The sequence below is a fragment of the Dysidea avara genome, chromosome 11 (genome assembly GCF_963678975.1).
Source record: "Dysidea avara chromosome 11, odDysAvar1.4, whole genome shotgun sequence".
NCBI classification, from domain to species: domain Eukaryota; kingdom Metazoa; phylum Porifera; class Demospongiae; order Dictyoceratida; family Dysideidae; genus Dysidea; species Dysidea avara.
Genome location: NC_089282.1, coordinates 17,312,362 through 17,373,309, shown reverse-complemented (window position 1 = coordinate 17,373,309; position 60,948 = coordinate 17,312,362). Strand labels below are relative to the sequence as shown.

General features: G+C 37.1%; 4 protein-coding genes across 5 annotated transcripts; all 4 read right to left on the bottom strand.

Annotated features, from left to right (window-relative positions):
• Positions 1-690: 690 nt before the first annotated feature.
• On the bottom strand, positions 691-15,872 carry LOC136237987 (NLR family CARD domain-containing protein 4-like). Of its 2 annotated transcripts, XM_066028282.1 has the most exons (6): positions 15,755-15,872; positions 15,622-15,700; positions 15,500-15,553; positions 3,111-3,167; positions 2,799-3,059; positions 691-2,738 (listed from the first exon to the last, which is right to left on the bottom strand). In XM_066028282.1, the coding sequence occupies exons 4-6, from the start codon at positions 3,142-3,144 to the stop codon at positions 775-777; spliced, it is 2,259 nt and encodes a 752-aa protein (XP_065884354.1). In that variant the 5' UTR covers positions 3,145-3,167; positions 15,500-15,553; positions 15,622-15,700; positions 15,755-15,872; the 3' UTR covers positions 691-774. The 2 variants fall into 2 exon arrangements, 1 of the variants encoding a protein (XP_065884354.1); XR_010692696.1 differs by lacking the exons at positions 691-2,738; positions 2,799-3,059; positions 3,111-3,167 and adding an exon at positions 13,532-15,420.
• Positions 15,873-28,961: 13,089 nt separating this feature from the next.
• Positions 28,962-30,823, bottom strand: LOC136237988 (uncharacterized). The gene is made up of 3 exons (XM_066028283.1): positions 30,658-30,823; positions 30,507-30,602; positions 28,962-30,134 (listed from the first exon to the last, which is right to left on the bottom strand). The coding sequence occupies exons 1-3, from the start codon at positions 30,730-30,732 to the stop codon at positions 29,085-29,087; spliced, it is 1,221 nt and encodes a 406-aa protein (XP_065884355.1). The 5' UTR covers positions 30,733-30,823; the 3' UTR covers positions 28,962-29,084.
• Positions 30,824-35,230: 4,407 nt separating this feature from the next.
• LOC136238810 (uncharacterized) lies at positions 35,231-37,263 on the bottom strand. The gene is made up of 3 exons (XM_066029411.1): positions 36,972-37,263; positions 36,812-36,916; positions 35,231-36,435 (listed from the first exon to the last, which is right to left on the bottom strand). The coding sequence occupies exons 1-3, from the start codon at positions 37,044-37,046 to the stop codon at positions 35,386-35,388; spliced, it is 1,230 nt and encodes a 409-aa protein (XP_065885483.1). The 5' UTR covers positions 37,047-37,263; the 3' UTR covers positions 35,231-35,385.
• A 16,249-nt stretch (positions 37,264-53,512) lies between these two features.
• On the bottom strand, positions 53,513-55,347 carry LOC136239359 (uncharacterized). The gene is made up of 3 exons (XM_066030097.1): positions 55,217-55,347; positions 55,066-55,161; positions 53,513-54,701 (listed from the first exon to the last, which is right to left on the bottom strand). Exons 1-3 carry the CDS (start codon positions 55,289-55,291, stop codon positions 53,652-53,654), a joined length of 1,221 nt encoding a protein of 406 aa, XP_065886169.1. The 5' UTR covers positions 55,292-55,347; the 3' UTR covers positions 53,513-53,651.
• Positions 55,348-60,948: the final 5,601 nt, after the last annotated feature.

Here is a 60,948-nt window from a genome sequence, read left to right as displayed (position 1 = left end):
AAATCTAAAGCAAGATAGTGCTCTAATAGAGCAGTCAGTCAAATACTCTAATAGAACAGTCATCACACAAAAACACTATTGAGTTGCTGAGTATGAAAACTAGCATCTACAACACTATCCCATGCATGGGAACATTTAGCCTACTAAGAATATTATTTTGTAAATAAAATGCACATGGTCTTGTGTATGCCATTCTTTAGACCATAGATCCTGTACACGCTCTATGTTTAGACTATTATACAGTTAGGTAACTGAACTACTCATGACTGTCACAAATCTTCATCCACTTAGGAAGCAGTATTATTTAAGATATGTGTGCGCATAAACTACTCTATACATTTAATTTTCAGTCCTGAAACATACGACATAGCTTTAGCACAGCCCCATATACCTCTAGCTACTACCCTGGTGTACCCTCCTTTACAAACCCTGGATCTGCTCCAGTTATATTATAATTCTATACTGTAACAGTAAATTTCAGTGTACTAATTCTTCACTACTAGTTTACCCTGCTAGCTACCCTGCATTGCTTTATTGTTTCGAACCAGATAGTAAGACATGGCATTCACTTTATATAGATACCTTAATATTCCACCACTCCATTTTTTGGGCTTACAACATATTTACGTACCTTAGCCTTCTTGTGGGCCCCTACTATTATTATAATAACAACAATTTTATTACTTTAGATGCAATAAACAACAGCATGGGTATATAATAATTGCAAAAATAAAACAATAGAATGGTGTACACTGTACTACAGACCACTTAATGTTACCAAACTTTTAGCATATCTTGTATTCCTTGAATTTTTCGCTTAGTGTTGATTTCTTCTACTATTCTGTTCATAATTTCTGGAGAATAATTGGGAACACATAGTTCTTTTAATGTTTTATTATCCCTCATAGCTTGCAGAACAGTTACTATAGCTGCCTCATCAATGGGGTTGTGATGCATCACCAGCTTCACCAGTGATTTGTTATTAGTCAGAGCAGTACATAAGTCATTCACCACATCACCAGTAATGTTGTTGCTGTGTACAACAAGCTTCTTCAACTTGTTAGTATCCTTAACTGCAGAGAATAGTGTTTTAGCTGCATCAGGGGATAATGATGTATGGTCCATGTGTAGCTCTGTTAGCATAGAGGAAGTATCTGTCAACATGGCATAGAGATCTCCGTTCTCCCCAATTGTGTGGTTATCATTAATATGCAAAACTTCTACTTTACAGCTAAGGACGATATCACTGATGGAGGAGGAGGATGATTTGGTGAGGCCATTATCTCTCAACTTCAATCTGGTAATAGTAATATCAGTATGACTAAGGTATTTGTGAATAATGTGGATGTCAAAATCTTGGATATTGCATTCCCACAAGTCAAGCTTTACCCATCGTTGGACGGAAGAGGAAACAAGGAAGAATGACACACACTCAAGATCAGTAGTTGATAGATTAGTGCGGCTAAGATTGATTTCTTTCTTTTTGAAAATTGTTGCATTTTCGATGGTTTTACACATGCTATCATCTTCTGCCTCTTTGAAGCACTTATAGAGATAGAGAGATTTCAACTCATCACGAAGGAATTCACCAGAAATGGTAATATTAGCAATACCACCAGACAGAAATTCCTTAAAAGAATATTGTTGACCCTTACTAATAGTGACATACATGAAGAACATGTTTGCATGAAGATCGCACCAAAATTTCTCACGAAAGAGATGAAGCTTTTTATCTTGTGAAAGGTCAGTGAAAATATAATGAGCTGCTAAATATTCCTGAATGGTTAGGTGCACAAAGTTAAAAGTTGTTGTTGTTCCTGTTTGAGTAGTATAGTGTTGCACAGCCTGTAATAGTCCAAAGCCATTAGTACCATCAGGTTGAGTTACAATGCCTGGACATGCTTCCTGAATCTCTTCAGATGTAAATACCAGTTTGTTACTGTTAAGGGCATGAAATGAGAGTCTGGCTAGTTGCTTGACTACTGTATTGTAGGGTTCTGGAAAGGTCCTGCTATCAGTGGGTATGGGAAGACCAGCCTTGGAAAGGTGTCGACAGATGGTGAGGAAAATAAAATCTTTGTATAAATCTGTGGGATTGTTTGGAAGGGAAACTATTTCATTTTTGTATAAGAACAAAAGGATAACCATGTTAAATGGAACAAAACATAGGCTATTAATTGTCACGTGATGTTGAAGGTATTTAACAAGCTCATCGATTCTGCCTGGCTGATCCTTAAGTGCTTGTTTTATAAACCGCTGTCTATCTTTTTCAGTAAAGCCCATGATGTCTACCTTGAGGCTAGCTCGTGCACGTAAAGTCACAGTGGCATGCGGACGAGATGACACTACTATACCACTGCAACATAGCTCATTTCGACTTAAAATCTTTGCAATTAAGCTACTATTTCGTAGGTGACTTGGAAATTCATCATAACCATCAAAAAGAAAAATGATATCTTCACCATGATTTGTACGAAGATTGCTGCAAGCTGCTGCAATTATTTTGTCATTACTGTGTCCTCCACAGAGACAAGAAAGAAGTTCATTGATTGATTGAACTTGCTGAATATTGGGGTCACGCAGACAAACCAGAAACACTATTTTAAACATTGTTAACAACAATTTCTTTCCCCATTGACATGCAATGTGTTTCAGCAGAAAAGATTTGCCTATGCCAGGTGCACCTTCGATTAGTACAAATCTTTTCCCATCAGTCTCCTCCAATGTTGTTAGGATTCCTACAACATTTGTAGTTACAGTGCTGGTATTAATGACATGTCGCAATATCTTGTGGTTACCTGCAGTGTCCAGCTTACAATGATGTTTGAGAGCCATCTGACCACTAGCACCAGTAGTTACCAAGTCAGTGTCACCTGTTTGCACCAGCTTGGACACTTCTTTAACTTGTTCTTTAGCACGATGCTCCTGAGGTTGGATGAGAACTAGTGGTGTATATTCCTCCGGTTGTTCTGGTGGCCATCTGTCCTCATCAACGATGTTTTGCAGACGTGCATTAAACTTGGCCACCCTATCAGACAAAATGGAGACTGGCTCAGCTCCTACAGGATAAACGGCAGCTAATGTGGAGCATACACTACAGTGCATTTCACCTTCAACTGGATCAGTGACAGTCAACTTTTCCATCTTAATCCTGGCTTCACCTTGACCTACAATAAGCCATACCAAATTGCTTATTGGCTATTATACACTAAAATAACAAATATTTGTTACAACTACCTAACGTGGCAGTCAAGTAGTCATTTACAATTGTAATAATTTTGTAAATACTGTATCTATCTCTCCACACAGAGTTCAGAGAAAAACTACCAAAGCTATGGATAAGGAGGCATTGACCGATGCTCCTGTTGCATGAAGAAAATTTTAACAGTGTATTATAAGATCAGAATACTATTTGAATTCAAATTTTAAGCAAATGTGAAGCTACAATCACACCTGTACTATTGCCTTAAATGGTACAACAATATGCATAGAACTTGTGGTAAGCTTTGAAAAAGCAGCTCTACTGCTAAAACACCTACCCACAGCATGATGATACAAGGCAACATTTGTTAAGGAATGCATTCAAAATTTTGGCCTGCTACAATTAGCCATCATGGAAAGACTTCTCAATAGGTGTAGTTGTTGAACATGCATGGTAAATTGCATGAGTTAAATCATTAATGCAGATTGTATAATAGTGTGTTGCTGCGGGAGATTATATCTTACAAGCATTTGTACTGAAGGGTTGTTACAATGTATTCTCTATATGTGAAACACCTCTATAAGGGTTAACAGCACCACCATGACTCTACTGAATTAAAGCAAAACAAATCTACAGTTGTAATCATACACATCAATTAGCTTCATAGGTTATAAGGTTTCTACTTTCTAATAGCATGGACACCTGTTACCGGCTTGACCGCCACCTTAAATTGGAAGCTTTGACATTGTAATTTAAACATATGTGACTGTCTCTGGGAAAACTGGTCTTATCACCCATTTAAAAGTATCGAGAAACGTCGGTTTTAAATATTCAGAGTGTTGTAGCTGGCCAAATGGTGGTAGCTATACATACCAAATTTTCACACGTTTCACAACAATTTCTTACCTTCCTGATCATCCACTGAAGAAGTAGCCAACAGCTAAGTTTCCCACCATTTTAGATAGTTTTTAAACCGAGGTTGTCTGTATCAGGTGAGCTCCAAAAGGGTGGGAGGCGGGGGCCCTGGAAGGCGGGCAAGATGGTGTTCAAAAATTGAAAAGAAACGTGTTGGGATGAATTAGGCCAAGTTATGGGCCATTCAGACCTCAGAACTGGCTAAATTAAAAGGAAATTTACAGCACAGGTCATTGTCCAGCACCACGGAGCTGTACAACCACACACAGCCATCTTCTGGTTGACCAGGGTTCCACCAAGACCCCAGACCACTTGTACTGCTCGCCACTGTGCTTTAAAAAGGCAGCCAGCAAAAGCAGACCACTTTACTGTGGTCGACTGTGGCAGTGAAACTTGATAGTGTATTCATTAAGCTTTGTGTTTGTGAGAAAAAAAATCAAAGTTCCTGTCTTGGGCGATAAGAATGGTTTTTGTAGATCCAGTCACATATACTGTCAGGTTCATTGGTCATAAACACCAAAAAAGTAGTAGAAAACTTTGGCGGTATAAAACATTGGCAAATTAAATTTCGTGAATTGTCCTTTAAGTTGCCAAAGTTTTTCTGCAAAAGTATAGGTTCAGCCATAATTAGCTACATACAATGTGTAGTGACAAGTGACAAAACACAACGATCCGCCAAATATATTATACAATAGTCATACAGTATGATATAGTACTGTATATTAGGGATCATGAAACAGGATTTTCTAGCCACCTAAAACCAGCTTCAGTTTCCATTCATGACAGATTGGCAGCATGTTGGTTAGTCCAAAAATGTCTTCAGACCAATGCCAAATCCTTCCAAAAAGTTTCTGTGAAATTTTAAAAACTTTCTATTTAACAACAGAATTTTTGTGGTGCCTGACTGACTGGTTGACTGACTGACTGATACCTCCAGCCAAGTATAACTTGACAATGGATAATTGATTTCTTCACTGTTTGATGTCTTTTTCTTGAGATTTGCCCTTTTGCCAACTGTATATACGTACAATACACACATCATAGACTTGTCTTTGTCCTTCTTTGTGTTCTTTTTGCTGACAACGCAAGGTGTCAACTCATGATAACAAGTTGTGGCTTCCCTGTGGCTGTGTTGGCTATTAGGATTATTTTCTATAGCAACTGGATTGATTGCAGAAATGCTTTTTGTATACTGTTCATTGTTTTTATTGCTGTGTATATGGGCAAAGCATAGCTGAAACAAAGTGTAACAGCCATCTCCTTTTCTGTCACAAATTTGATTGTTTGGATGCACCTTCTGACACAATATTACTTTTATGGCATTCCTAGTGCCATTCTTTCTTTAATGCAGTATGCTCTGGTTCATTTGTCAGAATTATTTATTAAAAAGTAAACAAACAAGTAGAACGGAAAATTGGGAATGTAAGTTGGATGAGGGATCACAGAAAAAATTAGAGAAACAAGGAAATAGCTAAAAAGTGGTTAAACAAGGAAAGTTGCCTATACCTGCAGCTGATACACTAGTGGACATTTAATCCCTAATGCAGTCATGGTTATAGACTGAAGTTTAGGGATTTAATGTTCACTAGGCAATCTTCACCACTTTTTAGCTATTCTCTTGTTTCACTACTTTTTCCTGGTCCTGTGACCGAATTTTGGAAAATCACCCTTATGGGTGCATTTTGACACATTAAATATTTAGATCTGAAACACTGCATTATAAGTTAAATTCCTAGGGTACAATAAACCATATGTACCTTGAATTACAAGAAAAATTTTAGAAATATTTAAAAACTGTTTTCTGCTATTAACAGCTCCATGCTAGTTTCAAAAAATTCTAATTGTTTCAGGTGCGACCATAAGGGTGGAATACTATGAGAATGCACAAGATCAAGATACTACAATAGAGCACAGTCACCTACTAACTACTCTTACAGAGCATCAGGCCCGTACCCATGGGGGATTCGATTGAACCCCCTATTTTAAACTGGAAATTTTATTTTCACTGTTAAACAATCTTTTCAACTGTAATCTGTGTTCTAGCACACCTTCCATGGCTTCTATGTACCAGCTGAGTTGTGTGTGGCTTCCATACTTAACCATAGTGCTTCGATTAACCACTGATATAGCCCTTCGAGGTCCACTTTAATGATGCATGAATATAGACAGTGGTTTTCTCTCTATCGCTAAGGCTTCTATTATTCTACAAACAGTATCTTAATAAGGCCATCCATGACCACACTGCATTGAGAGCTACTATATAATTTTGATTAATTCCAATCGCAATTCGTTAAATATTTTCTAATAAGAGCCTGGAATAGCAATGATGAACACCAGACTGGATGGACACTACAACTGATAGACTTTTAATTATAACACAAGTAAGCCTGGCTTGTTGCATTCAATGATATGAATTCTAAAGTGTCAAGTGTCCTGCAAGTGTGTGAGTCGGTCAGTTGTTTTCATATTAGCTAATCTTATTATGGTTACTCATGGGCCATGCATGTTTGGACAGTAGTGGAATGTAAGACTTAGTTTATAGCTCAAATGAATGACTCTGAGCAGTCTTAGAAATGATGGAGTGTACATGCACTACAACTATATTTTAATCTCTTGTTTGCATTAGTGTGTGATGGGCCCATGTTGAGAGGAATTTGTGTCAGCACAATGATGCGTGAGAAGTTTATTTAATCAGTGCATGCATTTTTGCATTTAAGTAATTTGAGGCTATTCTCAGGACATTGCATATTAAACCTTTCTCAGCGTCTGGGATCGCCTACCGCTTCAATTTAAAACCCCCCTTTTGAAATTCCTGCGTACGGGCCTGAGTATAGAAACAATAAAGTTGCAGCAGGGTTTTTTGAGGGGGAATTCTTTTGCAGATCACCACCATCCAAATTTTCAAGGTGGAAAATTCTTGCTTCTTCAGGGCCTTGAAACAATGCTGCAAAGTTGCCTGTGAAAGTCCTCAAAACTCTCTAATATTGTCATGCTTCAATGCTAGAGTGCTTTGCACAGTAATATCAGGTAAGTTAAATACTTCTAAATATCAGCCACCTGTATGACTTTCTACCTCTTTATTTAAGATTAAGAGATTTGCCTAGGTCTCAAATCAATGTTGTGTACACCCCTTAACAAAGCTAGCATACCACTTTCAAAAATACAATTCCTAATGGTATGTGTGTTGGAGTGGTGTACTGTATTATGTAGTTGGTAACAAAACTAAACCAAACAAGTATTCTTTATAGTTTTTTTTGTGAAAGATATCTTGACAGGCACTAGCCAAGGATTTAGTCTTTGTTACGGTGATGCATCTGTCTTTCTTTGAATGCGTTGTTTGAGTTGCAGGTAAAAATACCCAGAAACTCAGGCTAGAACACCGGGTACATGATTAGTAGGTTCCTATCTATTATGTTTGTCAGTATGCACCCACGTGAGCAAAACCATTCAATGTAAAAGTAGCATGTCAGAAATGAAGAGCCTGTACTGAAGAAAGATTTGGCTTTGGGTGGTTTCTTTTAGCTGTTATGGGTATAGTGAGCAACTCTGTACAGACTTTGTGAATGAACCTTCCCATAGTAGCAAGCCTTGTAGGCTACCAGGTATAATGTACAGTACAGTACAATCCACTTCTAATTTCACTCATGCGTGGCATTTTTGTGTAGTGTCACACATTGCTGCGTGCCACTCCACACATGGATAAAGCTAGGATAAAGCTAAGTCACACATGGATACACTTAAAATCACGCGTGGGTGCACAAAAAGCCACAATCTGGAGAATCTCACAGCCAAAAATAGGTCATTCTCCCACGCAGAGGCATCAGAATCGGGGGGGGGGGGGGATGGCCACCACAGTGTTTTCAAAAGCATGTATTGCCCCCCCCCCCCCCTCCCCCACACACACACACGTTTGGGGCCAATTAGCTCAGGTTGCCAAAACTGTATACACAGAAATGCATACCTCTATACGAGAAGCCATACAACACCACAGAAATTCATGCCTTAATACGAGAAGCCATACAATGCCACACAACAGCACGGCCTCTTGTGGCATCACCAGTCTTGCACAACTGTCAAGCCATTCACTGTGTTACACCCAAAAGCGCCTATAATTTTATTTATGAGTAGTCCTTGCAAGTGACATCTATTGTTCAAATATTTTCCTGGAGCCTGTGCAGTGAGAAGTTTAAATAGTGGACAGAGTGCCACATGATGGGAAAGGTTAAGGTCAAATTGAGGATGGTAACAGATCTAAGAGCGCAGTCTCATTGTAGTGCACGAGTGTCAGGAGTTGCTGACTACCAACTATTTTACTTTTTCCAATTGTTATTTTAACAGGGAGGCAGCATCAGCCAAAGCTGTTCTTCAGCTATACCCTGCAAATGAAGTTAGTATGAAGACTTTGGTGAAGAGTTGATTTATCACGTAGACTAAAAGAGAGGTGCACAAGGATATTTAAAATGAAAGTAGCCAACCGTGAACACAGCACTAGTGTAGTATTCATGTGATCCTCACACTTGGTTTGAGAGCACCTGCTACAGCGGACAACCCAGTTCCTTCAAGGTATGATGTATCACTTTGCAGATAACAACTGTTACTGTTATATTCCTTGTAGTGGAAGGCACAGTAAACATAAAGTTCACGTGACCATGATTTTTCACGTGATATTTACATGCATTGAACACATGCAGTAGGTATAGCAGCCATTAGCAGAATAGGGTGTGAGCAGATAGCTATGCATATAATATAGGTTGTTAGCACTTCACAATACCTTTATATAAATGCACGTATGAACTGAGCTACAGGAACCCTATCAATAGGACCCTGTGGCTGCATAAGTGTTGATCAATTTGTGGTTAGCTAGTTATGGATACCTTTGGCCCCCCCACTCTGAACTTGTTCCTACTCCCTAGCACGTGTCATGGCATGATTTGCAAGACTGTGGCAGCAACCAGCAGAGAACGGAAGAGTCTGGGGTCAGAAATGGCGCACATGATTGATCATGCTATCAAGGGTGATAACTGCAGTTTTCGCAGTAGTAGGACTTTAATCTTGACTCATAGCTTTTCACTGTGAAATAGGCCGAACTGAACACTCAAGTATATGTTAAATATGGTGATAAGTGTGGCAGTAGCCTTTTTGCACCTTTTCAAACATACATCTTTAAACAGGCTGTAGGACCAGGTGTTCTATACAGACCCACAGCACTTGTGCTGTAAAGCCTTATTATAAAAAATAAAATATTGCCACGAGAATGTGCCATGCAAATTGCTGTGTGGCACATGTCTGCATGGCAAACACAATGTCCAGACAGTTAAGTGGCATCAAAGTAATTATGTGAAGCCATACAATCCCCCTACATCAATGCCTGTCCTCCCTCACATATTTCTTTGAAAATTTTAAGTATACTGTACTTGAATTTTTTTGATTGCTGATGTAATGATTATCACAATGATTTTTATATCTAATTGCTTCCCCCTTATGATATCTCGTGATTGAACTGTACACGTGTATTCTAATTAATTGTTGCGATCAGTTGCTTAAAATTAAATTAGTGGTGAAACCAGGGACAGGATGGTGGCGCGTGTTGGTCTCGCTTTACCAGAACCTCTTCATGACGAAGATGCAAGATCCTGGTTCCAATGCTACGAAGTTTTAGTGGCAGCCAATGGGTGGAATTACCTGCCAATGCTTCTAAAAGGCCATCTATGATTTATCGGGGGATGAACAGACAGATATGTACAAACATTTTAAGGTGGAAATCCTAGCATGATTGTACCCAGAAACTGATGAGGACAGGTTGGTATCACATGAGAAGTTATTGAGAAGACAATTACGAGATAACGAAAGCATAGACGAGTTGGTTTGTGATATTGAGAAACTGTTTGGCCGAGCTTAGTCAGGACAGCCTGCTGCAGTTAGGGATTCTGAACTTCGGTTTCATTTTATGAACTTGCTTCCTGAAAGGATATCCTTCCAACAGAAGGTATCCTTTGCAGAAACAATGGCTAAAACCAGAGAGCTTTGTTTGATTTATGGGAGAGCTGAGTGATCAGAGACAGTAAACCAAATAAAGCTGACAGAAGACAGCCGAATAACCAGAATGGAGGAAACTCTGCAAGTAATATCTCAACAATTTGCTCACTCACTACCCAGCAGCACGATCCTGTGTGCCAATCCTTCCACTGTAGAAAGCCCGGTCATTCGGCAAGGAATTGTAAATCCTATCCTTCCCAAGTCAAATGTGGATGAAGAGGCCACTTGGCAAGAGAGTGCTGGACTCAGGGAAATGCCAATAGGGGTGCTCCAACCAGTTGAGCAGGAAGCACCCGCCGTCCATATTGAGTGCCCATACAACTGAATGCATACCCACCCTCAACCAATCTCTTCATGTCACACAAGCCACATAACACAGATAACAGAGAAATTGCTAGATTCAGGTGCTTCTTGCGCACAACCCAATTAACATTCACCAAACACACAAAATTAGACTACTTAACACAGATAGCCGGGTATTACCCCCACTGATGTAGTCCAGACTGACGTTACACTTGGAGACTTTAAAACTATGCTCACATTAAATTTTGTTGTAGATAACCAACACTTGCTGTCCTGGGATGTGACTTCCTCACAAATATGGCTTCGTGATTGACTTTAAGAATGGCACTGTGAGTACATTTGACCCTCAAGGACTCCAATTAAAACTTACAGCTGACAAGAATGATGTTCAAGCCTTGTAATATGCTACCTGTTGATGATGAACTACCGCAAACCATTCCCTCACACCACAATGCTTCAGAAATTGACTTGTCGGATGATGTACACCCAGACTTGAAGCAATGTGTTTCACCCATGGCAGAGAGAGCCAAAACAGTAGCTGACTGGCCAGTTCCTACTTTTGGTAAAGAATTGCAGTCCTTTCTGGGCCTTGCTAATTTTTATAGATGGTTTGTCCCTTCTTTTGCAGACATTTCATCTCCTTTAACTCTCTTAACCAGAACAAAGTTGCCTTCAATTGGACACCGGAAGGCTTTTGACAACCTTAAACATGTTCATGTCTCTCCACCCATTCTAGATTACCCCAAGCAGACTGACAACTTTGTGCTAACCAAAGATGCCTCTTATGTAGGCCTGGGTGCAGTCCTGTTAATATCACAAGGCACTGTGGTAGAATATGCAAGTAGGTCACTCACATCTGTTGAAAGGAATTATACAACCATTGAGAAAGAATGCTTGGCAATTGTTTAGGCAACCCATAGATTCTGACACTATCTGTTGGGTGCTCCATTCACCCTCCAGACTGACCACAAACCCCTAATGTGATATAGAGTCTGCAATGGGCACTAGAATTGTGTGTTTATGAATTCAGTCAAGCATTGTCCTGGAATAGAGAATGTGGATGCTGATTCTTTGTCAAGACACCCTGTGTCTTTGATAGCTCCAGAGCTCCCCATAAGCTCTGCTGAAATCTCCAATTAGTACTCTTTATAGTGCTCACACACCTAGTCATCTGCTGCCTGTGCAACCTCCAACAACTGGCGTTTGTTCCCCTTATGCCGCTACTACCAATTGTGGTCTCATCTCTGTATACAGAACTCAGTATTGTGCTGTAGAATGAAGTCACCAACAATGGCTGAGGAAAAGTATTTGATAATTGTACCTCAGACCTTAAAGAAAGCTTTTCTGGCCATTGCACATGACCATTCAGACCATCAAGGCACAACCCATGCATTGTCATCACTCTCTGAGATGGCTTATATACTGGGTAGGTATGAACAGTGATGTAGCATGCTGTTGTAATTGTTGTGCCACCTGCCAGCACACCTACCAAACCACCTTGCTCCGTTGCAGCATGTTATCGCCTCCAAATTGGTTGTGATCGATATCCTTCATGTCAGCTCATAGCAATCAGTACATTATAGCTGGCTGGGATTACTTTTCTAAGTGGCCATTTTTTTCAAGCAATCCCAGCAGAATGAATTGTTGGCATCCGTAAGGACCAAGTATTCACAGTTGTGGGGACTCCCTGCAAATTACACTCAGACCAAGGCCGGAATTTTGAAAGTGATGTATTGTCAAAGTGACTAACTCATACACAACCTTACCACCCTATGGGGATGGCTTGATGGAAAGAATTAACCACTCACTTCTGAAATCTCTTGTGTGCATTTGCCAAGAAGAGCAGCTACCTAGCTACAACTATGTACTAATGTTTGTATACTGAACCTCTAAACACCATTCTACAGGCATGTCTCCATTTGAAATTATTTTCGGCTGCAATCCGCCATCCATACATGTTCCAGAGTTGCACACCACTGCAATTATACTAATAATTTCTGTTCTTGTAGAGGAAATGTTGTATCCATACAACCGCCTACAGACAAAATTCCCCTGATTTTTTCACTAGGATACAACTCTATCCTATTTCTCTACAATGGTAACTCCTAACTGTTTGGGTTAAAAACATTTCTTACTTTGTAGAACAACATGATAGAGTCCATTTTATGCATAGAATTGTAACAGTTTGAGAAAATACATATTCGTGGCTTCGGCACTAGATAAAATTTCTTGGATAGAAAATCTCCCTGTAGGTGTTTAGAGAAGCATTTTCCCAATGCCTGTAACAAGTTTTAATGACCTATAACACATAATTTTGAAGACAGCGAGACTAATTGGCTGGCAAGGGCATGCTCTGTATGTAGTGAACGACTGAGACATTTAATAGAATGTAACTTTAATTAGAGCATTCTTAATATAGTGTATGATCACGTGTATCAATTGTTGCTGTGTGTTGTAGCGTGTCCTTTATTATCCGATCAATCACGCTGGTACGAGTGGTTCTTACCAGTTATCGAACCTCCAGTCCGTCGTCACGACACTGTATAACACTAATCATGAGACAACAATGCATACTAATCACGAGACATCAGCATGCTCTATTCGCCAGTAATTTAATCAAAGTTTTAACAAACTGAAGCCGTTTCTAGATGTGACTAATGGACTTATTCTTGGAATCAGTTGTAATTTGACTTTTAATTTATCCTCTTGCTATTTGCCAAAAGACGCTAATCCACAGCAGAGCAAAATTAACAAGATACAAATTTACGGCAACAGAAACTATAAAGCAAATTATATTTAAATAACCCATTGATGCATGACCACATTCTCTACTAGTTGAATTGCCAAATTGGGAGATACGAATCACCCAATTCACAGAACTACGTACTTAGCAATCATACATAACAGTTGCTATAAACTAAGGATTGACTATGTTTCTTTTTTTATATGAACAGTAACTGCAACGAAGTTATCAAACAGCAAAATCTAAACTTTGGTAAAAGCCAGTCTGATCAAACAGTGGAATCCCAACTAACTTTAAAAAATTTTATAAGGATGTCTTATACTCCAAATAATTATTCTATACAGTATACTTACAGCACAAACCATTCCACAGTTGGTTTCTTTGTGATTTGTCTCCTTTTTGCTGTTACACATTTGTATATGTACCCGTGTACACCATGCCATGTCTGGGATAAAGCAGCCGACTATCAACTTTACCCCTCTCCACTGATGCATAACACTTTCTTTATTATCAAATAATACTTTTTAACCTGAAGAACAATTCAACTGACCAAAGGTTACGCTTTGCGCTATTACATAACAAACACGCACAAAATTTTATGCCATGCTGTGATTTTGATTCTATATATTACTCGTTCTGGTACCATAGCTTACACTAAACTGCTCCTGCACAAAAGTAAGAATGAAATCCGATGTTCCGTTCCACTTCGGATTTGTATTAATTAAGTTGTGGAAGTCGCGCAAAACCAGGAGCTGTAGGAAAGAAGCCACACAAAACCAGGAGAGAATCCATGCAAACTGTTCAAAAGTAAGAATAAAATCCAATGTTCCACTCTGTTTCGGATTTGAAATAAGCGAGTTGTGGAAGCGGCACAAAACCAGGAGCTGTGGGAAAGAAGCCACGCAAAACCGGGAGAGAATCCATGCAAAACCGGGAGAGAATCCATGCAAACTGTTCAAAAGTAAGAATGAAATCCGATGTTCAGCTCCATTTCGGATTTGTATTAAGCGAGTTGTGGAAGCCAAACAAAACCAGGAGTTGTGGGAAAGAAGCCACACATAACCAGGGGAATCCATGCAAACTGCATGCTCCTGCATAAAAGTAAGAATGAAACCCGTTGTTCCACTCCGATTCGGATTTACTTAGCAAACTACAAAATTAATTTAGCAACACAAACTTAGCAAAACTTCATAAACTTCGCAACACACCAACTACAAAAGCAGCTTAAGCATACAGATGCTCCTGGTTTTGTGGGGTTTCACAGCAGACAGAACTTAATTTGGCAGTTGCTCCTGGTTTTGAGGGATTTCGCACGGTATTTCCCGTGAATGATTGGCCTTGTTTCCTGGTTTATAGGGCTTCAGCTACAAGTTACTCCTGGTTTTGTAGGGTTTCATTTAATAGTTATGCATTGGCTTTCCTCCTGGCTTTATATGGCTTCGTAATAACTCTCAAATTCGTGAGGCTTTGCTCCTGCATGTCTAACTTCTGTTTCTTTCTCCCACTATTTTTGGTGATTTCAGAACTTATCACTCTACACCAACTTGTAATTTAAAATCAGATTTTGCAGCTCTCGTTCGATTTTGTGAAATCTTGAGAAATTTGTTCAAGATTTTGAAATCCGTACCCCCTTTTCGTGAGTTAGTGACCCCTCGGTACTGTGTATTAATACCCGTAACAGTGGACCAATCCACTTTCGCCTGTGTAAAAACAAAGAAATCTCTGCCACAGCTTTGGGTGAGGCACTTCCGTTAAGACCTTTTCATTACGTTATTATATTCAAATTAAATTCCTCCAGAACAACTCAATGCTACTAAGCGTACCAGACCCTTGCTCTATGCGAAGGGACGGGCGCCAGACTACCCACTGGCATAATACAAAAACAAAACTACAATAACAATTACTACAATGCAGTAGCATAGGTTTTCCCGACCAAATGAAAAAGAAAAAAAGCGGTAAGGTTTTCCCGACCAAATGAAAAAGAAAAATGCAGAATAACGTTTAGTACTTACGTAATCATAGCTGACGTAATGTATAGGAATATAGGTACGTGACTTGATTGTATTCATATAGTTATTAGTTAATCTGTCATGGTGTGTGTGCGTGCTTCGTGACCTCGAGTTATATCGCTACTAGACGAGTCAATCCGAGTCAGTTCCTCCTAGTTTCGAACCTTCCTTCGTCGATCACGACAAAAAAAGAGCGGTCTGTCCACGCAAGACTAGCATAGATATTACAAGGAAAAACATTTATAAAATGAGACATACAACAGTTAACTAACAAACAAAAAATGTGCGAACCTCTATTCACCCTGAATCTTCACCTTTCAGCTACTGGCGGGTTTTGTCGGAGAGCTAATGATTAAGCCCGAACGTGAACCGACTATTAAATTAATCACTATGTAGTCATAAAACTAGCTTACCAAAATGGGTTGCTATATCTGTGATCAATCGTCAAATAACAACAGTCAGCAGCGCCTTGTCAGATGCACCTTTCACGAGCTGTTTCAAGTAGCCGCTTTGTCACAATGTACAAGTACAATGTGTAGCACTCACCCGTTGGCAGGTTGTGATACGATCCTCGTTTACAAACGGTGATAAACTCGGTGATAAAAGAAATGCTTCTGCATGCACATAACACAATGGCCTGACCGAATTCTTGTGGCGTATTGGGGATTTCCGATAGCTACAGGGTATTTATTATTATTATTATTTTATTATTAGCACTTTACAGTATGCAGGAAGAAAGATGACCTATCTATTATACGTTCTGAATTGGTAACCTTTCTTGATGGGCAAGGCATACTTAATGGTGAGCAACATGGTTTTGTTAACAGGAAGTCCTGTTTTACTAACTTGTTATCAACTTTTGAAGAGTGGACTTCTGCTTTGGATCAAGGATTTGGCATTGATGTCATATTTCTAGACTACAGTAAGGCATTTGATTCTGTACCTCATCATAGATTGATCTCTAAGTTGGAAGCATTTGGTGTTCGTGGTAATTTGTCTTTGTGGCTATCAAACTTTCTTTCCAACCGCTTCCAGAGAGTTGTGTTGAATGGTCACTTGTTGTCTTGGGCTCAGGTGGTGAGTGGAGTCCCCCAGGGGTCTGTTTTAGGGCCCTTGTTGTTTATATTATATGTTAATGACATCCCAGACCTTATTGAAAGTAATGTAAGAATGTTTGCTGATGATACAAAAATTTATTCTGTTATTCAGAGCTTTGACGATCACCATAGGCTGCAAAGTGATGTTAACCGATTGTTGCAGTGGTCTCACACATGGTTGCTTCGGTTCAATATAGCTAAATGTAAGCTGATGTGGATTGGTACCTCTGCTCTGTTCACCTACTCTATGCTGGACAGTTCCACCAACTTACCCTTTGAAATCACAGAAGTGCAAGAAGAAAAAGATCTTGGTATTTGGTGTACTGAAGTCTTGAAACCACTTCTACAGTGTCGTAAGGCTGCAGCAAAAGCTATGCAAGTTCTTGGTTTGTTAAGAAGGTCCTTCAAGCTTTTTTCTGTTGACCTGTTGACTTTTTTGTACAAAATGTATGTCAGACCTCACTTGGAGTATTGCATCCAGGTTTGGAGCCCTTACTTGGAGAAAGATATTGATCTCCTAGAGAAAGTACAGAGACGTGCCACCAAGTTATTACCTAGTTTATTTGATTTACCGTACGAAACTTGTCTAGAGAGACTTGGTTTATATTCACTGTATTGTAGACGTCCAAGGGGAGATCTGATTGAGACCTACAAGATATTGAATGGTTACTATGACATTAACCCTACCTCATTTTTCACTTTGAGTAATACGGATACCACCGTAAACTCTTTAAATTTCGATCTCGGCTGCTAGTGAAGCATAATTTTTTCACCAACAGAGTAGTTAATTTGTGGAATTCTCTTCCAGCAGATGTTATTTCTGCACCAACCGTGGCATTGTTTAAAAAGAATCTTGATGGTTTATGGAGAACAACAAGATATGGGCACTCTCAAAGGCCTGCGGCCTAGCTTGACAGTCTTGTACTGCCAAACAATTTTCCATTAATAATAATATCAAATTTGTGATGACGTGAGCAAATTGACGGATCACTTTTTTCGGTTGGCGCTTCATGCGCTTTTCAAGGGGGTGACACACAGGCACTCATTGTAGGTAGATCTGCGACCGCGGTCTAAGTCAAAGGTCGAGGCCACCAAAATCGTGCCAATTCAATGGTCAAGGGTAAAAGCTTCCAACCCACAACCGAAAAGTACTCATATCGTCGCTAAGTCACCGGTCAAAGGTCGAAAAAGACTGTTAGTCACAAGTCAAAGCGAAATTTCAGCTGGCCAAGACTTTGACCGCAGTCGTAGATCTACCTATAGCACATACCTACGTCTTTTCGCTTTTGTTGCAATGCAAAGCGCCATGCGCTGTATACAAGCATGTGCGTTCGCAGTTGTTCAACGGCGAATTTTCAGCAACGACTGTACTGACGCATAATTAACTGACTTATGATCAGGGCCTCCCACAGGGGGGGTTGGGAAATTGGAGCATTTTTCCCAGGGCCCCAGCCTGAAAGGGGCCCCAGGAGGCCCCACGAAGGGCCCCTAGAATACCTGTTTAAAAAATCGATATGCTCTAATAGAGCAGTCAAATCTAGATACTCTAATAGAGCAGTCACAGTATTCTTCAGAGGAGCAGTGTAGCAAGCTTATAAAAAAGGAGATATGGTTGGTGAGGGGTAGCTATTGTCATTGTCAGCATGTAATGACCTAATGACCTTTTTTGTCTTCAACTTACAGCTTGGGTGAAGTTGTGATTCAAAATGGAAACCTCCTGCCCCATTTTTAACTCTTTGCCCTGGGCCCCTTAATTTCTCTGGGCGGCCCTACTTATGATTAGCTATAAAGAGTCAATTTGCCTTGAAAATATAGCTGTTGGCTTCCAAAACATCTTGAGAATGAACCCTTTACCAGTGGTGAGTCTTGTTTTGCCCAGAGAAACTTGTCTTGTTATTGAAGGGGGTGCGAAACCAGCCTGTAACCAGTGGCGCTTTCTACTTCCAATCCAGGGGGTATATACCGTATATACCACTTTGACACCTCAGATCAAAGGAAACCACAGGGTTATATATCACATTGTCAGTGTTGGCAAGTTACTTTGTAAAAGTAACTAGTTACATATTACATATTGCTTGCAACTGAACTATTTAGTTACAGTTACATATTACCCATAAAAAAGTAACTATAATAATATTACATATTACTTTGTGTCCACAGCCTTAAGCTATCATGTGTGAAACTACCACCTTATCACGTGACATAATTGCATTGTTGGGCAATGTGCAAATGTTGGTTATAAGTAAGAAGCTGGTGAATAAGCTTCATTCAGTAGGTTTCATTACTTCGCTGTGGCTAGGCGCTACTCAGTGGATTGCTAATGAGATTAGTAACTTCGTTACTTGTAGTAGTAATATTATGTAATATTAGATTCGTTACAGTAACTATATTACTTAGGTAACACATTAAATTTGTAAGTAAAGTAACTTGAGTTATATTATAGCGTATTTCGTTATATTACTTAGTTACTACAAAATTAATAATATTATGTAATGTAACGTGTTACTCCCAACGCTGCATATTGTATTGCCCTGACCACAGGGTGATATCTAAATATTGCCCTGTGGTTAGGGTGATATCACGATGATATAGTCCTGACTACAACTGCCTTTGATACAGAGCATCAGTTCCCTTTGATTATTTGTATAGAGATACATAAAGTTTTGCATTGTGGGTTTGAGTTAAACATGTTGGTTTAGTTAGGGGCATTGTCGTGAAGCAAAAGAATTGAGCGAGTCAGTATTGCATAGTTCAGTTACTAAGCATCACTAAATATTCATTTTTGCAATGTGGGGATTGTTTTTCTACTGAGTACATTTCAACTGCACGAAAAGATGCTTCAAACATTCACAACTTATATGTCTAAGTGTTTATTTTAGTACCTTAGATTATATTATTCATCCACAAAGTGGTTATTTGGTTTATGGTATCACTACAACCACAATCATTTCTGTTTTGTGTCCACAATTTAAACCCACAATTGATGTTTGCAAGCCTCAATGCAGGTTTAGTCTTTCTTATCTTAACCAATTAGGTGAGCATACCAGAGTGGTATATATTACTTATACCGTGGCCACTCGGGATTTGCCTGATATATATGCCTGCATCCTCGGGCCTGTGGCCCTCGATTGGGCAAATCCCTTGTGGCCATGGTATAACTATTAAATAGCCTAAATATTTAGAGGGAAAATTTTTTACTGATTTTGCAGTTTTGGGGTTGCGTTATCAGCAAAAATTTTAGCCTTGAAATATTTAGACCTCCATAATTAGTCTAATACATTTTGGGAGTGCTTGCAAATCCGCAAACTTTTGATTTTAAGCAACATTGCTGCTCAAGATCGAAATATTTAGGCTATACGGTATCTATGATAACAGCAACACGATAATTGTTTTTAGAGGGTGCTTAGTACGCACGAAGGTGCTGGTTGACAATTACACAGCTAGTTTGACTTTGGTTTGCCCTGGTTCAGGTGAATTTGTAATAAATGCAAGTCAAATATGCATATTTTCACAAGTTTTATAAACTGATATTGGTCTTAGTATTTACTAGAAGTATATGGCTGGCTCCTCCATGACAAAAGTCCTTCATTACATCCATCCCTACCAACATTTGAAATTACAGAACTAGAAGTATACAACATTTTAACCAACTGTGATCCATCAAAATCTTCTGGTCCAGACTCTAAACATCCACTTGTACTAAAGGCAACAGCAGCTGAAATTTCTCCTACACTTACTCACATATTTAAACAATTGCTAGAAACTGGAACTGTAAGTACCATCCCAATGGAAACATGCCTATGTCAGTCCGATATTCAAGAAAGGCCAAAACTCTGACCCAAGGAACTACCGCTCCATCTCATTAACATCAGCAATATGCAAATTAATGGAACATATTATAGTAAGCCAAATAGTGAAACATCTGGAAGATCAAAATCCTTTTTCTGACAGACAGCTCAGATTTACGTGTAAGCACTCTTGTGAGTCACAATTATTTATCACCATCAAGTTCCAGAGAAGATTATAACTGGTCTTCGTATAATGTCAGATCAAAGTCAAAGTTATGGTATGGCAATGCTTAGCAGCATGCATAAGCATGCCAAGCTGGAGCATGCCCCTGAAAAAAACAGTTTGAATTTTCAAAGCTTGGATGTGAGTATTTTGACACCCAAAACTCCTTCAGCAGCCATACACTGCATCATTGTTAAGCCACATACATATTAAATCTGTAATAATAACATTACGATGAAATTATCTAATGTAATGTTTTGTGACATGTATCTATATCATATACTGCAGGACATTTAAAACCCGTTTCCACAGTGTGTATATTGATAGAATAGTTCAGATTGCACTACATTGAAAAGTGCAGGTTTGATTCCCTAGCTAGATAGTATTTTTGTTTTCGTTTTTTTGGACCTTTTCAGTACACCTTTTCAGAAGCTCTTTGACTGCTCTATTAGAGTTGCTGATTGTTCTATTAGTGAGAGAGTATATCAATTTTTTAGCGGAAAGTGCTTGGTCATCCTTGACCGGTTCAGTAGGTAATTGGGCGGTCTTTGAGCTAATTGGTCGGTAAATGTCTGATGGCTGACCGTTATAATCCACTCTACCATCAACGACATTGCCAAACAAACAGACACAGATTTACAAGTTGGTGCTGCAATACTAGATTTTTCTAAAGCTTTTGATAAAGTATCTCACTCAAGACTCCTCTACAAATTAAGGCACTATGGAGTAAAGGGGAATGTACTACACTGACTTGAATCCTTTCTTCATAGTCGCACGCAACAAGTTATATCTAGTAGAAGGTTCTAAATCATCTCTTTGTGATGTAACATCTGGTGTTCTCCAAGGGTCTGTTCTTGGACCAGTTCTTTTTCTTGATTTATATCAATGGCATCATTACCAACATCCAAAGTGAGATGAGGATGATATCCTTATTTACAAAACCATTAAAACACCACAAGACCATAAAATACTTCAAGATGATTTAAACTCACTAACAAAATGGGCAACTAACTGGATGATGGAATTCAACATTCCAAATGTAAAAATTTTACAGATAACAACACACCATAACAAGAGTACTTTCACATGCAAAATGTCCGACATTCCACTGGCTACAGTATTGGAACATAATTACCTACAAACTATCATGGGATCCTTACATCAATTATATATGTAACAAGGCAAATCGACTCCTTGGATTCTTAAAAAGAAGTCTCCATAATGCACCATCAAAAATTAAAGAACAAGTCTACAAACAGTTGCTGTTACCATCAATAGAATACTGCTCAGCCATCTGGGACCCTTATCATCACACTAGTATTAGTAAACTAGAAATGACTAAGTCACTCAAACTCTCAAGTTAGTAAACCTGCACATAAAGTGTATTTATTTCATAAATGCTCAGTAATAATAATAAATAAATAAATAAATTAAGCATTGCATTAATGCAAGCACTGAATGAGCTACTTGGAGCACTTAATTTAACTTCTTATTAGTGGTATTTAGTAAACTGTAGCTAATGGACTTTTGCTACTGAAAATTTGGACTTGCATACTAAAATTGTGTTAAAATTGTGGACCTGTTTGCTAAAATTGTGGACCTTTTTAGTGAAACTGTGGATCATTTTTCCAAAAGGGCGGTTCTTCAGAACCCTCCTGGCTACGAGCCTGAGCTGAGCTACTCTAATAACATTACAACCAAAAGAACTCTGTAGATAGCACTAGTAAGGTCCCAGCTACTGTATTATTCCCCATTGTGGTATCCCTGTTCTATACCATATGCGTATTTTGTACCGTACGCGTATGGTATGTACCATACGCGTACGGTACGATTTTCCGTACCATACGCGTACGGTATGGACATACGCGTATGGTACGTACCATATACGTATTATGCCTTTTCTCAGTGTCTTCTAGCCTTGCCATCACCTAGCTACAATGGGCTGTCTTTACAAGCATTTCTAGCTGAGTAAACTTAGAACACAACATAATAATCTGCTTACTACTGAGCTGTAACTATGTAGATTTATTCATCAGCACACACATGCATTTTATCCTTGCCATGCCCAAGCATTTCCCACTATATAGTCCTACATTGATGTACCTAAATGTATTTGCAATTTGATATACTATGTACACTCTTCTTTTGAGGATCCAATTTCTTGTTTACATACTTTTCTTGATTATACATACTGTAAATAGTACCATGCACCACTCACATTCATCACACTGGACCTACAGCAAAAATTAATGTGGATGTTAAAGAGTACATTCAGATAAGAGTAGCTAAACACATTGTCTTCCCATCCACAAGCATGACAATAAGTAGTGAGTAGCTATACAACACACTTATAACAATTAAACAATGCTAGATAATATACATTCATTACTGAATTATTCATTAGAACTCATAATCTCACCATAAAATCTTTGCCATGTTATGTTTTCCTACTTCATCTCATTAGGCAATGTGTATGCCTCATTCAATAGCAAAGAGTCAGCAAACTGCAGTTTAAAAAAAATATATTGCACATGCAATTAATTACTATGCACATCAGTCTTAGAGTATAGCATGTCTAATATTGCTATAAGTTACAGCCACGTAGGTTTACATTAATTTACAAACTGAAACATTGCTTCTCTACAGTTACTATATCTCTTTCCTACCTCCCTCAATGTTATTGTATCAGCATTCTCCAGGTCTTCCTCTGTTTGAGCAATCATTACAATGTACTTCTTGAGCTCATCTGATTGTAATTGTCTGCTCAACACTCCTTTAGTGCCACCAGGCATAAATATCCATTTTTAAGTAACAAATTAAAGGTAAACAATAGATTATATGTAGCAACAATAAAATAAAATATTTAATGAAATAATATGCATATATATTAATTTATATGCCCTGAAAAAATTGGTTTGATTTGCCAATGGATGTAAATTATTTAATATGGTTGCTATGTTTTAACCAATCAGAATGCAGTATTTTAATGTGTATTTATATGGATAATTATATCAAAATCTTATGTTTATATTTAGCTACAATGCTACCTCTACTGCAGACTTAGTGTTTATATCACCATGCATTCCTGTTATATTCATTGAAAAATCGTGAATACCAATATGCTGGCACATTTCTAAAGCCTAACAGAAATCAATGTCTTTTGTCCTAAATAATGCTTTAGAAGATCTAACTTCAAATTTAAGTTTCTGAGTAAGGCAAGGAGCATGCTGCTCTTGTTTTATGTTGAAAGGATAATTGGGTACCTTTAAACCCAAACACATTTTTACAAAGTTCATATATACAAGTATAGAGAAGCCCCTATAGTAGAGTTTTTTGGGTAATATCGCTCTATAGTCTTTAATTATTGTACTACATCTTTGACTATCTTCAGGTGTATTTGTAAACACATATGTGTGGATATTGTTCTAATTGTAGGGAAACATAGGCTCTTGGGCAGACCGTTTATAGGCAAAACAGACCACTGTATATAATATTATTAATCAACAACTTAAAGTACACAATAACAACGAACTCTTACAACTACAGTACACAATATTAATATTACGGGTATATATGCATAAATTACATTATATTACATCATGTCACATCATTACATTACATCATTAATTCTACATAGCATTATGTAATAATGGCCTAGTTTTTGAATTTTCATTATATCAAATAAACAATGGACCACGAATCCAATAGGAAGCAACATACGTGTAGCAATTGCAGCCAAAATGTACTGTATGGAAGAAGAAACAAAAAATAAATCTACCATAATTATGTTGTCAGTGTGTGCAGTTGCTATGCAACAGCTAGATAATTTGTGACCGGATTTGCGAAAATGTACCTTTCCACACACAAAATTTAACCCATGAACTTCGGGGTTTCATAAGTTTTTGAACATATACCTTATAATTATCCATGAGTGTACAGTAGCTACTATAGTATCTAGCAGCATTTTGATACTAAGAGCAAGTTTATCAGTGTAAGGAATCAAGTGTTACACCATTTTGTTTGATGGTATGTAAAATGTGTGGAAAAGGTACCTTTTCACAAATCTGGTCATTTTAACTCAACTATTCTAAAGAACGTACAGTATGCCAGCTTGTGTATTTTCAAATCAATAGCATTTCCACTATGGAGAAATGAAGTCATTTGTTATAAAAATGTGAGATGAAAATCCATGACAAATAAGGTAGTAGACAGCTGGATGAGCCAATAAATCAATATGTACAAAAGTCAAAAATCTACACACTGTAAAAAAGGATTTTTCATTTTAACAAAGAACTTGTTATCCCTGCTGCAAAAAACAGCAAACACTTCATTTATTAAAATAACAACAGGGGATTTTTGTTGTTGTAACATCATTTCCTTGTTAAAGTAAAAAATTGTCGTTACACTAACAGTCACTTTTTGTTAAAACATCTAGAATGTTAAAACAGCAATTAACAGTTCTGCTGAAACAACGTATGCTTTTTGTCATTTTTTTGGCATTTTTTACAGTGCAAGGTGCTTACATAAACCATCATAATTGTATGGGTGATGGCACTATTGTATTTAGTGGAACTGTCAGATACTTTGATGAAATGAAATGTTAAACAGACAACGAGATACATTGTTATAGATTATGCACCGATGACTATATATAAATCAAGACATATTATATTTAATCCCCTTCCTTTGATTTATACTTTTCAGACTTATACTGTATGTAGCTAGATGTTATCATGTTTTTCGTAAAGCTTCCAACCCAGACGATTGACCTTTATTAATTTTGACTATGTAGAATTCCATCAGATCCTACCAGATCAGCAGGACTTAACACAATTCAAGACTGGATCTGCCAACAATGTGATGAATTCATGATTGTTTTTATCATAAATAAAGATGTCAGTTTCATCACTTATATATAGTCATGCAAGATATCATGCCATCAATATTCCTTTATTTTAAGGAATGCTTTATTTTAAATAGGTTTATTATTATTATTATTGGTAATACTGTGTAGACCTCTATACTAGAGTCTAGTGCACAGGTCACAACATACATACAAGTACAAATTAAATAATTGCTAGTTTTTGTTTGAACTGATCAATATAATTGGAGTCAATCACATTTTGGGGTAGATCATTCCAGATTTTAATTGCTGAAGGGAAAAAGGAGTACATATAAGAATCAATCCGTGTCATTGGTTGCATAAATCTCATATTATGACCTCTGGTACTATATGTACATTGGATATGGGTGTCAGAAATGGATTTGCTGGGATATCAACAAGGTGGTTAATTTGCATCATGCAGTAAAGCAAATTATATCTTAATCGCAGTAAAGCTAAATACATCTCAGTTCTAGAGAATAGAATAGCTAAATATGATTGTTCTATTAGAATATCTCGGTCTTCACTAAACAGAAACCGCTAAGCGAGACTATAGCGCCTCCCCCTCCCTCTTTCCCGAAAAGAAATGAAAGCGGAGTTCCATCCGGCGTAGTCAATAGGTACGGCAGTGCAAAAACCTTCTGCTTGATGTTATACGCATACCAGGTTAGCTATACTCAGATGGTACGATTTTCCGTACCATACGCGTATGGTTGTACCGTACGCGTATACGCATATGGTATGTACCATACGCGTATGGTACAAAATACGCATATGGTATAGAACATCCCTACCTTATCCAAGATATCTCTGCTCTTGCCACAGCAGCGAGCTATCAAATACATTCTCAATGATTATGTTTCTGATTATAAAACTCACCTTATTAAACTCAACCTACTACCATTAATGTATATTTATGACCAGTGTGACATTCTTATTTTCATAAAATCAATTCAAAATCCATCCAATCATTTTGGTATCCAGACTTTCATCAAATTCTCTCATCATTTTACTAGGTCTTCTTCACAAACTTGAACACGTTTTTACGTCATGTAATCAACAAAGAAACTTCTACTTCAACAGACTTCCTCGAACGTTCAACAGCTTACCAGTAATTGACTTAACTCAACCTTCTGTTACTATTAAATTTCAACTATGTAACTAAAATCATATGGCAGCATTTTATGAGAAACTTTGATCCAGACAACCATTCCATTAAAAATTTTAACATGTCCTTGCAGCATCTTCCCAAGCCACCAACTTTGATACATGTACACTTAGCTAGCTAGCTAGCAGCTAATTGTAATTAAATAAGCGATAATAATAAGTACTTAATTTTAATGCCAAGTTAGTGTGTTATAGGGTCCGGTACTTACCAGATTACCTTTAATACAATTGTACACTAATTCACTTCTATTGTTGTACAGCAATGTACACCTGTAACATTGCACTATAAAGCTTATAATTGAATTGTTGTTTTACTGTGGTTTAATATTGTGCACTACTCCAGCTTATTTCATCGATGTGCTATGGTCCCTACTCTAGTTGTAAATTCGAATTTTTTGTGTACTTGTATAAAGATAATAAGAAATGTGGTTAAAATTACATCATAAAAAATGAATTCTATCCCACTAGGGACCTGTGAGAAGGCTTAAAGCCTATGAATGAATGAATGAATGAATTAATGTATGAAAAAACTACAAGGCCTAAAGACATGTAACTACTAACCGGGAAAAGAATCGCTATCAAATAAAGGCACGAACACTATAGTAATTAGGTCTGTTAGTGTTTAATTTATGACTGTTATTCCATATAATTCCCATTGAAAAATAACTGTAATATCATGCCCACATCACGGTCTAACTCCAATGATTAACTAATTATTTGTGCCAACTTTGTGGATAATTCATCTTTGTTTTCTAAGTGTTCAGATGAGTTCCAGGTGGCACAGTAAGTCCTAAGTCACCATGCAAACTGCCAGCAGATGCACTCGGGTGTAGAGAGCAAAGTTTGTAAAAATGTGGTTAAATTTACCCTGTAACTGCACTCCAGGAACTGTTTTTCATCCTGATGTCTTAGACATTCCATTTTTTTTCTTATCTCAAGGAGTCTGTTAAGCTATCTTATATCCTGGCTATTGAATGCTCTGTTGACCCAATATATGATTGTTGAATTCATTAGTCTCTTTTATCTACTGACTTTCAAGATGCACCAGGTGTTTTCAAGCACTTTCTGCTGCTAAAACATCAGTTTCTAACATTCATACATCTACTTTTAAGAGGAAAGCTTGTAGCAGTTTACGTTCCTCTCATGATGATTATTGGAATTCTACTCTCGAACTGTTGACTGTACAGAATAAATTTCTGGATATAGTTACTCTAGAACAAAAATATCCCCTGTGGGAAAAAAAACTGATGTATGGTTTACCTGAAAAGCAACTTTCTTATTGCAAGCTAGTTGTGACACCTTATATACCAACTCCTTTGAATCTGGCTCACTGGATTATAATTATTAGTCCAGTATGTACCCTTTGTCACTCTACTCAACCTACAACCAACCATGTTTTAACTGGTTGTTCAGTTGCACTTGATCAAGGGAGATACACTTGGCATCATGACTCTGTTTTGCAGGTTCTTGTTCACAACTTTAAACTAATCTTCCTGGCTACCAGGTGAGTGTTAGTCCCCCAAGTCCTATTCCACCTCACATTGCATCTGCTCTAAGCAGACCTGATCTTGTGCTAGTTTTCACAGATTCCATCGTGCTATTAGAACTCTCTGTGGTTACTAATACTCAGCATCACTTTTTTGGCTGTAAGGAATTGTAAAGAAGATTGCTATGGTTCATTACTGCTTGAACTTCAATGTGCTGGATTTTCGGTTGATTATTTGACACTTGAAGTTGGCTGTCTAGGGCCATTTCTTGTCAGTGACTGTTACAAAACTTAGCAATGTATACCATCTACCGAAGGGTACAATATGTTACATACTTCAGCAGGAAGCTTGTGTTGCCATCTCTTGTTCATACAGATGTGTAACTCTCAGGCTTCAGCATTATGGGATGTAGTTAGTCGATCTGTTGCCATGTATAATTATTTAGTTTTATAAGTAGCTACAATTTAATTTTTTTTGCCTTGCCATGGCTCATTACTTTTTAAAGTAGCTTAGTAACCCTGAGGCTAGACTCCTGACACCTTGTAATTATATTGTACATGTAACTGTCATGTTATTTTTGTCAAAAGACTGGGTTGTACAAAAGGATAAGTATACAAACAGAACAAGCCTGTCTCTCTGATATAAACACAGGTAGACTACGTTTTCATGTTGCAATACTGTTTAATTGTTTGTTTGTACTGTGTTTGTATTTATCTGGCTTCTTAGCTGAATTATTTATCTCACACATTGGTATTTTCCTTAATATCATTGTTTAGTAAAGCATCGATGATGAAACCACTTTGAATACTATTTTAGAGTATAGAGCATTGCAAATTTTAACAGCTGTAATTTAAGCCTTGTCCCTAAATAATTATCATTCAAGCCGCACTCTTTAATAATAATTAGCTACTGCTAAATTATAATTTTAGCCAATTCTCATTATTTATAAAAAGAGCTTAGCCCTTTCCTTAAGCTTGCCTCTCCATCTCCTCATCAATTATACTTCAAGTGCAATTGTCACTAACTTCCTAGCTAGCATATGATAATAATGAAGCACTCCAAGCTCCCCCATCCCTAAATCAGCTCTTGGTCAGTACAAAGTCAATTGGTTACATTAAACATAAAAGCTATAATGAAATTGTATAGTAACTTAACATATACACTGTGCATATATAGTCTGAAAGCACAACCAAAAATGTTCAACAACAACATTGGGAGAATTATTTTAGCTATTATGAACATGCGTTGTCTCCACAGCTGAGGTTGTCTTGCTGCTGCGCACACAATGCATAGTTGCAATTTTGACTTGGATTTAACTGTCTGGTATAACACCAGTCATTAAAGTTGTCAGGGTTACATCTAATCCAGCACCATGTCGGAAATTGACCTGAACAACCCACTTGTTCCTTACGTTCACATTTGCTTGATGCTATCAAGGTAGGATCCCTTGCTGGTATATTATGATTGTAAACATCATTAGCAAGATCTTCTAATTTTTCAATGTAACTTGACATATAATGGGATTTAAGAAAACCTCTATATTTTCCTAGGTTGTAGACTTTGTCTGGTGACTCAAATCCTGACATCAAATGACAATTTGTTACTATATCATTTTCAATCTTAATGTTATAAGAATGAACCTTAACCTGATTATTGGAACCATAAAATTTCCACCCTCCTCCGATGCCACGAGGGCACCCATAAACAAAAAGGTACAAGCTTTTGGCATACTTCGTATTATTGTAATTCTCGTGGTAAGTCCTGATAGCTGCCATAGTTGCCAATATTCCACCAAGACTATGGCCTACAAAGTAAACCTTCATTCCTTCTCTTAAGGCATCAACCACTGCTGGTTTAACTATGGAATCATAGACAGGCAAAAGAGCTTTGTTAAAACCTGGAAGAAATGCGGCATAATCATCAGTACCCCTTTCACCAAATTCTGACATCTCACTGCGTCCATAAAGATCAAGGTTATTTTTATAATCTTGGATGCTATCTGAGCCTCTAAAAACAATATAAGCTTCACAGTTTGTTTTGTCTATGGCCACAAAACCCTGAGTGTCAGCATCACTAGTCACAGTGTGAAGATCCTTTGTAACATTTAGGTGATCAAAATTAAACTTTGTCGACATGGAGTTGATCTTTCCTTGTACTTTGTTGTACTCTTCATAGGAATAATCAGCCAAGTGAGCACACTTCAATGCTGTAACCTTATAGGGAATATCTTTTTTGCCATATTGCTGTTGGCGAGTTGCATCACCATTAAAACACCCCACCAACTGTAACAATAGAACATTATTGTATGACAATATCTGCATAATAAACATGTGATCATGTTGTACGTTATTATGCATGTAATATGACCACATGTTAGCAAAGCATTGCTGCATGCAATCAACTGCTATAATGTGTGTGAATTTATTGAGCTGGTATGTATGGCTTTTGAGGCTATCAAATAATATAATCATGAAGATATTAAAAGTATCATACAGCACACCCATCATTATTAAAAGTTGATAATGTTTGGCTTTAAAACAGAGCTATAATTTGACAAGTAAGGGTAAAGACTTGGTTCATAATACTGTTCAAAGCATTATTTTCTGGACAACCATTAAACAATGTTATGTATATATGTAAAATCACTGGCTTACTCTCCTTGATCGTCTTGCAATTGTGTAGGGTTGCTTTGAATGGATAGTTTTGAACTGATACTGACCGTTTTCATGATTATTCTGCTCAGTAGAGTCCTGTAAAGAACAAAATATTAGTGAAGATAAAGATAATGTGTGCCTGTTGCCATACCATCGAATCAGCAATTACATTTCCACTAGTAATCACAGCAGCACACAGAAGTACACTTAAGAAAAATAAATTCATTTTCAATAATACTCTGGCTATGCCCGGATCAGTTATACTGATTAGTATACTGCAGTTGAGTCAATTTTGTTTGCATGTGTACAGCCATGAATTGTTCACCTTTTTATATTGTAGCAGCTCTAAGAGAAACCAGTGAAGAACTTTCTGTGGCTGGTCACGGAAAATTACCTATTAAGGAAGTATAGCTAGAATCACAGGAAATGATTTAATTGTGTTAGTAGTATTCATAAACAGATTTATAATCCCCAAGTACCCACGGTTTGTAAACCCATGGCATACTGAATGATTTTGTTGTCATCATTTCTACACTGTAAATACAGTAGTGGTCACAACACACGAACGTAGGTGTGATATTTTTGTCCAAACTGGCACATCCTTATAAGAGTAGGATGCACACCATATTAGTCACACTAATAGTAGTGTGACCTTACATATGGGGCTGAAAAGGGACTTGCGTATTCAGAGAGTGGATGTGGTAGCATGTGATAACTTTGTTATCAAAGTCAACCACTTATCACAGTACCGTACCATATAGCCTAAATATTTTGAGGGGCAAATATTTTGAGTTACATGTTGCTAAAAATAATTTTTATTGTGGATTTGCAAACACTCCAAGAATGTATTAGACTATATGGAAGTCAAAATATTTCAAGGTTAAAATTTTCGCTGATAACCAACAAAACCGCAAAACCAGCAAAAAAATTCCCCCTCAAAATATTTAGGCTATACAGTATTATTGTGAAATGCTGCATCAACTACAGTTTTGCAATTGGTGTTACATTCCTGGAATGTCTACAATCTACAAACAGTACGCAGTACTATTAGTCAGTTATCAACTTGTATACTGCTTTCACTCTCTATTAATTTCTAGATCCACCACTAATACAGAAAGATCTGGTGCATTATTTACCACCTGTCGGGATTTAATATTATGATTGATTGCACTATCTAAATTTACTATCTTTGCAGTACTGAAGACTCAAAGGAGATCTACTATTTTTGTACCAAATGGTCAACAGTTTTTATAGCATAAATACAGTTTGTAATTTTTTACTATCACAACAACAAGAGGACGCAACACGAAATTATTCAAGCCACATACAAATTCTTTGTCAAGATCATCCTTCTTTTCAGCTAAATTGATTAACGATTGGAATTCTTTACCTCAATCAGTGATTAACTCCAACTCCCCTATTCAATTCAAGAATCTGCTGGACAGACACTATAGTAATATACTGTATGATTTTTAATGATATAGCTACTTCTTTGTGTGTATGATTTGGATGTACAGGCTACGCCGCCTCTATCCAAAATTTACAATTACAATTGAAGAGTTGCAGAAGTCACAATAGCGTAATTGATAATTATTTTAGAGACGCTTAACATGTTCAAAGCTCAGAATAAACAATTTCCTGTTGGAGAGAGATTGTTATGACTAGAACTTACTTCATTACACTTAAATTTTGCTTACTGTTTTAATTATTTTTTTCAATTAAAAAAGAGCTGACTGGTTTCCAGAAACTGGTGAAACCCCATCAAAGCCACACTTGTGTGCATTTGTTTTACTCTCTATACAATGGAGTTAAGATTCACCTGTAATAATTACAGACCATGCAGTCATTTGTTTAGAACACTAATTATTAACTATTCCATTAGAGTATGACAAGCAGCACTAGCTAGCACATGCCCGAACACATGACAATAGTTTAAGCTATGCAAGCTAGCTATTTAGAATTGTATGAAGAGAGTGAGGTTGAGCATATCAATGGTCCCACCCTCCTACCCAAAGTAATGCATGAGTTCAAGCTACTCAAAGACCAGAGTGGGATCAATTGTGGGTTCCGGCTTTTTATACTATTGCACTGGGTGGGCAATAATCAGAGCTGCAAAATTAGCTGTTTGAGAATAAAACTGGCCAATGTGGTCATACACCATTGATATGCTCAACCTAACCCTCTTCATACTATTCTAAATAGCTTGCAACCACTTCGTGGTCTGACCTATTTATGAATTCTATAGGAAGATATGAAGGAGAGAAAACTGCTGAAGCCAGCTAGCTAGTCATTTTTACATGTGGAAATATCTGTAGTCAGCCAAAGCTGACCAGCCCTATGTGATGTTAGCTACTGAATCATGAATTAGCTGGTAATTTGTATTACTGCATATGTTGTCGCTCGTATCTTTACATTTTAGGCTAACCAAGAAGATGTAGCCGAGTCACATGCATTTAATTTTTGATGATTCAATACAATATGTGACTGGGCCTGCGAACAAGTGCATGTGGGCACAAACTACAACCCATCACCTAACTTGTCATATCTCAGTACTGGGATGGAATATTTTCATTCTGTAACTTGAATTGTAACGGCAACTAAATGTTTAATAAGTGCTGAAAATGTCATGATCACAGAGACATGGAATACAAAGTTATGATACATCAAAGTTTGCAAAAAGTAGGCAATTTTTATGTGCCCACACACCCTATTTTTTGCAAGCCCGGTCGCATATATTATATGCTTTGTGCATCTTGTCAAAGATGAGTAGATCAGCTTTAACTTGTAATGAGATAACATTTACATTTGTACTTAAGTATTATTGTTTGTTAGCAGGATGTCTCAATGTTATGAGAGCAGTTTAAAACTGAAGTTGAGTCACTGAGAAGATACAAATATTGCAGAAAGAGTTATAACCTCAATAAATGTGACAGCAAAATGATAAATTCCAGGTACTATTTGTATACACTAGACTACCAATGATGATGGCAACTGTATGTGACATATCTTCATTACTAGATATGGGTAACCAACTGTACAATGGTGGAACACTTATTTATTGTGCTGCTATTTATGATAGGCAGAAAAAAAGTTACAACAGTCAGGAATAAAGCGTTACAGCAGTTGGGAACAAGACTCATGTGTCAGTGATTATGATATACTCAGCTACTGATTTTTCACAAGCTATATGATATGCAGTGACTTCATGTCAAATAACTACAGTGGGATTATACTATGTATTTTTAGTGAATGGTGATACATCTTTGCATTCATTGTACATCATTTTGAGATTTTAACAGCTGTCTATGGTGGGATAATAATATAGAGTAAAGGAAACACCTTGCTTGTTTATGTGACTCTTCTATACAAGTCCCACACTAACACTTTCAAAGGCTTGCTGTTACTCTATTCTAGAGTAGTATTTCAGTACTCTCCACTAAAATTCAGGGGTGTTAAATCTTCCCTACACTAGGAACTCCCCTATTCTTTTTAACAGTGTATATAACTCAGTTTAAATGTGTAGGTGTATAATGAAAATGTTGAAGCAACTGAACTTCTGAGACATGTGAGTACAATCATTGTACCCACATGTCTTGGAAGTGCAACTTGTTCAGTTTCATTACATTAACTTTTGGCATATTATTGAGCTCATCATTCATGCATAATCCTGCAAGTGTTTCTTATCAAAAAGATGTATTGATAAGCATGCAGGTATTACTTGACAGTGCATTTATATCATGATACACTGTAACAATTACACGCACTATCTATGCTCATACCTCATGCCTTACAAAGTGAAGGTGGGTACCTAAAGTCCCACCAGGAATAACAGTGATAGTGGTAGTGTTGAACTGCTTATATTGGATAGCAATTCTCTCAGAGTAGAACCCACCACTTTAGAAGTCTAGATCTGGACCTGCAACTGAAAGGATTTGGTATCATGCATATTATATATAACCTCTGAATTAAGGACAGCCTATTACGAAGGACAAGAAATATTTCTCAATGGTGTACTGTAGACAGTTTTCACTTTGTATCCCAGCCTGTTGTAGAACATTAAGAGTCTAAGACTATAGTACCACTTAGAAATTGTATCCTTAAAATGACTTCATAATGTATTTCACAGAGACCTACTACATGTACTATTGAATAGGCTATCACAATTCTTGTAATGCAAACTAATGTGCCCTAATGTATTGTGTTAAAGTATATTGTAGGCCAATAGAGATCAGTTTATTTATCTGATCAGATCACAATCTTTTTATAATAATGATGTGGGTCAAAGCAGAATATGTGTATGTTTCAAAAAAACACCTCACAACTAATAAACATTCAACTGCAACAATATTGAGTTTAACAAGAAGAGGTTCACCAAGTGGTATTTTTCTTAATAAATAGTTGCTTGGTAAAGTATCGATGAAACCACTTTGGATGCTCTATTAGAGTAGTTGATTGTTTTATTAGAACAATGCAAATTTTAACAGCTTCAATTTAAGCCTTGCTCCTAAATAATTATTGAAGCCCCACTCCTAAATAATAATGACTGCTAATTTATGATCTTGGCCAATTTTCTTATTTCTAAAAAGAACTTAGCCCTTGCCTCTCTATCTCTTCATCAATTATTACACATAAAATGCAATTGCAGTTGTAACTAACACTAGCTGGCATATGGTAATTTTTTAAAAAGAATGAAGCACTCCTAGCTCCCCCATCTCTAAATCAACTCTTGGTCATACAAAATAAATTGGTTACATTAATCATAAAAGCTATAATGAAATTGTGTATATATAGCATAACTTAACATATACACTGTACATATATAGTCTGAAAGCACAACCAAAAATGTTCAACAGCAACATTGCGAGAATTGTTTTAGCTTCTATGAACATGAGTTGTCTCCACAGCTGAGGTTGTCTTGCTGCTGTGCACACAATGCGTAGTTGCAATTTTGACGTGGATCTAACTGTCTGGTATAACACCAGTCATCAAAGTTGTCAGGGTTACATCTAATCCAGCACCATGTCGGAAATTGACCTGAACAACCCACTTGTTTCTTACGTTCACATTTGCTTGATGCTATCAAGGCAGGATCCCTTGCTGGTATATTATGATTGTAAACATCATTAGCAAGATCTTCTAATTTTTCAATGTAACTTGACATATAATGGGGTTTAACAAAACCTCTATATTTTCCTAGGTTGTAGACTTTGTCTGGTGACTCAAATCCTGACATCAAATGACAATTTGTTACTATATCATTTTCAATCTTAATGTTATAAGAATGAACTTTAACCTGATTATTGGAGCCATAAAATTTCCACCCTCCTCCAATTCCACGAGGGCACCCATAAACAAAAAGGTACAAGCTTTTGGCATACTTCGTATTATTGTAATTTTCGTGGTAAGTCCTGATAGCTGCCATAGTTGCCAATATTCCACCAAGACTATGGCCTACAAAGTAAACCTTCATTCCTTCTCTTAAGGCATCGACCACTGCTGGTTTAACTATGGAATCATAGACAGCCAAAAGAGCGTTGTTGAAACCTGGAAGAAATGCGGCATAATCATCAGTACCCCTTTCACCAAATTCTGACATCTCACTGCTTCCATAAAGATGAAGGTCATTTTTATAATCTTGGGTGCTCTCTGAGCCTCTAAAAACAATAAAAGCTTCACAGTTTGTTTTGTCTATGGCCACAAAACCCTGAGTGTCAGCATCACTAGTCACAGTGTGAAGATCCTTTGTAACATTTAGGTGATCAAAATTAAACTTTGTTGACATGGAGTTGATCTTTCCTTGTACTTTGTTGTACTCTTCATAGGAATAATCAGCCAAGTGAGCACACTTCAATGCTGTAACCTTATAGGGAATATCTTTTTTGCCATATTGCTGTTGGCGAGTTGCATCACCATTAAAACACCCCACCAACTATAACAATATAACATTATTGTATGACAATATCTGCATAATAAACATATGACCATGTACATTATAGTGCATGCAATATGGTCATATGGTAGCTAAGCAGTGCTGCATGCAATCAACTGATATAATGTGTGTGAATTTAGTGAGCTGGTATACACGGGTTTGGAGGCAATCAAATAATATAATCATGAAGATATCAAGAGTAGCATACAGCAAACCCATTATCATTTATTTTATAAGTTGATAATGTTTGGCTTTAAAACAGAGCTATAGTTTGACAAGTGAGGGTAAAGACTTGGTTCATAATACTGTTCAAAGCATTATTTTCTGGACAACCATTAAACAATGCTATGTATATTTGTAAAAATCACTGGCTTACTCTCTTTGATCGTCTTGCAATTCTTTTGCCCTGGTAGGGTTGCTCTGAATGGATAGGTTTGAACTGATACTGACCATTTTCATGATTATTCTGCTCAGTAGAGTCCTGTATAGAACAAAACATTGGTGAAGATGAAGATAACTTGTACCTGTTGCCATACCATTGGATCATCAATTGCATTTCCACTAGTAATCACAGCAGCACACAGAAGTACATTTAAGAAGAATAAATTCATTTTCAAAATACTCTGCTATGCTCGGATCAGTTATACTGATTAGTACAACAGTTGAGTCAATTTTGTTTGCATGTGTACTGACATGAATTGTTCACCTTTTTATAAGCACTGAGCTCTAAGAGAAACCAGTGAAGAACTTTCTGTGGCTGGTCACGGAAAATTACCTATTAAGGAAGTATAGCTAAAATCACAGGAAATAATTTAATTGTGGTAGTAATATTCATAAACAGATTTACAATCCCCAGGTACCCGGGGTTTATAAATCCATGACATAGCTACCGAATGATTTTGTTGTCAGTTAAAATCAAATAAACAAGGAAGTGGCTACTTAGTCTCGCGTGCCAGACGGTTTGTGTGGGGGCGGCAAATAAACCGTCTGGTCACTGTTGCACACATTCCGGGACCACTGCCGGAATGTTGGCAGAGCCAATCAGATCGCTTCGCGCACTCTGTGACGAAACAACCACTAATAATTCAAATTCTTAGTGTAATAAAGAACTGAATCTCGGCTACAGATCACTTTTTCGAAAGTTTAACAACGCCATGGGCTTAGGATCTTTGTTTCCCTAGTACAGGGCTTTTGTATAAGAACGATCGTGGTTCGCTACGGATTTGCGAAACGACAGAATTGTCGAGGAAGACGTTCAGTAATGTTTCGAATACGTCACCTGGACATTACCAGTACAATTATTGTCTTAGTCTGCTCAAAGAGGTGATTGGAACGATTATTGCATCATCCTTGGCGCAAAACAATGCCGTGATGTAATCTAATTGCATTCCAGTGAGTTCACGGAAAGTGTGCAACAGTGACCAGCCAGCGACGGTTTATTTGCCGCCCCCACACAAACCGTCTGGCATGCGAGACTAGTGGCTACTACGGAGGAAAGTGGGGTACTACAATATATAGTGTTACGTCACGAAAATTACGTCAGACTGCAAAATTTAATAGCGGGGCTCCTTCAAGAGGCTACAACTCCGCTTCTGATGATTCATCTCGCATGAAACTTACACAGGTAGGACCTGTGGTCCACAACGCAAATCGATATCCTCCAATCAACTACATTCCAAGTGGTAATCCTGTTTCTGGTCTCCGCCTACATCAATTATTAGACAGGCCATTATTAGTATTGCGTATGCGCAATTCTATTTAATGCACATTACGTAAGCAATTGGGGCCTAGTCTCGCGTGGCCAGACCGCTATACGGAAAAAAGCGGTCTGGCCACGCGAGACTAATTGGGGCCATGCAGGTTAACGCTCGTTTAATGTTTATAAACTGTGCAAATGTACAGGGCTGCCTAGAGAAATTAAGGGGCCCAGGGCAAAGAATTAAAGTGGGGCCCCAGGTTTCCCTTTCTGAGTCACAACTTCACCCAAGCTGTAAGTGTAAGCCAAAGATTAAAGAAAAAAAAGATCATTACATGCTTCAGCTACCCCTCGCTAACCATATCTTCTTATTTATAACCATATCTTCTTCAGCTACCCCTCGCTAACCATATCTTCTTATTAATGACAACAGCTACCCCTCGCTAACCATATCTTCTTATTTATAAGCTTGCTAGCTACACTGCTCCTCCGAAGAATACTGTGACTGCTTTATTAGTGTATTTAGATCTGACTGCTCTATTAGAGTATATCGATCATTTAAACAGGTTTTCAAGGGGCCCTTCATGGGGCCTCCTGGCACAAAAACTAATAATAATGCATAGGTTATTGGTGCAGTCTTGCAGTAACTGTATGAACACTTCTATGGATTTACCTAGTTTCGTGTGGCTGCCCCTTCAATTAGAAACTGTCTGGAGCATCACATATTATGAGAATGAGGTACAACCAATTAAATTACTTTGTAGCGAGTTATTGCATAACTCATACAAACTTCTCTCATACAGTGTGATGGTGAAGATATCTCTTCTGAATGCCAAGCCATATTTTACAACGTGAAGTTGTTTCTAGGTTTGCAATTTGGCATGTATACTATTTGTGAATCCTCACCTCTAGCTTCCTAACTTGTGATGGGTGGGGTCTAACAGGTGCTATAGCTTATATAATTACAACCACACCATACATGACTACTTGTACAAATATACTGTAGTTACAAGACTGACAATGATGATTGGTGATTAGAGTATAGAGTAAAAAGGGGTAGCATGTGTGTTGCTTGTACAGGGACAACAAAAATGAAAAGTACAAATATTATTGGAGTTAAAATTGTTTAAGTGATGCCATAGAAATCGGGTGAGTTACTTTATTATCACATAAGGTAGATTCACATCAATTGAGGGTAGAGAGTTCCATAATCTTGGTAGCTGGCTAATATAAAAATGACGGTTTGAGTTTGTTGTGGAAATACAATGGACTAACTTGCCTGATGATGATGATGATGATCTTGTGGATACTGATGCTTTCATGTAGTTGTTAATGTCGAAGAAGGGGTAGGGAGTTTTGTAGGATTTTATGAAAAAAGTTAAATCACTCAGTTTGTATTGGTACATTAAAGCATAGATAATATAAGGTATATATTACCTATGATTAAAAGGAGTAAATCGAACTGTATTAGTCTAGTTTTGTAGGGTGAGTGGGTTAGTGCACACACATGCAGGCAACTCTTTGTAATTTATTTTGTTGTTGTGTATCAGTAACATTGATATGTTTAGCAGTAGTGACTGTCAGTATTGTGTTACTAATGTATCAGTAATGTATATTTCTCTCTATTACAGGTACACCAGTAAAGAACTATGTAAAGGCAACATGATTAAGGGCAGCTATCAAATCTACAATGGTTGTAAAGAGACACATGCCAGCCATGGTTTTCAATAATTGATCTTTTACTACATTTAAGTTGTTATTTGTGAATTTGTATTCATTTTTGTGTTTTAGTCATCAATGTTTTTAATTCATCATAAGTTAAAGTCACTTTATGGCAAATGCTTTATAGCAAATGTTTGTTTTTAAGTACATATACACAGAAGCTACATGGGAATAACTAAAGGTTATTAATGCATGGCCACCAATTGTGGGTTTATATATAGAAAAATATTACAATGTTACTTTTTATAATGATAGTTAGTACTGCATAAGGTGTTTCCCCAGTTGAAAATTTAATTATAACATTTGGTCACATGCTGTCCTGTTTGGATTTCTTTTATAATTCAATTTCCTTTATCCTTATGTTATATTAAATGACCAATGCAGCTCTTCCCTAGTAACTGATTTCCTTTAGAGTATGCTGACTTATATAGTTGTTCCCCACTAAATTTATATATCCTTGTTCTCTTCATAGATCTGCTTGAGCTCATGGTGAATACAGCCTCATAGCTCTGCCTTCTCTGTTTATCCTGCAGCACTTAAAATAATACATAATTATTATAACAGTACACATTAGAACAAGCTAAGCTTTGGTCAATAACTACTGAGGTGATAAATTGTACTATAGCAGAGTATAGGGAACAATTGTTTTGTGGATCGATTATGTAGTTGCTACTGTTACTTTTCCTGCTAATACAATTGTTCATTTTATCCTAGTTTGCTAATATGAACTTTAAATTTACACCATAGTTCCCTTTACCTCTTGCTAATGTGATTATTCCTCTGCATCATTGTTCCTTTTACTTTTTGATAATTTGATTTACCTCTTTCTAATATGAACTGTATTCTTACATCATTTTTTCCTTTATCTCTTGCTAATTTGATTGTTCCTTTTACTGTTACAGCAACTATGATTGTTCCTTTTACTACTTCTTGCATCGTTGTTCCCTGCATTTAATTCTATAGTTCAATACAATTGCTCCCTTAACCCTCTTACTATATTTGCATCATTGTTTATTTAGTACCAAAATTGGTATATCCCAGTTGATGTTAGTATGGGGTTTGCTCTCCATTTCTCTTACTTTGATTCCCATATTTTAAATTACATCACTGCTGTAGTGTGTGTGTATATTCATTATCCTCTCTACTGCTATAAACATGCTACTTCTTTGGCACATCTTTATATATTGAAGCATACATGAGCTGAGGTATAGAACATGAGAAGAAATGTCTGGCAAACAGCAAAAGAAAGGAAAGGGACGCTACAGCAAAAGCCACATATAGGTCGAAAACCTAAAATTGATAGGAAAGTCAAAGGTAGCAGACCAATGACAACAAATGATACTACTTTTGCATCTGCATCACCTCAGGTATAATGCATGGGATGTTAATTATTTCATTCCTATACAGAGTTCTCTTGAAAGCATTCATCATAAATAGTGTCAATTAGCACTTTGCCAGACAGATGATATCACAGTTCAGTAACAAACAATATGAACTTCAATGTTTCTGAACTGTGAAGCAGTCCGTGTTCTTACCACCAGTAATTGTTTCAAGGCTTATACTAGTTCAACGAGATCTGAGCTGGAAAGCTTATGTTTTCAATCACTTAGTTTCAACAGAGAATCATATCGTGACACAATTTATAATTAGTGGCAAAATGTCTAGTGAGGAAATACTACTTTGATTCAGAGGATAAATGATACTTTTGTTTTCCCTGGAAATTATGAATCTTGTTACATTGAAGCAGCCCATATGAGAAGGGAACATTCATATCACAGGACAATGAAGTCATGGCTGTATTGGATGAGCACATAGTAGCACTGGGCATTGATGGTAAACAGTATTGCTCAACAGTTTGTCATACCCATTGTGAAATTCTTTTGTCAAGTTTACAAATCTGTTCCGTTTGTCAAACATACTGCAATACTCTCAGGGCAATAGTGTCAAGAATGAAGCATTCCTCACAACAGGCAATATTGCACACAAACGTTTGGTATCTCAGGACCCCACAGAGATCAACATACATAAGATCACTGCAAAAAGCAATTACGACAAAAAAATAAACAACTACAAAGGCTAAGAAAGAGGGTGAACACCTTACTGGATTCACCCAGTTGCATTAAACTTGATGACTTAAATTCTGATATATCCAAAGTTATTGAGAATAACCAATCACTACAATGTGATGACTTTAAACGTATATTTTGGGAGCAGCAGGTATTGTCTACCAACACTAAAGTGTATTTTATATTAGTAGCATACATATAGGTAGCAGCCAGTAAGGCAAAAAAGCAAGGTATACGATGACATCCCCAGATGGTGCCTAAATATTATGTTAACATCTGGCAAAACATATGACATCATAAGAGATTCAGGTTTTATTGCATTACCATCAAGGCATACATTGCGAGATTATACTCACTGGATAAAACTGGATTTGATTCCAGATTAGTCAATCACTTGATAACTGAAGCTAAAGTAGACAAGTTAGAAGCTTGGCAGAAGTAAGTATGACTCACAATGATTTGCTATGTTATACTTCATACACACAGGTATGTTGTTTTAGTCTTCGATGAAATGAAGATCCGTGAGGACCTTGTGTTTGACAAGACCAGTGGCTTAATAACTGGTTTTGTGGACTAAGGCCAGCAGAACCTTGATGAAAGATTTGCAGCTCTGCATGAAGAGTGTACAAAAGATAAACCATTAACAGATAGGACAGTAGCTACCCACATGCTTATTCTCATGATCATAGGATACATTGAATTTTTCTTTTGCCCAGTTTGCTACAACAGGTTAGATTAGTTTGCTCATAGATATGTGTACTCCAAGTTATTACTGCATAGGTATGTGTCTCAGCAAACTACTTAGTTTACAGTGCCAGAGTTAATGTTTTCATCTGATCGTGTGCCCGAGAGCTATTAGAATTCTGCAAATTGCTGGCTTGCAAGTGATCTGTGTAGTTGCAGATGGGGCATCTCAGTGGCGGATCTAGGATTTTTAAAGGGGGGTTTCTGAAAATTGGTATTACTAAATAAGGCATCTGATGACAATTTTCCGGAAAAGTTTGAGATTTTAGAAGCTCAGAGATCGGATTTTAGGCTATTTTTAGTTAGCAATTGCAATAAATTCAATACTTTAAACTGTGAATAGTTACTAAATACTATAGCTAACCATAGGGAAAATATGGTGACTACAAAGCTGTAGCTTTGATTGCTCTATTAGAGTAGTTACATGACTGCTCTATTAGAGTATCTCGATCGTTTTTAATGCAGTGGGAGATGAAAAGTGAAGTGTTGCTGATGGTTTAATAGCTATAAATAGTGTTAGTTAAGTGCAACTGCATGCATGCTACTGGTATATAGTTGTTTGCTATGACAAATTGTCAATACAACAATGTTTGTGTAATGAGAATGCCACTAAGTTAAATTTAAAATGGGGTTTCTGTCGAAACCCCAGAAACCCATCTGGACCGCCGCTGCATCTGCTAACAGAAGATTTTTTAGGTTGCATGCAATTGAAGAATATAAGAAGTGTGGCATTACCTATCTTGCTTCCAATATCTGTCGTGCTCCAGACGATAAAGTGTATTAATTTCGAAAGTTAAATATTTACAATTATTGGCAGAATTTGACAGATTAAGTATCTCCAGTTGTTATGAAACTATAGAGATTTCAGCACTTGGCCATTACCAACCAGCCTCCATTGGAAACTACCTGAACTTCATCAAATTTTCCAATAACTATCCCCAAATCTATTGTAAGGAATTGTTTAGATGATGCTGCCTACCAAAGTATTCTAGCCTCTGAGAGGATATTTTTGGCTAGGAATAATAAAGAGTGGCTGGATGTGACTAGTATTAGTTAATTTATATAGCTTCTTTTTATTTTATTTTTATATTCACACCCTTTCCATGCCCACGCAGGTTCTTCCGTAGGACCATACACGTGGTCGCATGTGACCGAGGACTATCACACTTTCTGTAATTTATGTACTTTCATCACTTCATAATTGATGGTTTTCTCTCTATCGCTGACCCACCACATCTCATTAAAACAATCAGAAATGTTTGTCATAATTCACAGCACAACAGAGGCCGTCACCTCATCGTAAGCAGAATAAATTACAAAAATATAATGAAATACAATCTTACAGAATAATGGAAAAGCCGAGAAATAGCTAAAATGGAGTCATTTGGTAGAATTAGCTGAGAAGGCATCTGCCAACAGTGGGCTATACATTTGCAGAAACCTCACCAGGGAACATATAGTCTTGAAATCATACTCACGAATGACAGTCTCATTAGCTGCACAGGTGGGTAAGAAGGTTTGTGCAACAATTAATATTTCATTATTACTTCTTAAAGGTATTAAGTTCCAGTATGGCAAAAGGCTTCTTAACATTATGGAGTCAATACATATGTGCACAGTGCACAAATGTTTAGCAAAATAAGATGACTATATGTACTTCACCTGTGATAGGGCATAAAAGCAAAATGCATACTTTTTGCTGTGTTGCTAGTGTCTGCCCTGGCCTCCTAGCAACATTCCAATCAGTTTTTCCTCCAGGCCTGATCTGACTTGGTGTTGGTTTCCAATAAGAATAATTCCATCTGTTTGTTTGAACTAACATCTTTTGGCTGCTAGAGCTCAGAAGGAAGATCGATATAGCTGTTTACAATATGACATTAAGCTTTCTGGCTTATCTGTTAATCTCATTTCCATTGAGATTGGTTGTTTAGGCCATATTATGTCAGACACAATCCTATGCTTGTGAAGTGACGAAGAATATAAGATCCCTGTTTGAACAGGCTGCTCTCATTGCTGTCTCCTGCTCATACAGGGTTTTTAATTGTAGAGCCTCCTCGGACTGAGATCTATCAGTTTGCCTAAACTGAACTCTTCTGCATCATGTAATAGAATCATAGAATGGTTAATAACTATCTAATAAAACAGTTGACTGCATGGTCTGTACTTATTTATAGGTGAATCTTAACTCCATTGTATAGAGAGTAAAACAAATGCACTGAACCTGCATGTGGTTAAAATGTACCTCCAAGCAAATTAATGATATGCACCATTAAAATTCCCAGCTATGAAACTTTCCTCAGATCTTCCCTCATGCACACTTGCTTATTTTCATAAGTTTTTCTCATGTATGTGACTTTATCAGGCAAAACTGCTATTACTGTACATTCATAACAGAAGGTTTCATATTTCACCAAAACTCAAACTACTTCAATACATTACTGAAATTTCACCACCAAAATCAATAGTGATTTAAGTAGTGCTGGGTGCTATTTTCTAGCCCAGTTACAAGTTTTCTGAGTGGCTTGCGGCCTTGATGGCTAGCTCTAGCCAACATGAGGATGGCTGGATGTAGTTATACAGCTCCTTGGTGTTGAATAAAGGCTTGCATGTGTCTGTATAAATTTTCTTTTATTTTGGCCAGTTTTGTATATATATAGTTACTATATATTGAATTGATTCTGTAACGCAGTCTTAATTAACTGTGTAGGTGTAATGAATAAAGATGAAGCTTAAGTATCCTGAAACTGAACTTCCGAGACATGTGGGTACAATTGTCATACCCACATGTCTTAGAAGTGCAACTCATTCGGTTTCATTACATTAACTTTTGTAATAAATTGTGATGAAACCTTGATGTGAGCTCATCATTTATGCAATCCTGTTTATCAAGTAAAGTTATGTAAGCATGCATATTAGCAGATGAATGGAAATAATATTACTTGACAGCATATTTATATTGTGATACACTATAACATGGACTACCTATGCTCATACTACCCAGTCGACTGCACTACACACATACAGATGCCTATGAGTCAGTGCATGCAGGCAAATCTTTCTGGAGGTACTCTAGGAGGCTACATCATGCCTTACAAGTGAAGGTGGGCACCTAAAGTCCCACCTAAAGTCCCACCTGTAATGTGAGACAACAGTGGACAATTGGTATTTGCTTATCTATAGATAACATCAGGTCCCCATTACCATGACTACAGCACTAAAACTGGCTGCTCCTTCAGTTTACGTGATACAGCAGGTCTCTGTTAAACACACAAAGATGCAGTGATGATGTTCAAAGGAATGTGTATAATACTGACCCCAGAGTAGAGCTATAACTTGACAGGTCATTTGTGACTGGATCTGTGAAAGGGGTCTTATAGCTTTTTCATGTACCAACAATCATAACTTGACCCATTGTGATTAAGGTACCAACTTGAAATCTGGTTACATTATATATACCTCTATAACATTAATTTTATATTACCCCTATAGCATTATTGTTTAGTATATTCTAACGTGATACGTAGGTTAAATATAGGTTTAGTACTTTATTAGAGTATTAGAGTCAACCACATGACCAAACCTCAGATACTCCTTATTTATTTATTTTTATTTCTTTAACCACAAAAAGAGAGACAAAGAGTACGTTATTATGGCAAGTCAAAATGGCAAAAGTCTATATCATAACAGCAAAGTCTATAATATCATAACAGCAAAAGTCTACACCATAATGTTAAAAGTCTATCAGTACTATACCGTAATTGCTATATTTTTGTGTAAAAATGTTTTCACGTGAATGACTGCTCTATTAGAGTAGTTTGATCTTGTGTAAAAATTTTTGTGTAAGCATATTTCGTACAAGTTTTGCATACAAAAACTATTTTACAATGAAAAAAACCTATACCATAATAGTAGCTATCATAGTCTACAGCTAGGTCAAGAAGACGTTCAGTTCATCTCCAGCACCAAGTGGTTTATAGTTTCCTTAATATAATTGTTTGGTAGAGCATTGATGAAACCACTTTAAATCCTCTATTATAAAGCTATAGAGTAGTTGATTGTTTTATTAGAGCATTGCAAATTTTAAAACTTCAGTTTAAGCCTTGTTCCTAAATTAATTATCATTTAACACTCACTCCTAAATAATAATTATTTAAACCTTACTGCTAAATTATCATTTTGGCCAATTCTCATTATTTCCAAAGAGAACTTAGCCTTTCCTTAAACTTGCCGTCTCCATCTCTTCACTAATTATACTTAAAATGCAATTGCTGAGCTTCTACTAACTTCATAGCTAGCATATAGTATATTTTTAAGAATGAAGCACTCCAACTTCCCTTTTCCCTAAATCAGCCATTCATGGTCAGCATGAATTAAGTTGGTTATATACATTAAACATAAAGCAATTGTGTATTAAATTAACATACACTGTGTATAGTATTAAAGCACAACCAAAAATGTGTATCAACAACAACATCAGGAGAATTGTTTTAACTTCTATGAACATGCATTATCTCCACAGCTGAGGTTATCTTGATGCTGCGCACATAATGTATAACTGCAATTTTGACTCGGATCTAACTGTCTGGTATAACACCAGTCATCAAAGTTGTTAGGGTTACGTCTAATCCAGCACCATGATGGAAGTTCACCTGAACAGTCCACTTGTACCTTACGTTCACATTTGCTTGATGCTATCAATGTAGGATCCCTTGCTGGTATATTATGATTGTAAACATCATTAGCGAGATCCTCCAATTTTTCAATGTAACTTGACATAAAATGGGGTTGAAGAAAACCTCTATATTTTCCTAGGTTGTAGACTTTGTCTGGTGACTCAAATCCTGACATCAAATGGCAATTTGATATTACATCATTTTTAATCTTAATGTTATAAGAATGAACTTTAACCTCATTATTGGAGCCATAAAATTTCCACCCTCCTCCAATGCCACGAGGGCACCCATAAACAAAAAGGTACAAGCTTTTGGCATACTTCGTATTATTGTAATTCTCGTGGTAAGTCCTGATAGCTGCCATAGTTGCCAATATTCCACCAAGACTATGGCCTACAAAGTAAACCTTCATTCCTTCTCTTAAGGCATCAACCACTGCTGGTTTAACTATGGAATCGTAGACAGCCAAAAGAGCGTTGTTGAAACCTGGAAGAAATGTGGCATAATTATCAGTACCCCTTTCACCAAATTCTGACATCTCACTGTGTCCATAAAGATCAAGGTCATTTATAAAATCTTGGGTGCTCTCTGAGCCTCTAAAAACAATAAAAGCTTCACAGTTTGTTTTATCTATGGCCACAAAACCCTGAGTGCCGGCATGTCGGCATCACTAGTCACAGTGTGAAGATCCTTTGTAACCTTTTGGTGATCAAAATTAAACTTTGTCGACATGGAGTTGATCTTTTCCTGTACTTTGTTGTACTCTTCATAGGAATAATCAGCCAAGTAAGCACACTTTAATGCTGTAACCTTATGAAGAATATCTTTTTGCCATATTGCTTTTGGCCAGTTGCATCACCATCAAAACACTCCACCAACTGTAACAATAGAACATTATTGTTTGACATTATCTGCATAATAAACATGTGACCATGTACATTATAGTGCATGCAATATGACCACATGGTAGCTAAGCATTACTGCAATCAGCTGATACACAGGGGCATATGCAGGAATTTTGAAAAGGGGCTTCCACTACAGCTAAGTGACTGTTACATTAGAGTAGTTTATATTGCCTGACTGCTTTATTAGAGTATCTTGATCTTTTCGATGCTATAAGTGTTGCTATCATGTGAGAAACTATTAAATAACTAAGATAAAAGTTTAAAATGTGTCCTGTTCCATGACAGATTCCAGATTCTGGAAACCTGAAGTTTCAATTTCTTAATGTTTCAAGTAATGTGTAAAATCCAAAGGGGTTTTCTGAAACCCCTGGAAACCCCCCTCCGTATGCCCCTGAATACATATGTACACATTGAGCTGGATCCTCAAAAACTTTCAATAACTCATGGATGCAATTACACACGATCTTGAAATTTAGCTTATTTATTTGTAGCACTGCTTGACACACTAAAAATATTCAAAATCTTTTCATTCAAATGTCTGACACAATATTTACGGTCAATCAAAATTTTCACCTATGGGGAAGCTATAAAAATGTGGCAGCTATTCAAACAAAGGTATTTCTTAAACACCTTCAGGGGTGTTCTAACTACAATTATTGTGGGGCTCTCCTGTGGGTGTTAAAGTTATACACTCCACAAGAGTGTAATGAACCTCCCCTAGAGTGTTCAGTAACACCCTAAGGGTGTTTGGATTTTTAAAAAATGCATTCTTTGTGAGGGTCATTGATAGTGCAAACATGAGCTAGTGATCTCCAAAGTATCACAATCAACAATGTTAAGCAACTGCAATGAAAATGTAAACAATTTAAAGTTAGCACATTTACATCAATGATCTTCTTTGCTACTAAAGGTTACCAGTTTGTATTTATAACACCCAAGTGTGTACTTTGATTGTGGGTTTTGGCAAAATTTTAATAAGTATGCCCTGTTGGTGTGCTAAAACACCCCTAATTGTACAACACACCCTTTCAGTGTGCTTAAACTCCCCTAAAGGTGTAGGTGTAGTAGAACACCGCTCCTAGGGTGTAACTTAGTGACTAGTGTAACCGAAGACCACAGTTTTACTAGTGTTACAACCCTCTCCTGAACTCGTAATGGAGCCAAGCCACATGTGTTTGTTGTCGACACCTTTACTGTCACCTTTAATCATCTGCATGGTTGGCTGAAATGTTAATTCTCTTGAGAAAAAAATCCACTCCTAATTTTTAGCTTTTTTTCAGGATCCAGTACAACTTGTACATACTATAGTTACTGGTGTAAAATTGGCTTATACCAGGCTGAGTACAGCAGATGCATATGTGACATATGGTGCGGAAGGGGGGGGCTAGGGGGCTGAAGCCCCCTTTCAGAATGATATCACGCCGAAATTATCCTTCTTGGAGTGGGGCCGAAAATCGTGATAAAGATCGATATACTCTAATAGAACGCTCAAATACCCTAATAGAGCAGTCAGCTTTCATAAAAACGTGTTCCTAAAAGTAGCTTTAAGAAAAACGAAAAAAGTTGCCTACAGTGGGAATCGAACCAAGTAACTCTTACTTTAAGAGTATGAGTTTGTGTCTTACCACTGTATCAATTAAGTGTTTCCAGGTGGCTACAGGCTGTTTTGTACTGCTTATAAATGCTATAGCTATGTGACTGGGCCTGCGAAAATAGGGCATGTGGGCACAAACTACACCCTGTCACTGTACAGGTCATGTCTCAGTACTGGAACAGATATTTTGTATTCTGTAACTTGCATCATAAAGCCAATTAAATGCTTACTAAGTACTGAAAATTGCTGTGCCATAGCATAATGGTACAAACCGTTATGAGCGATAAAAGTTTGAAAGAGTAGGCAAAAGTCATGTGCCTACATGCCCCATTTTTCCAGGCCCAGTCACATATGTTCATTAACTTTGTAGTCAACAGCTAAAAGCTTTGCCGTTTTTAACTGTCAAATAGATAGTTTTCACTAAAAGTTGGTGTTTTAGCTAAAATGCTTTAAATTGTACCTATAAAATTGCTATAGATTGGCGAACTTTAATTGAGACATTGTGAAAGCTAAAATGGTTGCTGCTTCTGGGGGCTGCACCCTCCAGACCCCCTGCTTCCAGAGACTCTATACTCCGGTCAGCCCCCCTCATATAAACTACTTCCTCCGCCACTAGATATGTGATGATACACAGTGGCATGAAATATACTGTAAGCACAAAGTACATTACATGCTTTGTACAGTGGACTGGTTTGTTCAAACCCATCATTATCATAATGTATTGTATAATGTTTGGCTTTAAAACAGAGCTATAGTTTAACAAGTCAGTAAAGGTAAAGACTTGGATCATAATACTGTTCAAAGCATTATTTTCTGGACAATCTTTAAACAATACTACTCATATGTAATAATCACTGCATGGCTTAATCTCTTTGATCGTCTTGTAATGCCCTGGTAGGGTTGCTCTGAATGAATAGGTTTTAACCGATACTGACTATTTTCATGATTATTCTGCTCAGTAGAGTCCTGTGTAGAACAAAATATTAGTGAAGATAAAGATATTTTGTACCTGTTGCCTTACCATTGGATCATCAATTGCATTTCCACTAGCAATCACAGCAGCACACAGAAGTACACTTAAGAAGAATAAATTCATTTTCAATAATACTCTGCTAAGCCCAGATCAATTATACTGATTAGTATACTGCAGTTGAGTCAAATCGTTTGTATGTGTACTGACATGAATTGATATTGTAGTAGCTCTAAGAGAACTTCCTGTGGCTGGTAACTAAAAATAAATTTTTAAAACGATGACTATAACAGTAATACTACTAACACAATTAGCTAAATCATTTAAATAAAGAAAATGATTGCATAATTTATAAAGGAAATGATTTAATTGTGTTAGTAGTATTACTCTTAGTCATCGTTAAAAAAGGAAGTGATAGAATCATTTTTACGTCACAATCACGTACGCGTAAGTGCAACTTCCGCGGGGGCAAATTCTAGACTAACTTTTACCATAGTCTTTTATTATATGCTACGCACCCGTAGCATATAATACCTATGCTTTTACGTCACTGTGACAAAATACGATACTCCACATCTTCTGCGGGGAAAATTCAATGGTGGGGCTCCTTCAAGAGGCAGAGAGGCTCTCCACCCCCACACAAAAACAAAAAAAGCGGTCTGGGCACGAGACTAAAACTAAGCTTCTTGTGATTCATTCCGTTACATTGATGTTTGGCCTCCCTGAGAAATCAGCTGCGTGTCAGGCCTTTTTGCTATGTGCTGGTGATACTCGACTCCACCAACTATGATGAACCTGGCTATAGGTGGAACATCATTACTAGATATATATAGCCCTAAAATGTGCCCTTTGTCAAGCTCCCAAACCCACAACAAATCATATCTTAATTGGATGTCCTGTTGCTCTTGATCAAGGCAGGTATACCTGGAGAAATGATTCAGTCTTACAGGTTCTCGTTCACGGACTCCAACAGCATTTACCTGACATTTTAAAACTCTATGCTGACCTTCCAGGATATCTTGCACTGCAAAAAAAACTTGGATTTACATACCCAAAGGCATATAGCACAAGTGTAAAATAAGTGACTCAGCACACCATGATCACATATGATGGAAATGGTAGTTCAACACATTTCCTCCAGTGCTACCAGTAGCACATACATGTTTGCAACTTCAATACATATGTGCATAGTGCACAAATGTACACTATATGTGCTTCACCTATGATAGGGTAGCGCATAAAAGCAAAATGCATATTGTTTGCTGTGTTGCTAGTGTCGCCCTCCTAGCAACATTCCAACCAATCTTTCCTCCACCCTTAGCAGGCCTGACTTAGTGTTGGTTTCCAATAAGAATAATTCCACCTGTTTGTTTGAACTGACTATCCCACCAATACTCAGCAACATCTTTTGGCTGCTAGAGCTCGGAAGGAAGATCGATATGGCTGTTTACAATATGACCTTCAGCTTTCTGGCTTATCTGTTAATCTCATTTCCATTGAGATTGGTTGTTTAGGCCATAATATTATGCCAGACACAATCCAATGCTTGTGAAGTGACGAAGAATATAAGATTCCTGTTTGAACAGGCTGCTCTCATTGCTGTCAGATTTTTAATTCTAGAGCCTCCCCGGACTGGGATCTATCAGTTTGCCTAAACTGAACTCTTCTGCATCATGTAATAGAATCATAGAATGGTTAATAACTATCTAATAAAACAGTTGACTGCATGGTCTGTACTTATTTATAGGTGAATCTTAACTCCATTGTATAGAGAGTAAAACAAATCCACAGAACCTGTGGTTGAAATGTACCTCCAATCAAATTAATGATATGCACCATTAAAATTCCCAGCTATGAAACTTTCCTCAGAACTTCCCTCATGCACACTTGCTTATTTTTATAAGTTTTTTCTCATGTATGTGACTTTATCAGGCAAAACTGCTATTACTGTACATTCATAACAGAAGGTTTCATATTTCACCAAAACTCAAGCTACTTCATGAAATTTCACCACCAAAATCAATAGTGATTTAAGTAGTGCTGGGTGCTGTTTTCTAGCCCAGTTATAAGTTTTCTGAGTGGCTTATGGCCTTGATGGCTATCTCTAGCCAACATGAGGATGGCTGGATGTAGTTATACAGCTCCTTAATATACAAGGAATGTCAGTTTCAGGTTTCTGACTTCTGGTTGCATCCCAGACCCCTTGGAATTTAACTTTAGACTTAGGCAATATTTACCATCCAGCAGCATTTATGCTGTGCCACCTGTATTTTCCACTGCTAGAGAATGATGGCAATCACTTTCTTTCAACTCTCAATGAAATTGGCCATGGAGCATGACAAGTTCAAGAAGTTGTATAGATGCCAAAGCACTTAAAAAGTAGCAATGCTAATTTTATTACTGCAACTGTTCTCCAAGATTTTTCAACTCGCAAGAAACAGTGCCCTCATTTAGAATCACTTAAAAGAATGTTTGGTCTAATGCATTCATATGGCTTTTAACAGCTTCAGTTTAAGCCTTGCTCCTAAATAATAAATACTGCTAAATTATAATTTTGGCAAATTTTTATTATTTCTAAAAAGAGCTTATCCCTTTCCTTAAACTTTCCCTCTCTGTCTCTTCATCAATTATTGCAGTTGAAACTAACTCCTTAGCTAGCATATTGTAAGAATGAAGCACTCCAAGCTCTAAATTAGTTCTTGGTTAGTACAAATTAAATTTAATTGGTTACATTAAACATAAGGCTATATATAATGAGATAGTATATAGTATAACATACACTGTGCATACTCAGAAAGAGCAACCAAAAATGTTCAACAACAACATTGGGAGAATTGCTTTAGCTTCTATGAACATGCATTGTCTCCACAACTGAGGTTGTCTTGCTGCTGCGCACACAAAGTATAGTTGCAATTTTGACTCAGATCTAACTGTCTGGTATAACACCAGCCATTATAGTTGTCAGGGTTACATCTAATCCAGCACCATGATGGAAATTGAGCTGAACAACCCACTTGTTCCTTACGTTCACATTTGCTTGATACTATCAATGTAGGATCCCTTGCTGGTATATTATTATTGTAAACATCATTAGCGAGATCTTCCAGCTTTTTAATGTAGCTTGACATATAATGGGGTTTAACAAAACCTCTAACTTTTCCTAGGTTGTAAACTTTGTCTGGTGACTCAAATCCTGACATCGCTTTACAATTTGATATTATATCATTTTCAATCTTAATGTTATAAGAATGAGCTTTAACCTTGTTGTTGGATCCATAAAATTTCCACCCTCCTCCAATGCCACGGGGGCACCCGTAAACAAAAAGGTACAAGTTTTTGGCATACTTCGTATTATTGTAATTTTCATGGTAAGTCCTGATAGCTGCCATAGTTGCCAATATTCCACCAAGACTATGGCCTACAAAGTAAACCTTCATTCCTTCTCTTAAGGCATCAACCACTGCTGGTTTAACTATGGAATCATAGACAGACAAAAGAGCTTTGTTGTAACCTGGAAGAAACACGGCGTAATCATCAGTACCCTTTTCACCAAATTCTGACATCTCACTGCTTCCATAAAGATCGAGGTTATTTTTATAATCTTGGATGCTCTCTGAGCCTCTAAAAACAATAAAAACTTCACAGTTTGTTTTATCTATGGCCACAAAACCCTGAGTGTCAGCATCATTAGTCGAAGTGTGAAGATCCTTTGTAACCTTTAGATGATCAAAATTAAACTTTGTCGACATGGAGTTGATCTTTTCTTGTACTTTGTTGTACTCTTCATAGGAATAATCAGCCAAGTAAACACACTTTAATGCTGTAACCTTATGAGGAATATCTTTTTTGCCATATTGCTCTTGGTGAGTTGCATTACCATCAAAACATCCCACCAACTGTAACAATTGAACATTATTGTTAGACATTATTTGCATCATAAACATGTGACCATGTTGTACAATATGGTGCATGCAATATGGCTACATGGTAGCTAAGCATTGTAACTAACTGATATAATGTGTGTGAATTTGGTGAGCTGGTATACACGGCTTTGGAGACTATCAAATAATATAATCATAAAGATATTAAGTGTAGCATACAGCAAACCCATCATTTATCTTATAATGTTTGGCTACAAAACAGAGCTATAGTTATTTGACAAGTGAGGGTAAAGACTTGGTTCATAATACTGTTCAAAGCATTATTTTCTGGACAACCATTAAACAATGTTATGTATATGTGTAATAATCACTGGCTTACTCTCCTTGATCGTCTTGCAATTGTGTAGGGTTTCTCTGAATAGATAGTTTTGAACCGATACTGACCATTTTCATGATTTTTCTGCTCAGTAGAGTCCTGTATAGAACAAAATATTAGTGAAGATGATGATAATTTGTGCCTATTGCCATACCACTGGATCAGCAATTGCATTTCCACTAGTAATCACAGCAGCACATAGAAGTACACTTAAAAAGAACAAATTCATTTTCAATAATACTCTGCTATGCCCAGATCAATTATGCCAATTAGTATACTGCAGTTGAATCAATTTTGTTTGTGTGTGTACTGACATAAATTGTTCACCTTTTTATATTGTAGCAGCTTTAAGAGAAACCAGTTAAGAACTTTCTGTAGTAAAAATAACCTATAAAGGAAGTATAGCTACAATCACAGGAAATGATTTAATTGTCTTGGCAGCATATATACACATATAAGTTTGTTATCATCGTTTCTATGGTTTACAAAAAGGAAGTGGTTACTGAACTGAAAGGTTTTAATTTTTGCATCTACTAGTAGCCCTGAGCATTCGACTTTAGGGTATGCGTCTAGTAGTTGCCCTGAGCATTTGACTTAGGGGCCACGAAAAGTAGTATTTGCTAGGGTTAGGGTCAGGTTCAGCTTTGGTTTCTTCTTCACCTTTTTTAGGTTATGTTCTTCTTACTATAATCTTATATTGAGACTACTACTACTTGAGTAACATCAGCGGTAACACAGTGGTTAGCACACTTGCCTAAAGTGCCAGTAGTCCAGGGTTCAAATCCCGGCTGAGTTTTGTGACTCTGCCCTACTTGTGTAAGTTTCCTGCAGAATGAATCACCAGAAGCGGAGTTGTAGCCCGTAATGTTAGTCTATCACGCTATTGAATTTGCTCTACTTTTAGCCTCTTTTTTAAGGCAGTGGATACTGAACTGAAAGTCAGTTCAATGAGCCGTACTGATATTGAACCAACAGTAAAACTTAGGGAGGAAAAATAGAGTCACTAAACAAAAAAATTGATATATCCCTTCTTGACATACTCTAACAGAATAGTTTTAATAGTATTACTGTTCTAATGAAACAATTGACTGCATGGTCCGTAATTATTAAACTTAAAGGTGAGTCTTACTCCATTGTAACTCCATTGTATAGAGTACCTCCAAGCAAATTAATGATATATATGCACCATAAAATTCCCAGCTATAATGCTGTCCTCAGAAATTCTCTCATGCATACTTGCTTATTTTCATAAGTTTTTAGTTACTCATGTTTGCAACTTGATCAGGCAAAACCGCTATTACTGTACATTCCTAACAGAAGGTTTCATTTTTCACTGCAAACTCAAACTATATAGCTACTTGATTAAAGAAATTTCACCACCAAAATCAACAGCTAACAGTTTAAGTACTGCTGGGTACTATTTCAAGCCCAGATGCAAGTTGTTTTGGGTGGTTTGCAGCCTTGATGGCTAGCTCTAGCCAATATGGGGATGGCTATGGTTATACAGCTCCTTGATGTTGAATAAAGCATCATGTCTGTATAAAACTATTTCTTTTATTTTGGCCCACTGATTCTATAACTCAGTGTATGAAGATTATCTTGAAACTGAACAAAGTTGAAATTCTGAGATGTGTGGGATTGTACCCACATGTTTACCGATTTAAGTTAATGTATGCCAGCAAATGAATTGAGCTCAAGGTTACAAGGTTACATCATGTCTTACAAGTGAAGGTGGGCACCTAAAGTCCCACCTGTGCGTGATGTGATACATGGACAGTTGGCATATGCATTTGCTTCCCTAGATACTGTAGCACCGGGTCCCCATTACCATGGCTACAGCTACTGCTGCATGCGAGAACTGACTGGCTGCTCCTTCAGTTGATGTGATACAACAGGTCCCTGTTAAGCACACACTAAGGATGCAGTGATGCATCGGTGATGTTCAAAGGAATGTGCATAAAATACTGATCCCAGAGTAGAGCTATAACTTCACAGGTTTTTGTGATCGGATCTGTGAATGGGGTCTTATAGCCTTTCCAATTTTCATGTACCCAGCAACCCACAACTTGACTTGTGATTAAAAATCTGTTTGCATTATATACTCCTAACATTTACATTTATTATTAGTACTACTGTTTAGTAAAACTCCTAAGGTGAGTTATTATTATTATTAGCACTTTACAGTGACCAGCACTGAAGGTCTGACAGCAACATGTGCTGCAGCCTTAGGATTACCTAACCTAATTTCAAGGACTTAGACCTAATGACTTGACATAGTGACTGATAAGGTGTAACAGAAAAGAGGCCAAAGTAAGGAAAAAAATCCCTCCAACCCCAGGATTTGAACTGCAGTTATATAATATCAGCGTTGCAATCTTGTCAGCACCGGAACATTTGCAGTGGGCAACTGCGTATATAATTGAGATAATGAGTTATTCTCTAGAATTCCTATGGATATAGTTACATGAAAATAACAAGGAGATGACCACCTGGTAGACTCCTGTAAGTGTTCGAGCGTAAATCGGATGGCTGCAGGTTCGAGGCTACCTAGGTCCAGTCATGGATTTTTTCTCCTTTCTCCAACTTTTCAAACACACCTTAAGTAGCTAAAGTCTTTGAGCAGGCTGTAGGCCCAGGTGTCCTACAGACCTTCAGCACTTGTGCTGTAAAGCATTAATAAATAAATAAATAAATTACATTTCACCACATTCAGTATCACTTAATTTAAATTCCATTATTGCTGACCAAGTTCTGTATGTCATACAGCTGCAGGTATACATCAGGAATCTGGATATTTAATATGACAGCATGGTGCCCATTGGCTCAGTAAAAATAGCTCATGAATTCTGCTCTATTTTTTCAACTCTAGGTCATTTTGTGTGGCTAATACACTTCAAACTTGAAGCAACTGGCCCAGTGGATTACTGCTGGTGGAGCAGTAGATGTCTGAGTTGGGCCAATTTGGCTCAACTCAGACATGAGCCTCTTTTTAAAGGACACTTTAAGACCAATTAATTTTGATAAAGGTTTTACTGTTATAAGGAGGTTGAGGTAAAATTAGACCTAATAAAGACCTCAGAAACTGTCCTTATAAGGAGGTTAAAATGTACAGTGTTCTTTACAGGGAGGGTCCTTTAAGTGAGGCTTCATGCACTGTAAAATACTTATCAAAAACCCTGTTGTTATCACTGACATTTCAACATTGTTGTACAAACCAATCGTTCATCTGTGAGAGCTCTAAAGTAGTGAACATCCATTTGTCTATATTTAATGGTTTAGTGCTTTAATTAACATGCTCACTACACATTTCCACTCAAATATGTGCACTGCTATATTTATGGGATAGGTTTAAAGCGACACAACTTACCTGTTGTGGTATATACATATACTGTTTTGCTAAATGTTCCAGTATTTATAGAACTTCAAACACTATGAAATGTTTGAGAAGTGACTTGTGTATTATAATATGTGATCTTCTTGCTAGTTGCTACATTAATTATTATTGTCAGTTATATAGAATAACCACTTTGAGTACACACAATTAGCTACATATATGATAATCATTCACTTCTGCAGCATTTTGTGGTTTTATATACTGCTTGACATCCATTTTCCATATTAAAGCTACAGCTATCTGTAGGGTGGGATGACATACATGTGCTAGTTATACTGTACATTTCATATACTAGCCATTACATGGGAAGTGATGATCTATATTAACTGATGGAATTTACGTTTCTTGTTTCAGTATGATTGCATATGTGTAAAGTTTCAGTACTAATAAAGCACTATAAATACATCCGCATACATGTAATATTATGTAACTAGAGGTGTGTGATTATCTAGATATATTCGATTATCGAGATATCATAAGACTTATTGAGATAAGGATGATAGGTTTATTAATTTAGATAATAGTAAACTTCCGTAAATTATTTTTATACCTGATGGTGTAGGTACCTCCTGGGGGCTCCAACTCTCCTACCACTTGGGAACAGTGTTAAGACTAACATTTTTCACTTTTTTATAGTCTTCAAATTGCAATTTGCTCACATTACTGGTTACAATATTGGCAGTTTACTAAAATAAATAATTGTTTCAGTTATCGAGATATGTTATATAATCGAGATAAGCTCAAAGGAAATATCGAGATATGTCTAAATTAGTCATCGCACACCTCTATATGTAACATGCAATTAATATTAGGGCTACAACAATCTTGGATTTTTAGTATTCGAGTATTCTCTAGCATTAGCGATTGAGTACTTGCTACTTTTAGCCATGCCTATGTACATGTTTTGTAACATATTAAACTGCACAAATCACACTTCACTGTGTCACAATGCAAAATGCAACGAATACATGCATCACATGAGCTGATAATTAGATCAAAGTCAGGCTATAGGGATGGATTTAGTTAACCATTCTTACTTAGGTTCCCTGGCTTGTGGTATATAAGCACCTCATACAGGCTTCGCCTCCAGTGTTTGCCCTCCAGTGCCTAACTGGTAAGGCAGATAAATAAATATTGGATGATGTGACCTTAATGAGTACTCGAGTACCACGTTTACTATCTGAGTACTAAAGTCCTTAAGTATTTGCAGTATATTGTTCAGTAATATAGTGTATCGATGAAACAACATCTGAATCACTTGAAATATGAATCCATGCATGTGCAGTACAGATTAGCTCCATATTGCTATCATCCTAATATAGACTGAAGTGATTAGTACATGCATTTAAGAAACTGTTGTGAAGAGGAGTATGTTTGTTTCATGGTAAAGTTAAGATCAATCATCTGAATCAGTATTTGAAAACATGACAATAACATATTGTGACCAGATTTGTGAAAACTGAAGGGGTCTTCCACACACATCCATTTTACCAACTTTGAAGATTCGTAGAAAAAAGCCATTGACTATTCACTTGAAATTTGTTCAGTAGTGAGCATCAGCATGGAGTAATGGATGAACAAATTTCAGGTTTATAATATATTCAGTTTGATCACTATCTTCCAAGTTCATAGAACTGGATGTGTGTAGAAGACACCTTTTTGCAAATTTACTACAGTTAATATAAAAATCACAATTGAAAACCAGGAATCGCTCAAAACCCTGTACAGTTAGGCTACAGATGCAGGGGCAACCTAACAATGAAATTGACACAGTGGCTTCTTGAAGTATGTATAGCTATAGTACATGCCATTCTGAGGTACAAGAGTATCTGGAGTTATAAAACACAATGTCCTTATTTGAGTTGTACATTAAACCTTGAGTGTGAGAGAGCTTAGACAATTTTTATAGGTGACTAGTTTACCAATTTTAAACTGCTGATATTTACATTGTATTCTGATGTTGCTATTAAATGTGTGGCACTTTCAAAGAAAAAGGAAGTTTAGAAGCCATACATCTATGATGTAAGGTATATAGTGATGGCTTTCATTTCCATTATGACAGGTACTGCTCAAGGTGAACTGGGGTACATGTCTGCCCTACCAATTTAACCCTAAAAATTCTGATAACTCATCTTCATGATGTCGCTACATATTGCCATACAATGAAAGCAGCTCTAAAAACCACTGAAGCTCACTAATGTCAATGACTACCAGGAACGGGTGATGCTATCGCTCTAATCTGTAAGGAAGTTAGTGAAACAAACAAACCGGGAAGCTCAGAGGTGTTATAAACACAAGTATGACAAGACAGCAAAGAAATTGAAGTCTAAAAGTTAGAGACTGGATGTTAATCTATTTTGCCCAAGAAGAAACCAGCAAGAACAGAAATTTGTCACAACTGTGGCATGGACCATACAGGCTAGTATCTTGAAGAGACCCAGACATTATTGACTGTCTGGAAGCATTTCTAATACCAACTAAACCACTGAAGC

What these genes read in the sequence shown, in the direction of transcription:
- LOC136237987 (XM_066028282.1), bottom strand. Translation starts at nt 3,144, where the DNA reads ATGGAAAAGTTGACTGTCACTGATCCAGTTGAAG. An exon ending in TGTCACTGATCCAGTTGAAG is followed by an intron (nt 3,060 to 3,110) that starts GTGAAATGCACT and finishes TTTATCCTGTAG; the next exon opens with GAGCTGAGCCAGTCTCCATT. An exon ending in TTGTAAGCTGGACACTGCAG is followed by an intron (nt 2,739 to 2,798) that starts GTAACCACAAGA and finishes CAAATGTTGTAG; the next exon opens with GAATCCTAACAACATTGGAG.
- LOC136237988 (XM_066028283.1), bottom strand. Translation starts at nt 30,732, where the DNA reads ATGAATTTATTTTTCTTAAGTGTACTTCTGTGTGCTGCTGTGATTACT. An exon ending in ATGTAATTGCTGATTCGATG is followed by an intron (nt 30,603 to 30,657) that starts GTATGGCAACAG and finishes TGTTCTTTACAG; the next exon opens with GACTCTACTGAGCAGAATAA. An exon ending in TTGCAAGACGATCAAGGAGA is followed by an intron (nt 30,135 to 30,506) that starts GTAAGCCAGTGA and finishes CTATTGTTACAG; the next exon opens with TTGGTGGGGTGTTTTAATGG.
- LOC136238810 (XM_066029411.1), bottom strand. Translation starts at nt 37,046, where the DNA reads ATGAATTTATTCTTCTTAAATGTACTTCTGTGTGCTGCTGTGATTACT. An exon ending in ATGCAATTGATGATCCAATG is followed by an intron (nt 36,917 to 36,971) that starts GTATGGCAACAG and finishes TGTTCTATACAG; the next exon opens with GACTCTACTGAGCAGAATAA. An exon ending in TTGCAAGACGATCAAAGAGA is followed by an intron (nt 36,436 to 36,811) that starts GTAAGCCAGTGA and finishes ATATTGTTATAG; the next exon opens with TTGGTGGGGTGTTTTAATGG.
- LOC136239359 (XM_066030097.1), bottom strand. Translation starts at nt 55,291, where the DNA reads ATGAATTTGTTCTTTTTAAGTGTACTTCTATGTGCTGCTGTGATTACT. An exon ending in ATGCAATTGCTGATCCAGTG is followed by an intron (nt 55,162 to 55,216) that starts GTATGGCAATAG and finishes TGTTCTATACAG; the next exon opens with GACTCTACTGAGCAGAAAAA. An exon ending in TTGCAAGACGATCAAGGAGA is followed by an intron (nt 54,702 to 55,065) that starts GTAAGCCAGTGA and finishes CAATTGTTACAG; the next exon opens with TTGGTGGGATGTTTTGATGG.